Source organism: Zea mays, chromosome 10 (assembly GCF_902167145.1).
Source record: "Zea mays cultivar B73 chromosome 10, Zm-B73-REFERENCE-NAM-5.0, whole genome shotgun sequence".
Taxonomy (NCBI): Eukaryota; Viridiplantae; Streptophyta; class Magnoliopsida; order Poales; family Poaceae; genus Zea; species Zea mays.
The window spans coordinates 51,849,841-51,921,929 of NC_050105.1; positions in this window are offsets into that span (position 1 = coordinate 51,849,841).

Consider the following 72,089-nt stretch of genomic DNA (forward strand, 5'->3'; position numbering starts at 1 on the left):
GGGGGCGCAGCCCCTAGGGGCGGCCAACCCTAGGTCGTCCACTATGGGCCACAGTTGGGCTGGTCGTCTATTCTTCTGGGCCCTCATTCTTCAGTAGCATGACGAAGTTAAGATCTCTGGCACGGGCCCGAGTGATTGGCCCAGCTAATGAAGGAAGTGGCGCTTGATGTGGAGGTGCTGCTGGTGTAGTCGTACTCATAGTGATGTCCTCATCATCCTCCCCTTCTTGAAGTGAAGTCATCCTCGACGGCAACTCCTCATCCTCGACCATATATGGGTTCAAATCCGCAACATTAAAACTAGTGGAAACACCAAATTCCGCTGGCAGGTCAAGGATATAAGCATTATCATTAATCTTTGTTAGCACCTTAAAAGGACCAGCAGCACGAGGCATTAATTTAGAACGGCGCAAAGTAGGAAACCGATCCTTTCTCAAGTGCAACCAAACCATATCACCTGGCTCAAAAGTAACAAGTTTTCTTCCTTTACTACCAGCAACCTGATTTTTTGCATTAGTAGCAGCAATGTTTTGTTGAGTTTGTTCATGGAGGTTAATCATTTGTTCAACATGTGCAACAGCATCTATGTGTGGGGCGTCCGCAGCATCAAGCGAAAACAAAGCAATAGGCGCCCTAGGAATGTAACCATAAACAATTTGAAAAGGGCACATCTTTGTAGAAGAATGTGTTGCATGATTATAAGCAAACTCAACATGAGGCAAGCAATCCTCCCAACGTTTCAAATTTTTGTCTAAAACAGACCTAAGCATGGTAGACAAAGTTCGATTAACTACCTCAGTTTGACCATCAGTCTGAGGGCGACAAGTGGTGCTAAACAGCAATTTAGTTCCCAATTTATTCCACAGAGATCTCCAAAAATGACTGAGAAACTTAGCATCACGATCCGAGACTATTGTATTGGGAATACCGTGCAAACGAATAATCTCTCTAAAAAACAATTCAGCAACATTGCTAGCATCATCAGTCTTATGACAAGGTATGAAATGAGCCATTTTGGAGAATCGATCAACAACCACAAAAATGCTATCCCTCCCCTTCTTAGTTCTAGGCAATCCCAAAACAAAATCCATCGAAATATCAATCCAAGGGGAAGTAGGAACAGGCAAAGGCATATACAAACCATGGTTGTTCAACCGTGACTTAGCTTTCTGACAAGTAGTGCAGCGTGCAACAAGGCGCTCAACATCAGTGTGCATCCGAGGCCAAAAGAAGTGGGTAGCCAACACCTCATGTGTCTTGTAGACGCCAAAGTGCCCCATGAGACCGCCTCCATGCGCTTCCTGTAACAACAAAAGACGAACCGAGCTAGCTGGAACACACAACTTGTTAGCGCGAAACAGGAACCCATCCTGTATGTGAAATTTGACCCATGGTTTCCCATTAATACAATGGCCGAAAGCATCTTTAAAATAAGCATCGTCAACGTATTGATCTTTCACAGTGTGCAAACCAAAGATTTTAAAATCTAACTGTGACAGCATGGTATAGCGACGAGACAAAGCATCAGCAATAACATTGTCCTTCCCGTTCTTGTGTTTAATAATGTAAGAAAAAGACTCAATGAATTCTACCCATTTAGCATGACGACGGTTCAGATTTGTTTGGGTACGAATATGTTTTAAAGCCTCATGATCAGAATGAATTATGAACTCACGATGCCAAAGATAGTGCTGCCATGTATGCAAAGTGCGCACTAAAGCGTAAAGCTCCTTATCATAAGTAGAATATTTCAGACTAGCACCGCTTAATTTTTCACTAAAATAAGCAATTGGTTTTCCTTCTTGTAACAAAACAGCACCTAGCCCAATACCGCTAGCATCGCATTCAAGTCAAACACTTTATTAAAATCAGGCAATTGCAATAAGGGAGCTTGGGTTAACTTATCTTTCAAAGTGATGAACGCTACCTCCTGCGAATCATGCCAAGAAAACGGCACATCTTTCTTTGTGAGCTCATGTAGAGGCGCTGCAATGGAGCTAAAATCACGAACAAATCTGTGGTAGAAACCGGCAAGTCCAAGAAAGCTCCGAATTTGTGTGACCGTCGTCGGTGTAGGCCACTCCCGAATGGCAGCAATCTTGCTGCTATCCACCTCAATGCCCTGCGGAGTAACAACATAACCAAGAAACGAGACACGTCGTGTGCAAAAGATGCATTTTTCCATGTTAGCAAATAACTGGGCAGCACACAATGCATCAAAAACAGCACTTAAATGTTCCAAATGCTATTTCTTAGATTTGCTGTAAATAAGGATATCATCAAAATAAACAACCACAAACAATCCTATGAAGGGCCTCAGAACTTCATTCATCACTCGCATAAAAGTGCTGGGAGCATTAGTCAATCCAAACGGCATAACCAACCATTCATATAAACCAAATTTCGTTTTAAAAGCTGTTTTCCATTCATCACCCAGTTTCATTCTAATCTGGTGGTAACCACTACGCAAATCAATCTTAGTGAAAATAATGGCACCACTAAGCTCATCTAGCATATCATCAAGGCGTGGTATAGGATATCGATAACAAATAGTGATGTTATTAATAGCACGACAGTCTACACACATACGCCATGACCCATCTTTCTTGGGAACAAGTAACACAGGGACAGAGCAAGGGCTAAGAGACTCACGAATGTATCCCTTATCAAGCAACGCCTGTACTGGCACTGAATCTCCTTCGTCTCATCCGGATTTGTACGGTACGGTACGCGGTTCGGAAGCTGTGCGCCGGGGATGAGGTCGATCTGGTGCTCAATGCCACGAAGCGGTGGGAGACCCGGTGGTAAGTCTTTGGGAAAGACATCAGCGTACTCCTACAAAAGGTTAGCAACCATAGGGGGAATAGCCAAAGATGGTGCATCATCAAGTGAAATGAGGACACTAGAGCATACAAGTGCATAGCATGGCAAATGAGCACCGTGTAGATCATCAAAATCAGCACGTGTAGCAAGTAAAACAGGAGCCTTCAACTTGATTTCAGAAGGAACAGAGGGTGATGGATCAAGTTGTTTAGCAGTTATAGTAGCTCGGGCAAGATCATCTTTAACAATTTGTTCAGGTGTCATTGGATGTATAATTATTTTCTGACCCTTAAAAATGAAAGAATAATGATTCGAACGACCATGATGCAAGCTATCAGTATCATATTGCCAAGGTCGACCAAGTAACAAAGAGCATGCTTCCATGGGAATAACATCACAATCAACAAAATCAGAATAAGCACCCATGGAGAAAGGAACACGCACAGAACGCGTGATTTTTATTTTACCACCATCATTAAGCCATTGAATGTGATATGGGTTTGGATGCTTACGAGTGGGTAACGACAACTTTTCGACCAACATGGTACTCGCCAAATTGTTGCAACTGCCGCTGTCGATAATGATGCGAATTGACCGCTCCTGCACAACACCCTTTGTATGGAACAGAGTGTGTCGCTGATTCTTCTCGGGCAAAGCGACCTGTGTACTAAGAACACGCTGCACAACAAGACTTTCATACCTATCAGCGTCACCCGGGTTGACATGTACCTCCGCCTGAGCTGCATGGTTAGTGGCAAGTAGTGCATGTTCAATTTCTTCAGAATCACTAGCGGAAGAGTACTCACCATCGCCACGAATGAGCAAAGTGCGCTTGTTTGGGCAGCCTCGAATCACATGGCCAAATCCTCTACAACGATGACACTGAATATCCCATGTACGACCTGTGGGTGGGGCAATGCTGGCTGGTTTGGTCGTCTTCTCGCGTGGAGTGGTGGTGGACGTGGATGGCGCAGGGGGAACTGGTGCTGAGGTGGATGTCGAGCTTCGTCCTGCAAAAGGGTTAGAATATGGCTTCGAGCGGCGTCCCTGCACTTCACGTTCAGCTTTGCAAGCATATTCAAATAAAGTAGTCATATCATAATATTCCTAACGTGCCATAGCAGCGTCGTTGTCCTCCAATATCCCACAATGAATCATACCTTTTTGTAACTCCTGGAAATAGTCCTCAACAGATTGAGAACCTTGCTGAAAACGCTGCATTTTATTAAGCAAATCACGAGCATAATACGAAGGCACAAATGGATGTCGCATCGCAGCTTTCAACTGATCCCAAGTGGTTGGAATGGCAGTGGTTATGTTTCATTTTATACTCACGCCACCAAATTAAAGCAAAATCAGTAAATTCACTAATAGCAGCTTTAACCTGAGAATGTGCAGCAATATCATGGCATGAAAATTTTTGTTCAACCTCTAACTCCCAATCAAGATATGCAGTAGGATCATATTTGCCATTAAAAGGTGGAATTTTAAATTTAATCTTAGAAAATAAGTCATTAGGGGGATGACGAACCACACGGCGTGCACGACCACGGCGATCTCCATCGTCCTGCTCAGTGTCACCGTCGTAGTCCTGCTCCATCTTTGTGGTCAATGCATCAAGGCGTGCCAGGATGGTGTCGAGTGTGGTGCGAGTCGCCGTTTTAGCAAGGTCAAGCTGGTTGAAACGCTCGGTCGTCGAAGTGACCGTTGAATCAAGCCGTTCATGCATCGTCCTAATGTCAGCAGCAAGTCCATCAACTTGTCCCCTTACTTCCAGCAACTGGGCATCCACCGTGTCGTGTGCTCCTGCCATAGTTAGCACAAACACCAAAACACCAAAAGGAGAAAAACCGACGACAACAGGAAAATGGTGGTGACAACTCGCTCAATGGAATGTTGTTATCAAGTTCTTATCCGTTCTTACCAAGCCACAGTGGTGAACTGCAACCAACAGGTGGAACCGGTGAAAGGTTGGATGAGCGATTGCTTGGAGAAACAGAAACCTTCTCGTCGTAGAAATATGTGGAGTTTTGGGTAGGCTGCACTCAAGTCAAGGATTAGCACGATCAAACAATAATGCAAAGTTGAATTATAGTGCAAAAAACGAAACTATATTGCTGGCCACGAGTGCAAAGGACGGATGGAACTAGCAGAATGGCAGTACCGTAAATATTGTACTAGCGAGGCCAAAAAGGCACTAGTAGGAATCACAAGTGATTTTGTTTTTCTTTTTTTGTATGATTTTTTGATATTTTTCTCAGCACAAGGAGCAACAAAATAGGAGCTACACGAAGTTTCACCTAAAACAGAGTTCATATGTGGTCTACAGAAAATCAGGAAGTTCTCTGAAAAGCGTGCGAGAACTTTGGCGAATTTTTTTCTTTATTTTCCTGAATTTTTTTGACAATTTTATCGAACCCAAACAGGCCTCAGAATGGTGTCAACAAGCTCCTATAAAAATTTCAGATTTTTTGAACAACCGAGCGAAAAGTTATGCCCGGTTTAAGGAAGGTATGTTTAAAACGACCGAGATGAGACAACCGCTTTGTATTCTTTCTCCTTCGTTTTCTTTTTTTTTCTGTTTTTTTTCACGTAACCGAAGGAGAAAAACAAGGAAGCGGCGTTGACTTGGTTTGTTTTTTTCTGTTCTTTTTTACGTAATCGAAGGAGAAAAATAAGGAAGCGGCGTTGACTGGGTTTGTGGCGTGATCAAACGGAATATGGTGGCGGCGCGCTAGGGTTTGAATGGTGGAATAACACAATGCAACCAGCAACAAATGACGTGAAAGCACACAAATTCAACAATGCAGATTATTGAAAGAAAGTGCGAGGCTCAAAAGTGTGTTGGGATAAGGTCTAACCTAAATTTTTATGTGGTTTTGTGGACTATAGGAGAAAAAAAACACTCGATAAACTCACCAATCAACCTGGAAATCTGATACCACTTGATAGAGCTGGAGTGTCCGATCTTTCGGTGAGTGGAGATAATTCCGATTTGGTGGAAGTAGACCCTCACGATCCGACTACGACAAGCGAACCCGAAGCGCCAATGCAATCGCTGAACCAACTCCCAATGGTTACCGACCTTGCTGATGCGAGATCGGCCTAATCACGAAGATCGTTTCCTGTGCGCAATCGAAGAACGAACAAGAAAAAGATGCGGGCAATCTTAATATCACTCGAGGTGGAGTTCTGAATCACAGAGGACAGCACGTATTTGTGCGTGTTCTGGGGTAGCTAAAGCTAGATGTAAAACAAAACTCGAAGAACAAAGGAGGCGCAGCTCCTGGATAAATAGAGAGAGGGGGCGCAGCCCCTAGGGGCGGCCAACCCTAGGTCGTCCACTATGGGCCGTAGTTGGGCTGGTCGTCTATTCTTCTGGGCCCTCATTCTTCAGTAGCATGACGAAGTTAAGATCTCTGGCACGAGCCCGAGTGATTGGCCCAGCTAATGAAGGAAGTGGCGCTTGATGTGGAGGTGCTGCTGGTGTAGTCGTACTCATAGTGATGTCCTCATCAATGGGAATTGTGGAAGAATTAATAATGTACAACTAAATCCTCCTAAAAGCCCCATAAAACATAAAGGAGGTGATTGAAGGTTTTAAGTTCATTCAAGACCCTAAGATGAGTGTATGAAACCCTTAACACCATCCGACAAAGAAAACCCTAGTGTACCCACTGTTTTTCATAATTTTTTCACCATACATAGTACTTACAAATTGCCATATCATTAATATGCATATATCTTATTCATTGCATTCGATAGATTGTAATCTCGCTGACGGAGAGTACATCCTCGTTCTGGAGCAAGGAGTTGCTCAGGAGGTAGTCCAGGAGCTAGCACCAGAGCCTGCCATCGAGGATCTGCCTGCCCCAGCTTTGGAAGGCAAGCCCCGGTTTTATGCATAACCGTTCTATATGCTATTTTACTGCACTTATTGTTTGTAGGCTTGTACTGTGCACTTAAGTGTAGGAGTTGCCTGAAACCCTAGTTGCATGAACTCAGGATCCCTTTTGAGATGGATACTAGTATGCTAGGTCGAGTAGCTGCTTTGCTAATTAGGGATCTCGGTAGAAGTCGAGTGATTTTCTAGCACTCGCGCGAGGTCAGGATTTGGTTGTATCCATTTTATATCAGAATGATAATGGTCTATGGACAACAATCCATGGGGATGCGTTGCCTACGAGACGGAAATTGGAATAAGGATTAACATGCGGATACCTGTGTCAAGCGTTTGAATGTACTAAGCACATGCCGAGAAATATGGTAAATCGGTAAGCCTAGTACCTGAGTGAACCTGCCCGTAGATTGATCTCCTCACGCGACCGGAGACGTGGTCTCCCATTCCGGTTATGGTGGGTACAAGTGCGGTCACTGCACGACGGCAGTCGGGGTCAGTGAGGCATTGTACGCCAAGGCGGTGGTGTAACACCCCAGGTGTTACCAAGGCCCTGATTCCCTACTTGCACCCATGACATGTTATCTCATGTGGTTAAGTGGAGGAGAGGGAGCCCCAAAACCTTGGAAACCATGTATTAACCAAGAATGTTAATGACCAAAAGCATTACCCAAGCATTTATGCAATTATCACCTTGGGCAAGAGAAGATTAAACCCTAGACCCTTCTTGAGCCCTTAACTCCCAAAACCCTAGTTTAAGGGGAAAAGGTTAAGCAAATGTGCAAATCATGAGTTAACCCTTAACCAAAGTTTAAGTAGTATTATAATCTACAAAATGCAGAGAGGAAACATTACAAAAAGGCCCCTTAAAAACCCCAAATCCATTCTTTAAGTGGAAAGCACAATAGAGCTCTCTAATCCTCTCTAAGTCAAAAATAAACCCTAATCTAAAGATTAGACGTGTTCACTTAGTAAATGGCGCCAAAACCACTTGGTCTGAATACCAAAAAGGAGCCAAACTACCTAAGGAAACCTAGATTTGGTGTCCGCATATCTCCCTACCTAGGGCATATCTGCCATTGGAACTCACATACAAGAGACAGCCCTAGGTGCCAGAAAGAGGTCTGTGCCAGATTTTTGCCATGATTCGCACGTTTGCGATCTCAGCAAGCTTTTGAACAAGGGCAGAAACACACCTCCACGTGTTCGACGCGCCCTGAACTCGCCAGAGCACGCCGGCGCCCGACCCCGCGTGCCCCGCGTCGCGCCAAGCCGAGCCCGTGCCATTGCCCGCGCCCGCACCTATAAAGCAAGCCAAGGCTTCAACCGTACGCCCCCGCTCACTCTCGACCTCGCCGGAGAGCAAGATAACCAGCGTTTGCCCGGCGCACAGCGTGCCAGCGGCTGCCCGAGCCCCCACCACCGTAGACCGGCCAACCAAGCCATCCCCGGCCTCGTCCGACCCTTGAGAGAGACTCTACATGCCTCGGTGAAGCTCCCAGAGCGAGGAATCGAGCCCTGCCTCGCCAGAGACACTAGATCAAGGTCACCGGATTTCACCCGACCGCTGGCGAACGTGGACCAACCTCTACGGTGAGCTTTTCTTCAATTCCTTGCAAGGGTAGACTCCTTAGCACCCCATGAAGCTTCTCGTGCCCTTGGATTGAACTGTATCGTTGTGGATAGGCCGGAGCACCCGCCGCCGACGAGCTCGCCCGCCTGCGCATGTGGACCGGTCGATTCCGGCCATCACCGTCGTCGAGCCGTTCCTTGTCGTGACCGCAAAGACTTCCCGGAGCCAACCACGCCCTTCGCCGGACCTCCCTCGCCGCCGGTAAGCCGCGCCGCCCTTTTTACTTCCGCGGGTACTGTTCAAAAGGGGGGAGGGACCTCGGGGAAGAAGGAATAGAAGGCAGGGGGGTTTTTGAACTGTCAGAGACTCAGATGAATAGTTGCGCAGGGGTATAAGTTGAAGGATTGTTTTAGGAAAAGCCCAGGGTCCTCGGTGTAAACTGGTTTTTCCAGAAAACCTTTTAAACATTTCTCATTTAATACAAACAGAGCTTGTAAAATTCATAACTTCAGTTTTATTCAACTAAATTGAGTCCAACCAATTTTGCTAGGTTTTGAATAATGTAAACTACTTAGGAAAAATACAAAACACTCTAAGTGTTGCAGAATAATTTAAAGTTTGGGATTAAATAGTGTTCTGGCCAAAAGCTAAACAAAATAAGGAAAAATAGTTACACTGTTAGACTAGGGTTAAGAAAAATCCAAGAGGTACTTAATCACTCCCTAATCTGTTTAAAAATAATAAACCCCACAGTGCACCAAAGTAAGGAAGGGTTTACCATTTAAAATCATTTTAGCCCAAAGTTAAAGGAAATAGAAAAGGTAGTTTAAAATAAAAACCAGGGGCAACCACATTTTTGCTAGCTCCCTTATTTAGTATAGTTCACTGGAAAATTTTGTTAGACCCTTGTTTAGTACAGAAGAAATGCATTACCTTTTATTTTATGAAAATATTGAAAACTTAGAAAAATCTTAGAAAAATAATCCTGAGGAGAAAACACCCCCAGCCTTGGGATAACTAATATTTTGTTATTATGAATATAGGAAAAATATGAATTATATTGTTTGATATTTTTCAAATAACAAGTTAGTTATAAGTACCTTTTTGGCATTAAACTTTAGAAAATCACAACTAAATATCCAGTAGGTCTTTTCCTGTGATTTTTAACACAGAGGCCTAATATCACATATGAATCTTGACAAAAATAAGTGTTGAACCAGAAACCCCACAGAAACTAGAACTGTAGTGTAAAGTGTCCTTCTACCCTTAATTTTGTAAATTTTGCACAAGTAGTATCTGAATTAATTTCAGCCTCAAACTTCTAAAATAACCCACAATGGTACATGTTTACCCACTATAATTTTTATGACATTTTTGAAAAGTGTAATCTGACCATGATAGTTCAAAATGCTTATTTAGAAGCACAATGGAAAGTAAAAGGAAAATGTTGGGATAATTAGATAATGTACCACCAAAACCTTTCAAGTACCTCATGGAACATAAACATATAATTAAAAAGTGTAACTTCATTCAAAATACCAAGGGTGGAAGTATCAAGCCCTTAAGTATACCCAAAAGAAACCCTAGAGTACCACTACACTTAGTACTATTTTACCCTGCATAACCTTTACAATTTATCATGTCATCAATAAGCATATTTCTCATTCATTGCATTCGATAGACTGTAATCTCGCTGTCAGGGAGTACATTCTCGTGCCGGAGCAAGGAGTTGCTCAGGAGGTAGCCCAGGATCCAGCACCAGAGTCTACCATCGAGGATCTGCCTGCCCCAGCTTTGGAAGGCAAACCCCGGTTTTATGCATAACCTATTTATTATGCTATTTTACTACACTTATTATTTGTAGGTTTGTAATGTGCACTTAAGTATAGGAGTTATTTGGAACCTTAGTTGCATGACTAAGAATACCTTTTTGAGATGGATACTAGTATGCTAGGTCGAGTAGCTGCTTTACTAATTAGGGATCTCGGTAGAAGTCGAGTGATTTTCTAGCACTCACGCGAGGTCAGGAATTGATTGTATCCACCTTGATAACATAATGATTATGGTCTGTAGACACAGATCCATGGGGATGCGTTGTTTATGAGACATAAATTGGAATAAGGATTAACATGCGGATACCTGTGTCAAGCGTTTGAACGTACTAAGCACATGCCGAGAAATATGGTAAATCGGTAAGCCTAGTACCTGAGTGAACCTGGCACCAAACTTTACCCCTCACTCGACCTGAGACGTGGTCTCCCATTCCGGTTATGTTGTGTACAAGTGCGGTCACTGCACGACGGCAGTCGGGGTCAGTGAGGCATTGTACGCCAAGGTAGTGAGCCCTGATCTGCTGGCGGGGAATCAATGGGGACAGTTGATATGTGTGGGGACGGAGTGCCTCGCCATGTCGTGTGTTTAGGTTTACCTTGAAAGGATAAAAACTCGATTCGAATCATCTGCTTCTCGCAGCTAATGAGACTGCTTGATCCATTGTACTACATTGAGTAACAAGTGGAAATGTGTTGACTTGGCAAAAGATGTTGAATGTTAAATGTTTGATACCATGTATGATTAGATAGGTACACATTTAGTCTTAAGAGAGTCATACTAAAACTTGAAAAAGCTAAAACTTGATTTTAGACTCAGCTAGTGCTTTTGGCAAAGCAAACCCCTCAGTCAAATAGTTGCATGTCTAGAGGTAGAGGAGTAGACTCCTCACACCGGGTAAGTCTAGCTGAGTATTAGTATACTCAGCCTTGCTTGTGGCATAATTTTATAGGTTCTTTGGAGGACATGGTTGCTGGAGTGACTTGGCCGTCCATCTTACCACCAGGTTGGACAGTCGAGTGGGACCCTACCTTGGTAGAGGAGGAGCATGAGGAGTGATGGGACAGGCTTCCCCATCTCTCCGTTTATTTACCGTTAGTTTTATTCTGCTGCATTTCGAACAATGATCACTGTTTTCATTAACACTCCGATGGTGATGTAATAATTTTAATACTCCTTAATGTTGGATATATGCTTTATTGTATTTGCTCTGTGCCTCACCATCGAGTGAGTACGTGGTACTTGATCCTGTTAGTGGCCTCGTCGGACTAGATTCGAGGGACTGACGTTTTTTTCCTATTTAAGTGTGATCTAGCCTTTATGGCGGGACTTAGTCACTTAAGTTGGAATAATTCGGGCGGTTCCGCCACAGCTGGTATCGGAGCTTGTACCACCACAGAGGAATCAATAAACTGTAAATACCATCCTTTTGAAAAGTAAAACTTGTTAGAAACAAATGTTGGATAGATCGTCAGGACGATAAGGATAGACCTAGGACGTGAAGCCTTAGGATAATGGAGGAGTAGCTAGGTGGCTATTTAAGTAAGCCCTATAGGCTACTATAAGGAATGGGAGATTTTCCCTATTCCCTCTAAATTGAAATAAGGTCGTTTAGGACGAGCATGCATGCATCCTTTACTTAAACTACTTGATAAGAACTTTAAGATACATGAAAATGAAAGATTAAGTATACTCAGTGACCTTATCGTAACCTCGGTAGTCCAAGCCTTGATTCCCTTTTATTTTTGTAATTCTTTTTCTTTTTTGCTTATGCTTAACCGTACACAGATGACTTCTCATGGATCCTCGGAAGGAGGGAACGCACATTCCCACACGGATGGACTTGCACGAGAGGGTTTTCCCCGCATCTTGTGGGAGGTACTTCAGGGAGCCGGTTATACGACGCCTCCCCAGTACGCGGTGCAGCTGTTTGTAACGCCCTGAATTTGGGGGTAGAATTTTTTCTTCTTTTCTCTCACCAAATTCGGGCGTTACTCTCTTTTCTCTTTCCCCGTTTTGCTTCTTCTTCCCAATTTCAAAACCAGTATAGTGACAGGTGTCCGTGTCATGTATAAACCAAAACCTAAGTGTCATGGGTGTTGCATCATGCCGAAGCACATTTCTTTGTCTGATGTTGAGTGTTCGTCTCGTTCCGTTCCGGATTTCGATTCGCGATTTAATTCCGTTAAGTGGTCCGCGCTCGTCGTGGGTTTTCGATCCGCGAAGTGGCCCGGCCCAGCCCATCCAAGTCCAGCCCAGCCCAGCCGGCCCGGCCCGCCCCGGCCTGCGCGCCCCTGGCGCCCAAACCCCCCATGCGCCCCCCTCCCCTCTCTCTCTCATTTGGATCTCCCACGCAACAACCTCTCCTCTCCCTCTTCCACCTCTCTCTCCCCGTGGTGCCCTAGGATTTGGAGACGGCGATCACCGGATTTTGGACCCCGAGGTGAGCTCCCCTCCCCTCCCCTTCTCCTCTCTCTCTCTCCCTCCTCTTCTTCCCCCCGCGCGCGCCCTCCCTCTCCCCCTGCCCGCGCGCGACCCCCGCTCGGCCCCCTCGGCGCGGCCCCCGCCCGGCCTCTTCGGCGCGGCGGCGCGGCCCCCGCTCGGCCCCTCGGCGCGGCGGCGCGACCCCCGCCCGGCCTCCCTCCCCGGCGGCGCGCGGCCCCGCCCGGGCCCCCGGCGGCGCTCGGCCCCGCCCCCTGCCCCGCCCTGGCCCCCGGCGGCGCTCGGCCCCGCTCCCTGCCCCGCCCCGGCCCCGGCAGCGCTCGGCCCCGCCCCCTGCCCCGCCCCGGCCCCCGGCGGCGCTCGGCCCCGCCCCCTGCCCCGCCCCGGCCCCCGGCGGCGCTCGGCCCGCCCCCTGCCCCTCCCGCGGCGCGGCGAGCCCCGCTCGCCCGCTCGCGCCCGCCCCCGGCTCGGCCGCCCGCCTCCCGGCGAGCTCGGCCGCCCCTGGCCGGTTCAACCGCCCCCCCTGGCCGGTTCAACCGCCCCGTGCCCGGCTTGGCCGCCCGTTCCCGCGCTCGGCCTCGTCCGGCCGTATCTTCGCTCGCCCGCGCTCGCGGTGATTATTTGTTAGTTAGCGTGCTGCGTCGCGCGCTTCGCCGCGCGACGGATTTGTCTAAATTCAGATTCTATCTTGTGTTGCGTCGTGCGCTTCGTCGCGCGACGATCCATTTTTGTTTCAGGTTGTTTAAGGTGTAACGCCGCGTGTGTATTCACGCGACGTTCCACTTTGGACTCAGTTTAGTCGACGTATGCCGTCGTGCGCTTCGTCGCGCGACGCTTAACGTCTCCTCATAACTAAGGCGAAGTGTCTCGTTGCGTGCTCGGTCGCGCGATGAGTCGTTAACTTTCTAATTTGTTTTAGAGAGCTTTGTCGCGCGCCTCGCCGCGCGACCATCCTTTTATTTATCTCCACCTGCTTATAATAATTAGACATGAAACATGACTTTACTTTACGCTAAACATAGTGTCTACATTAAATTTCCTTCCATTAAGCGAGTGGTTAATTTATAATCATGTAACGTGATCGTTTCTCGACTGTCTTTTCCTCTTTCTCTCTTAACCGTACTCGCGAGCCCGCGTGGAACGTCTGTTTACTTATTGCATTCTATTGTATGGTGTACTGTTCTTTGGTATTAAATATGTGGATGTATGTATGTTTGCGCTCGCATAGAGGACGATCCGGTTGAAGAGCTCGAGGAACTCGCAGGAGAAGCCCCTGAGCAGCAACCGGTTGGTGGAGGCAAGTGTCCCTTGACCTATCTCTGTCCTATTCATTCTTTAATTCACCTCCCGCATTACACATTTATGCCTAAGGATTGACTAGCTTTTGTTATCCATGTCCTTGTTTACCTATCTGGGTTGGATTATTATTGTTTAGCTTTATGCTATTGCTCAAACTCTAATCAATGAACATGATGAGATTATCTATGATACGCTGTTTTCCCTTCTCTTATTATGATGTTATACTTGTGGTCTTCAAGGGGGCTCGAGCGGTTTCTCGAGTGCCTCTCCGTAAGGACCTGTTCTATGGATGACCGCCCGGGAAAACAGTGCAACCATGAGGGTGGAATGGGATGCCCTTAGCTGAATAATTAGAGGATCCGGGGTGTAGTTCACTTAGCCGTCGTGCCGTCAATGGGGCTCGGTGTATGCGGCTCGCTCTGCCAAGTTTGGGTTTGCCCCTTGGGGAGGAGTGCGGTGCATTTAGGAAACCTAACGGGTGGCTACAGCCCCGGGGAATCTTTGTAAAGGCTACGTAGTGATGCCCTGCTGGGTCACCTTGGTAGTGATCAATGGAGAGTCATGATCTCCGGGCAGAATGGGAATCACGGCTTGTGGGTAAAGTGCACAACCTCTGCAGAGTGTTTGAAAACTGATATATCAGCCGTGCTCGCGGTTATGAGCGGCCAAGGGAGCTCCAGTGATTAGTGGTACTTGATCAGAGATACTTTGGTACAGGTGGCTATGAGATCGATGGTTTTGGTTATGACTATGGTGCTGGTAAGTGGTATTCTTTCCGTTTGGAAAGGGTACATCGGGCTAATAACTTGGGTTAATGCTAAAACCTGGCTTTCTATTAGTAAATAATAATCTGACCAACTAAAAGCAACTGCTTGACTTATCCCCACATAAAGCTAGTCCACTACAGCCAAACAGGATACTTGCTGAGTATGTTGATGTGTACTCACCCTTGCTCTACACACCAAACCCCCCCATCCCCAGGTTGTCATCATTGCAACCACTGCTCAGGCGAAGATGAAGCTGTGGAAGGAGACTTCCAGGAGTTCCAAGACTACGACGAGTTCTAGGCGTGGGTTAGCGGCAACCCCCAGTCGGCTGCCTGTGAAGGCCGCGGTTATCTACGTTTCTTTTCCGCACTTTGATTTATTGTAAGGACTATATGGACGTCTCAGACGTATGATGTAATCGACTATTTCCCTTCTTAATACTATTTTGAGCACTGTGTGATGATGTCCATGTTATGTAACTGCTGTGTACGTGAATAACTGATCCTGGCACGTACATGGTTCGCATTCGGTTTGCCTTCTAAAACCGGGTGTGACACTGTTCGAGGAGCACCGGGTGCCCCGCTGTAGGGTGAGGATGACCTTGTTGCCTCATCCCTTGCAGTCAGGCTGGCGTTCGTTGGACTCCGAGTCTTTCGGATACCGGGCTGAAGACACCATCGAGGCCATTGCTCTCCATGGGCTAACGACCTTCTGTGGTTTTCACCCCTTGGAGCTGTCTACTCATCCCATTGGTCTGTTCCTCGTAGAGAAGGAGGACGACCCAATGTGGAAATACCGAGTGGAACATGCCAAGGATATATGGGCTCTTTACCCAGGGCAGACTGCTCACTTAACGGTGCGATGCATGAATGCCCTGTACCGCCTGCAAGCAGTACGAGGAGAGGCAATGTCTCATCTAATGGCCTTGGTGGAGGCTACCAAGATCACCTTAGATAACAGGGAGGAACTGGTGGTAGACCTATCCATCGAGATGGTGGAAAGGACCTGTAGGTGGAACAGATGGCCATCCAGATCCAGGAGCTTGAGGAGCTAGTGGGAGCCAGAGAGAACACCATTGAGGTTCTCGAAGATCAGCTGATCAACACTCAACAACAGCTCGAGGAGGCTAACCAGCATTTGGATATGCACCATCAGGAGATTCAGGACATGGAGGCCAACGAGGATGTTGACATCGAGGGAGGAGTGGAGCCAGAGCCCGCATCTAGCCTGGACACTGCTGGCTCAGGGAGACCCCCTTCCCCCGAGTCAAGCGTTGCCTCGTTTGTCCATTAAGTTACAGGGATAAGGTTAGAAGTGTGTGGCGGTAGAACTCCTCGAAGCTAGCTTAGCTTTCGCACCCTTGGGGTACTAGGCTAGACAGAGTTGAGTCTTTTGATCATTGATGTAATCGTAACAAACTCTTTTGGAATTATGGATGGTGGATGATGTCAACTTTTAATTATGAGGGAAGTTTTATGTCATGTGGTATCTTTTATGAACTATGCAAGGAAATGCTGGCATTTTGCAAATCCTGTTCTTTTGAATTTTTCACCACGTATGAACCCTGACATCAGAAGTATGATATTAAGAGCATCCTAAATTTTCAGATGGTAGGAAGAGCGTGCCGTGGACAGAATGAGCGCATTCCTCCACCCCCGCCACCGCCTCCTACCATGCAAGAACTGATGGCTCAGCAAAATGATATTCTACGACAGTTGGCTCAGCGTCAGTCGCCACCTCAGCATTATGGTGGTGGTGATCACCATCAGCATCCCCCAGCAGCGGCCGCTTATCAGGAGTTACTCAGCACTCAGCCGCCATTGTTCACTTGGGCAGAGGATCCGCTTGATGCTGATGTCTGGCTCAGGGTAGTGGAATCCAAATCCCACTACTAAATGGAGTTTGTTCAGATGTGGCTAAGGTCCGGTTCGCCACCCAGTAGCTTCGCGGACCCGCAAGGACATGGTGGGACCACTTCCTCGCTATGCAGCCAGTTGACCACGTGGTGGAATGGAGAGAGTTCAAGGCAGCCTTCAGAGGGCATCACATACCGGCAGGCATTATGGACTGCAAGCTTAATGAGTTTCTGGCACTTACTTAGGGGAATCGGACAGTGTTGCAGTACGCTCAGGCCTTCAATGACCGGTGTCAGTATGCAGGCTATCATGTAGACACTGATGAGAAGAAGAGAGACAGGTTCAGGAGGGGCCTCAGTACTAAGCTCCGCGACCGTCTCAACACAGTCAGGGCAAACAACTACAATGAGTTGGTCAACATGGCCATTTCCCAGGAAGACTGCATCACAGCCCGCCAGGCAGAAAAGAAAAGGAAGACCCCTGTGGCATGACCTTCAGCTCAGCCTCAGCGCTTCAGGATTGTATCTGACACTCAGAACAGGGGACCTTAGCAGCAGCAAGGACGTTGGGTGATCTGACCACAGCAGCAGCAAGCACCCAACCGCTCTCAGCCCCCAGTTCAGAGGAACAACAATCAGCCACAGCAGCAATACCGTCAAGCCAATGATAACAGATGTTTCACTTGTGGTAACACTGGACACTATGCCAAGAATTTCCCCAGGAATCAGCAGAGGCAGGGAGAGAATTCCAATCAGAACCAAGGCAAGAGGCAAATGGTGCAAGTGAGACAAGGCAGGATAAACTTCACCACCATGGCTGACATTCCAGAGGGAGCACCCATCATGACTAGTATCTTTTCCGTTTTGAATTATCCTGCAATCATTCTTTTTGATTCTGTTGCATCACACAGTTTTATCAGTTCAAAATTTTGTGCCAAATGCCAGTTACCTTTCCATCACACCAATGGGGGTATTACAATTTCAACACCAGGAGGTAGGGTTGCCACCTATCAAATCAACCGGCATGTGCCTATAAAGTTTGGTAGTCTGATAATTAAAACCACCCTCCTTATATTAGGACTGGATAGTGTGGATGTCATTTTAGGAACTGACTGGTTAACAAGACATCAGGCAGTAATTGATATTGCAGCAAGGGCCATTGAGGTACACTCACCTACTTGTGGTGAAACCACATTATATTTGCCTGACCAGGGTTGTTCCCGTTCCTGTGCCTTCACTATGATAGAGTCACCTGTTGAGAGAATCCCAGTGGTCTGTGACTACCCAGATGTTTTTTCGGATGAATTACCAGGGATGCCACCCGATAGGGACATAGAGTTCACAATTGAGTTGCAACCCGGAACTGCCCCTATATCCAAGAGACCTTATAGGATGCCTCTAGCAGAGTTGGCAGAATTGAAAAAGCAACTACAAGAATTTTTGGACAAAGGATTCATTCGCCCAAGTACTTCACCATGGGGATGTCCTGCCTTGTTTGTAAAGAAGAAAGATGAGAGTTTGAGGTTGTGTGTGGACTACCGCCCTCTCAATGCGGTAACAATCATGAATAAGTATATGTTGCCCCACATTGATGTATTGTTTGATCAGTTGGTGGGAGCCAAAGTATTCTCCAAGATAGACCTTCGCTCTGGCTATCATCAGATAAAAATCCGGGCTAGTGATATTCCAAAGACAACTTTCTCTACCAGATATGGGCTTTATGAGTACTTGGTGATGTCTTTCGGGCTGACCAATGCCCCGGCCTATTTCATGTATTTGATGAACTCAGTGTTCATGCCAGAGCTAGACAAGTTTGTGGTGGTCTTCATTGATGACATTCTGGTTTATTCCAAAAATGAAGCTGAGCATACTGAGCATCTACACATCGTACTTCAGCGACTGCACGATCACCGTCTATATGCTAAGCTGTCCAAATGTGATTTCTGGCTGAAGGAGATAATTTTTTTGGGTCACACCATTTCTTAGGATGGGGTATCGGTTGACCCTGAGAAAGTACAAGAAGTGATGGATTGGAAACCTCCTACCACTGTGCGGCAGATTCAGAGTTTTCTGGGATTGGCAGGGTATTATCGGTGATTTATTCCGGATTTCTCCAGGATTGCCAAGCCTATGACTGAGTTGCTGAAGAAAGGAGTAAAGTATGAATGGAGTCAGAAATGTGAAGAGGCATTTCGTACATTGAGGCAGCATTTGACAACAACACCTGTGTTAGCTCAGCCTGACAACACCAAACCCTTCGAGGTTTATTGCGATGCTTCAGGCATCGGATTGGGATGTGTCTTGATGCAAGACAACAGAGTTATTGCCTATGCATCCAGAGCACTTAGGCCTCATGAGCAGAACTACCCCACTCATGATCTGGAGTTGGCAACAGTCGTTCATGCTCTAAAGATATGGAGACATTACTTAATGGGAGCTCATTGTAATATCTATACTGATCACAAGAGTCTCAAATATATTTTCACTCAGGCTGATCTTAATATGAGACAGAGAAGATGGTTGGAGTTAATCAAGGACTATGATTTGGAAGTGCATTACCATCCTGTCAAGGCCAATGTTGTGGCAGATGCCTTAAGTCGGAAGGCCAAGTGCAACTGTGTGAGTATAGATTCCAAGATTGCCACCTTGTGTGACGAGTTGTGCAAGCTGAACATAGAAGTTGTTTCCTCAGGTGCCTTGAGTTATATTTCAGTGGAGCCCACTTTGTAGGAGCAAATAGTCATGGCACAGATCGGTGACAAGGGTGTTCAAGTCATTAAGGAAATGATCGGACAAAAGGTGGACAAATACAAATGCTTCCATCAGGACAGCAAAGGAATTTTATGGTTTGGAGACCGATTGGTTGTTCCTAAAAATCTCGAACTCAGAAAGACGATATTGGATGAAGCTCACCTTTCAAAATTTTCCATGCACCCCGGTAGTAACAAGATGTATCATGATCTCAGATCCTTGTACTGGTGGACCAGGATGAAGAGGGAAATTGCTAAGTATATATCTGAATGCGACACTTGCCAAAGACTCAAGGCCAGTCATTTGAAGATGGCAGGCACCTTACAGCCCCTTCCCATACCATCTTGGAAATGGGAGGATATTTGCATGGATTTTATTGTAGTATTGCCCAATACCTCCCGGCACCACGATTCCATTTGGGTCATCGTTGATGAAGACATCCACACTACTGATGCATCTATACCAATACAAGTACCAATTTCTGGTCCCATTACTCGCGCTCGTGCTCGTCAACTCAACCATCAGGTGATTACACTCTTGAGTTCATGTCCATCATATTTAGACCATGGAGACCCGTGCACTCTTGTTTTGCTTAGGAATCAGGGAGAAGACCGAAAGGGAAAAGGATTTGAACATGCTGGATTCGGACTGCAGAAGAACACCAACTTGTGACGGTCACCACGGTCAGATGCGGGCTCGGATTGGAATGTTCAAGCACAACATGGAAAGCTTATCAAGTATACTTTCATATGGATCCGGAATTATAGTCATATCTGTTCTGAGGCCGCCGTAATCATTGTTTTCTTACCGAGACATTTCCTGCCTTTTCTGCCCATGGTGCTGCGTCACCCTATTTTGGCCCAATGGGTCGTGTATCAAGTTAGGTCCATTAGGGACGCATCCTAGGGTTGCAGCACGACCCCAATACCCTTGTGGTCGTCCTCCCATGTTTATAAACCCCCTAGCCGCCACCAAGAACAGCGGGTTTTGTTTAGATCAAGTTTTAGCTCTCGCTACTTGCTTGCAAGCGCGCGTGCTAGTTCAGCCGCCCGTCTTCTTGTCTTCGGAACCCCACCATATTGGAGTTTGATCTTTAAACCTACATTTAGATCTGGTAATTCAGTACTTGTTCTACTTGTTCTTGCTAGTTCTTCGATTGCTTGCAGGACGAGTGCCCTAGTGGCCAGGGTGTCACGCTCCACAAGATCGTGACAGCCATAGGAGGTGGTGTATCGGTTGCTAAGGCGCAGCGTCTTTGGAAGGCTGTAGTCGGGCCGTGAACGTCGTCTCCTCCCCCAATCGAGTTATTCCACACCCTCTCATCGAAAGATCGGGCAATCACCCAACGTGTGCACATCAGTTGGTAATCAGAGCAAGGTTTATCGGTGAGAGATTTACTTTTCTTTGCTGTTTTCTTATCTCCTATAGTCCAGAAAAAGCCAAAAAATAGTAGATTAGTTTTACCGCAATCCTATAAACCATTGAGCATTTACTAGTACTACTTAGTTAGGGCTTGTTGAGTTTTTGGTTGCATCGGTTGTGTCGAGTTGCTGGTCTTAGTTTATTCCTTTAGAGTTTTGAGTTCTACCACGTTTTGGTCACCACGAAATCCACCATCACCAAAAACATCTCTGGTTCGTTTTTGCCACCACAGATACATATCATATCCGATTTGGAAGTTTAAATACAATCTGGAAAGCTTATCTTATCTTCTTTCCAACGGATCTGACCTTATCTCAAAATTCGTTCTGAGCGCTCCGCAATCATCGTAGAGATTTCTGGACTTCCTATATTAACAAGATTTGTTAAATCTGATTTAAAGGGGTTGTTAGCAATATCTTTATTGTTTGGGTTGTCATAGTGAAAAAAAGGGTTTAGGCCCCTGCAAAAAAAAAACAGAAGAAGAAGAAAAAAAGAATAGAAAAGAAAAAAAAGGAAAAGAAGAAGAAGGGGGCTGAATCTCTAAATCTGTTGTTTCTCTTTGTGCTGTGCTAGTTGTTCTTTTTCAGTGACTACCTTTGTGCCTAGGCTCACGTCTCTAGCCTGGTTTAGCCTAGGACCAGCACAGTACCACCGTTGAACGATTATTCAGCTTGCTTTTGTAACTAACGTGGTACTAGTGTATTCCTTGCTTCAGCCCACCTACAACTCTACATATTTCGACTACAGTTTGACAGGTCGTGTTGCTGCGGCACCGATACACTTATTCCACGGTTGCAGACTTGTTGGTTGCTGACCCCTCCTGTTGTGCAAGGTAAGAATTGGTAAGAGCTTGTGTGGCAGGTTGAGAGTGAGCGCCTTGCAGTAGCTACATCCTAATAGTTGTAGAGTTTTCATTCCTTCACGTTTTTTTTCTTGTTGCCTCTGTTCGTCTAACCATGGCAGGATTGGAGGTTGATGATGCTTCTCGTAATATGCCACACTCTCCTCGCACCAAGGGTATCATACAACACTTTGTAAGGCTAGTGAAGACGCACACGGAAGGTCTTGATAATGACATGCAGGTGACGAATGAAAAGATGGGGCAATTGGAGGCCACACAGATCGACACGAACACCAAACTTGCAAATGTGGAAATGACAGTTGCTCATATTGACAAGAGCCTTGTCGCACTCTTGAGGCGGTTTGATGAGATGCATGCTAATATCAATGGTGGGCGTGATGAGGGCGCCGAAGGTAACTGGGATGACTATGTTGCTGATACTGAACAAGATGACCAAGAAGCACCTAATCGCCGGCGACTACGTACTAACCGTAGAGGTATGGGTGGTTTTCACCGACGTGAGGTACATGGTAATGATGATGCTTTTAGTAAGGTTAAATTTAAAATACCTCCTTTTGATGGTAAATATGACCCTGATGCTTACATTACTTGGGAGATTGCGGTTGATCAAAAGTTTGCATGCCATGAATTTCCTGAGAATGTGCGGGTTAGAGCTGCTACTAGTGAGTTTACTGAATTTGCTTCTGTTTGGTGGATAGAACATGGTAAGAAGAATCCTAATAACATGCCACAAACTTGGGATGCGTTGAAACGGGTCATGCGGGCTAGATTTGTTCCTTCTTATTATGCACGTGATATGTTAAACAAGTTGCAACAATTGAGACAGGGTACTAAAAGTGTAGAAGAATATTATCAGGAATTACAAATGGGTATGCTGCGTTGTAACATAGAGGAGGGTGAGGAATCTGCTATGGCTAGATTTTTGGGCGGGTTAAATAGGGAAATTCAGGACATCCTTGCTTATAAAGATTATGCTAATGTAACCCGATTGTTTCATCTTGCTTGCAAAGCTGAAAGGGAAGTGCAGGGACGACGTGCTAGTGCAAGGTCTAATGTTTCTGCAGGAAAATCTACACCATGGCAACAGCGCACGACTACATCCATGACCGGCCGTACACTAGCACCAACTCCCTCGCCAAGTCGACCAGCACCCCCGCCTTCCTCCAGCGACAAACCACGTGCATCTTCCACAAATTCAGCAACCAAATCTGCCCAGAAACCCGCAGGTAGTGCCTCTTCAGTAGCTTCCACAGGTAGAACAAGAGATGTTCTGTGTTATCGATGCAAGGGCTATGGACACGTGCAGCGTGATTGTCCTAATCAGCGTGTTTTGGTGGTAAAAGACGATGGTGGGTATTCCTCTGCTAGTGATTTGGATGAAGCTACACTTGCTTTGCTTGCGGCTGATGATGTAGGCACTAAGGAACCACCCGAAGAACAGATTGGTGCAGATGATGCAGAGCATTATGAGAGCCTCATTGTACAGCGTGTGCTTAGTGCACAAATGGAGAAGGCAGAGCAGAATCAGCGACATACGTTGTTTCAAACAAAGTGTGTCATTAAGGAGCGTTCATGTCGTTTGATCATTGATGGAGGTAGCTGCAACAACTTGGCTAGCAGCGACATGGTGGAGAAGCTTGCACTTACGACCAAACCGCACCCGCATCCATATCACATTCAATGGCTCAACAATAGTGGTAAGGTCAAGGTAACCAAGCTGGTACGAATTAATTTTGCTATTGGTTCATATCGTGATGTTGTTGACTGTGATGTTGTGCCTATGGATGCTTGTAATATTCTGCTAGGTAGACCATGGCAATTTGATTCAGATTGTATGCATCATGGTAGATCAAATCAATATTCTCTCATACACCATGATAAGAAAATTATTTTGCTTCCCATGTCCCCTGAGGCTATTGTGCGTGATGATGTTGCTAAAGCTACCAAAGCTAAAACTGAGAACAACAAGAATATTAAAGTTGTTGGTAATAACAAAGATGGGATAAAATTGAAAGGACATTGCTTGCTTGCAACAAAAACTGATGTTAATGAATTATTTGCTTCCACTACTGTTGCCTACGCCTTGGTATGCAAGGATGCTTTGATTTCAATTCAAGATATGCAGCATTCTTTGCCTCCTGTTATTACTAACATTTTGCAGGAGTATTCTGATGTATTTCCAAGTGAGATACCAGAGGGGCTGCCACCTATACGAGGGATTGAGCACCAAATTGATCTTATTCCTGGTGCATCTTTGCCGAATCGTGCGCCATATAGGACAAATCCAGAGGAAACAAAAGAAATTCAGCGACAAGTGCAAGAACTACTCGACAAAGGTTACGTGCGTGAGTCTCTTAGTCCGTGTGCTGTTCCGGTTATTTTAGTGCCTAAAAAAGATGGAACATGGCGTATGTGTGTTGATTGTAGGGCTATTAATAATATCACGATACGTTATCGACACCCTATTCCACGTTTAGATGATATGCTTGATGAATTGAGTGGTGCCATTGTCTTTTCTAAAGTTGATTTGCGTAGTGGGTACCACCAGATTCGTATGAAATTGGGAGATGAATGGAAAACTGCTTTCAAAACTAAGTTCGGATTGTATGAGTGGTTAGTCATGCCTTTTGGGTTAACTAATGCACCTAGCACTTTCATGAGATTAATGAACGAGGTTTTGCGTGCCTTCATTGGAAAATTTGTGGTAGTATACTTTGATGACATATTGATCTACAGCAAATCTATGGATGAACATGTTGATCACATGCGTGCTGTTTTTAATGCTTTACGAGATGCACGTTTATTTGGTAACCTTGAGAAGTGCACATTTTGCACCGATCGAGTTTCGTTTCTTGGTTATGTTGTGACTCCACAGGGAATTGAGGTTGATCAAGCCAAGGTAGAAGCGATACATGGATGGCCTATGCCAAAGACTATCACACAGGTGTGGAGTTTCCTAGGACTTGCTGGCTTCTATCGCCGTTTTGTGAAGGACTTTAGCACCATTGCTGCACCTTTGAATGAGCTTACGAAGAAGGGAGTGCATTTTAGTTGGGGCAAAGTACAAGAGCACGCTTTCAACGTGCTGAAAGATAAGTTGACACATGCACCTCTCCTCCAACTTCCTGATTTTAATAAGACTTTTGAGCTTGAATGTGATGCTAGTGGAATTGGATTGGGTGGTGTTTTGTTACAAGAAGGCAAACCTATTGCATATTTTAGTGAAAAATTGAGTGGGTCTGTTCTAAATTATTCTACTTATGATAAGGAATTATATGCTCTTGTGCGAACATTAGAAACATGGCAGCATTATTTGTGGCCCAAAGAGTTTGTTATTCATTCTGATCATGAATCTTTGAAACATATTCGTAGTCAAGGAAAACTGAACCGTAGACATGCTAAGTGGGTTGAATTTATCGAATCGTTTCCTTATGTTATTAAGCACAAGAAAGGAAAAGAGAATATCATTGCTGACGCTTTGTCTAGGAGATATACTTTGCTGAATCAACTTGACTACAAAATCTTTGGATTAGAGACGATTAAAGAACAATATGTTCATGATGCTGATTTTAAAGATGTGTTGCTGCATTGTAAAGATGGGAAAGGATGGAACAAATATATCGTTAGTGATGGGTTTGTGTTTAGAGCTAACAAGCTATGCATTCCAGCTAGCTCCGTTCGTTTGTTGTTGTTACAGGAAGCACATGGAGGTGGCTTAATGGGACATTTTGGAGCAAAGAAAACGGAGGACATACTTGCTGGTCATTTCTTTTGGCCCAAGATGAGAAGAGATGTGGTGAGATTGGTTGCTCGTTGCACGACATGCCAAAAGGCGAAGTCACGGTTAAATCCACACGGTTTGTATTTGCCTCTACCCGTTCCTAGTGCTCCTTGGGAAGATATTTCTATGGATTTTGTGCTGGGATTGCCTAGGACTAGGAAGGGACGTGATAGTGTGTTTGTGGTTGTTGATAGATTTTCTAAGATGGCACATTTCATACCATGTCATAAAACTGACGATGCTACTCATATTGCTGATTTGTTCTTTCGTGAAATTGTTCGCTTGCATGGTGTGCCCAACACAATCGTTTCTGATCGTGATGCTAAATTTCTTAGTCATTTTTGGAGGACTTTGTGGGCAAAATTGGGGACTAAGCTTTTATTTTCTACTACATGTCATCCTCAAACTGATGGTCAAACTGAAGTTGTGAATAGAACTTTGTCTACTATGTTAAGGGCAGTTCTAAAGAAGAATATTAAGATGTGGGAGGACTGTTTGCCTCATATTGAATTTGCTTATAATCGATCATTGCATTCTACTACAAAGATGTGCCCATTTCAGATTGTATATGGTTTGTTACCTCGTGCTCCTATTGATTTAATGCCTTTGCCATCTTCTGAAAAACTAAATTTTGATGCTACTAGGCGTGCTGAATTGATGTTAAAACTGCACGAAACTACTAAAGAAAACATAGAGCGTATGAATGCTAGATATAAGTTTGCTAGTGATAAAGGTAGAAAGGAAATAAATTTTGAACCTGGAGATTTAGTTTGGTTGCATTTGAGAAAGGAAAGGTTTCCTGAATTACGAAAATCTAAATTGTTGCCTCGAGCCGATGGACCGTTTAAAGTGCTAGAGAAAATTAACGACAATGCATATAGGCTAGATCTGCCTGCAGACTTTGGGGTTAGCCCCACATTTAACATTGCAGATTTAAAGCCCTACTTGGGAGAGGAAGTTGAGCTTGAGTCGAGGACGACTCAAATGCAAGAAGGGGAGAATGATGAAGACATCCACACTACTGATGCATCTATACCAATACAAGTACCAATTTCTGGTCCCATTACTCGCGCTCGTGCTCGTCAACTCAACCATCAGGTGATTACACTCTTGAGTTCATGTCCATCATATTTAGACCATGGAGACCCGTGCACTCTTGTTTTGCTTAGGAATCAGGGAGAAGACCGAAAGGGAAAAGGATTTGAACATGCTGGATTCGGACTGCAGAAGAACACCAACTTGTGACGGTCACCACGGTCAGATGCGGGCTCGGATTGGAATGTTCAAGCACAACATGGAAAGCTTATCAAGTATACTTTCATATGGATCCGGAATTATAGTCATATCTGTTCTGAGGCCGCCGTAATCATTGTTTTCTTACCGAGACATTTCCTGCCTTTTCTGCCCATGGTGCTGCGTCACCCTATTTTGGCCCAATGGGTCGTGTATCAAGTTAGGTCCATTAGGGACGCATCCTAGGGTTGCAGCACGACCCCAATACCCTTGTGGTCGTCCTCCCATGTTTATAAACCCCCTAGCCGCCACCAAGAACAGCGGGTTTTGTTTAGATCAAGTTTTAGCTCTCGCTACTTGCTTGCAAGCGCGCGTGCTAGTTCAGCCGCCCGTCTTCTTGTCTTCGGAACCCCACCATATTGGAGTTTGATCTTTAAACCTACATTTAGATCTGGTAATTCAGTACTTGTTCTACTTGTTCTTGCTAGTTCTTCGATTGCTTGCAGGACGAGTGCCCTAGTGGCCAGGGTGTCACGCTCCACAAGATCGTGACAGCCATAGGAGGTGGTGTATCGGTTGCTAAGGCGCAGCGTCTTTGGAAGGCTGTAGTCGGGCCGTGAACGTCGTCTCCTCCCCCAATCGAGTTATTCCACACCCTCTCATCGAAAGATCGGGCAATCACCCAACGTGTGCACATCAATCGTGGATAGGCTGACTAAGACCGCTCATTTCTTGCCAGTGCATACCACCCACAAGACAGAGAATATGCAGAAATCTATGTTGATCAAATAGTGCGTTTGCATGGATTTTCGAAGACTATTGTATCTGATAGAGGAGCACTGTTTGTGGCACGCTTTTGGGAGCAGCTCCAAAAGTCACTCGGAGCCACTGTGATTAGGAGCTCAGCATACCATCCTCAGACAGATGGTTAGACAGAAAGGGTGAATCAGATTTTGGAAGACATGTTGAGGGCATGTGTGCTACACTATGGTAAGGATTGGGACAAGTGTCTTTCATGGGCAGAATTCTCTTACAATAACAGCTACCAGTCCAGCCTAAAGATGGCACCTTTTGAGGCCTTGTATGGGAGAAGGTGTAGGACACCACTAAATTGGTCACAAGCTGGAGAGAGGGAAATATTTGGTCCTGACCTGGTACTTGAAGCAGAGGAGAAAGTCAGAGTCATTAAGAAGAATTTAGAGGCTGCTTAGGCCAGGCAAAAGAGCTATCATGACAAGAGGAGGAAGCCTCTACAGTTTGAAGTAGGAGAGCATGTTTATCTTAAGGTGTCACCCACCAAAGGTGTTCAGCGGTTTGGAATCAAGGGCAAGTTAGCTCCTCGCTACATTGGGCCCTATGAGATCAAAGAGACTTGTGGACCTGTAGCATATCAATTGAAGTTACCACCCCATATATCAGCAGTTCATGATGTGTTCCATGTATCTCAGCTACGAAACTGTGTCCGCTTACCCACGGAAGTGCTACCTGAACCAAAATTGGAGATAGAACCAGACTTATCTTATCAAGAGCACCCCGTCAAGATATTGGACCAAAAGGAGAGATCAACGCGAGCAAGGTCGATCAGGATGTATAAGATTTAGTGGAGCCACCATTCAGTAGAAGAGGCTACGTGGGAGACTGAGGATTTTCTACGTTCTCGCTTCCCCGACTTTCTACCCAAAGGAGTCAGTACGTAATCCAAAACCCCACCCCACCTGCCCTTTGAATCTAAATATAAGAAAAACCTAGTTGTTAAGAGTAGAGTAAGTTGTGGAAAGAAATAAAAAAGGATCTACAACACCAAAGCACACCTTCTTGGTACCCCACAAAAGGATCCCTACCAAATCTCGGGACGAGATTCCTTTAAGGGGGGAGGGTTGTAACACCCTAGGTGTTACCAAGGCCCTGACTCCCTACTTGCACCCATGACATGTTATCTCAGGTGGTTAAGTGGAGGAGAGGGAGCCCCAAAACCTTGGAAACCATGTATTAACCAAGAATGTTAATGACCAAAAGCATTACCCAAGCATTTATGCAATTATCACCTTGGGCAAGTGAAGATTAAACCCTAGACCCTTCTTGAGCCCTTAACTCCCAAAACCCTGGTTTAAGGGGAAAAGGTTAAGCAAATGTGCAAATCATGAGTTAACCCTTAACCAAAGTTTAAGTAACATTATAATCTACAAAATGCAGAGAAGAAACATTACAAAAAGGCCCCTTAAAAACCCCAAATCCATTCTTTAAGTGGAAAGCACACTAGAGCTCTCTAATCCTCTCTAAGTAAAAAATAAACCCTAATCTAAAGATTAGACGTGTTCACTTAGTAAATGGCGCCAAAACCACTTGGTCTGAATACCAAAAAGGAGCCAAACTACCTAAGGAAACCACTGGAAAAGTTTGAACCCGAGCCAAATTCGTTTAACACAATTTGACAGAACTTTTTTCATGGGGTGAACAGTGAGACAACCCAGATTTGGCGTCCGCATATCTCGCTACCTAGGGCATATCTGCCATTGGAACTCACATACAAGAGACAGCCCTAGGTGCCAGGAAGAGGTTTGCGCCGGATTTTTGCCATGATTCGCACGTTTGCAATCTCAGCAAGCTTTTGAACAAGGGCAGAAACACACCTCCACGTGTTCGATGCGCCCTGAACTCGCTAGAGCACGCCCGGCACCTGACCCCGCGCGCCCCGCGTCGCGCCAAGCCGAGCCCGTGCCATTGCCTGCGCCCGCGCCTATAAAGCTAGCCAAGGCTTCAACCGTACGCCCCCGCTCACTCTCGACCTCACCGGAGCGCAAGATCACCGGCGTTTGCCCGGCGCACAAGCGTGCCAGCGGCCGCCCAAGCCCCCACCACTGTAGACCGGCCAACCGAGCCATCCTCGGCCCCGTCTGACCCTTGAGAGAGACTCTACGTGCCTCGGTGAAGCTCCCAGAGCGAGGAATCGAGCTCTGCCTCACCGGAGACACTAGATCAAGGTCACCGGATTTCACCCGACCACCGGCGAACGTGGACCAACCTCCACTGATACACCCAGCCCAGGTGGGGTTGGCCGAGGCCCAACAAATTAGGGTTGCCCGGAGCCCAACAGTTCATTAAGCACACCCAACTCAGGGAAAGGCCCAATCGCCCCAAAAGACTAGTCCAATGGGGGAAGGGTGGCTCTCCCTTTTAAAGTGGCTTCCTCCTCCCAAGTTAAGCGAGGTGGGATAAATCTGAGGCTCACACGGTCACCGTCCGACTACAATTGGGCCAACTGGGCCAACTGCGTCTTTACAACGGGTAATAGTGGAGGATGTCCTCATCATTCCCACCTTCTTAAAATGGGCCCTAGCTCTGATACCAGATGATACACCCAGCCCAGGTGGGGTTGGCCGAGGCCCAACAAATTAGGGTTGCCCGGAGCCCAACAGTTCATTAAGCACACCCAACTCAGGGAAAGGCCCAATCGCCCCAAAAGACTAGTCCAATGGGAGAAGGGTGGCTCTCCCTTTTAAAGTGGCTTCCTCCTCACAAGTTAAGCGAGGTGGGATAGTTCTGAGGCTCACACGGTCACCGTCCGACTACAACTGGGCCAACTGCGTCTTTACAACGGGTAATAGTGGAGGATGTCCTCATCATCCACGGTGAGCTTTTCTTCAATTCCTTGCACGGGTAGACTCCTTAGCACCCCGTGAAGCTTCCCGTGCCCTTGGATTGAACTGTATCGCCGTGGATAGGCCGGAGCACCCGCGGCCAACGAGCTCGCCCGCCTGCGCACGTGGACCGGCCGATTTCGGCCATCACAGTCGTCGAGCCGTACCTCGTCGTGACCGCAAAGACTTCCCGGAGCCAACCCCGCCCTTCGCCGGACCTCCCTCGCCACCGGTAAGCCACGCCGCCCTTTTTACTTCAGCGGGTACTGTACAAAAGGGGGGAGCGACCTCGGGGAAGAAGGAATAGAAGGCAGGGGGTTTTTGAATTGTCAGAGACTCAGATGAATAGTTGCGCAGGGGTATAAGTTGAAGGATTGTTTTAGGAAAAGCCCAGGGTCCTCGGTGTAAACTGGTTTTTCCAGAAAACCTTTTGAACATTTCTCATTTAATACAAACAGAGGTTATAAAATTCATAACTTCAGTTTTAATCAACCAAATTGAGTCCAACCAATTTTGCTAGGTTTTGAATAATGTAAACTACTTAGGAAAAATACAAAAACCCCTAAGTGTTGCAGAAGAATTTAAAGTTTGGGATTAAATACTGTTCTGGCCAAAAGCTAAATAAAAGAAGGAAAAATAGTTACACTGTTAGACTGGGGTTAAGAAAAATCCAAGAGGTACTTAATCACTCCCTAATCTGTTTAAAAATAATAAACCCCTCAGTGCACCAAAGTAAGGAAGGGTTTACCATTTAAAATCATTTTAGCTCAAAGTTAAAGGAAATAGAAAAGGTAGTTTAAAATAAAAACCAGGGGGCAACCACATTTTTGCTAGCTCCCTTATTTAGTATAGTTCACTAGAAAATTTTGTTAGACCCTTGTTTAGTACAAAAGAAATGCATTACCTTTTATTTTATGAAAATATTGAAAACTTAGAAAAATCTTAGAAAAATAATCCTGAGGAGAAAACACCCCCAGCCTTGGGATAACTAATATTTTGTTGTTATGAATATAGGAAAAATATGAATTCTGTTGTTTGATATTTTTCAAATAACAAGTTAGTTATAAGTACCTTTTTGGCATTAAACTTTAGAAAATCACAACTAAATATCCAGTAGGTCTTTTCCTGTGATTTTTAAAACAGAGGCCTAATATCACCTATGAATCTTGACAAAAATAATTGTTGAACCAGAAACCCCACAGAAACTAGAACTGTAGTGTAAAGTGTCCTTCTACCATTACTTTTGTAAATTTTGCACAAGTAGTATCTGAATTAATTTCAGCCTCAAACTTCTAAAATAAACCACAATGGTACATGTTTACTAACTATAATTTTTATGACATTTTTGAAAAGTGTAATCTGACCATGATAGTTCAAAATGCTTATTTAGAAGCACAATGAAAAGTAAAAGGAAAATGTTAGGATAATTAGATAATGTACCACCAAAACCTTTCATGTACTTAATGGAACATAAACATATAATTAAAAAGTGTAACTTCATTCAAAATCTCAAGGGTGGAAGTATCAAGCCCTTAAGTATACCCAAAAGAAACCCTAGAGTACCACTACATTTAGTACTGTTTTACCCTGCATAACCTTTACAATTTATCATGTCATCAATAAGAATATATCTCATTCATTGCATTCGATAGACTGTAATCTCGCTGACGGGGAGTACATCCTCGTGCCGGAGCAAGGAGTTGCTCAGGAGGTAGCCCAGGATCCAGCACTAGAGCATGCCATCGAGGATCTGCCTGCCCCAGCTTTGGAAGGCAAGCCCCGGTTTTATGCATAACCTATTTATTATGCTATTTTACTACACTTATTGTTTGTAGGTTTGTAATGTGCACTTAAGTGTAGGAGTTGTTTGGAACCTTAGTTGCATGACTCAGAATACCTTTTTGAGATGGATACTAGTATGCTAGGTCGAGTAGCTGCTTTACTAATTAGGGATCTCGGTAGAAGTCGAGTGATTTTCTAGCACTCGCGCGAGGTCCAGAATTGATTGTATCCACCTTGATAACAGAATGATTATGGTCTGTAGACACGGATCCAAGGGGATGCGTTGTTTATGAGATAGAAATTGGAATAAGGATTAATGTGCGGATACCTGTGTCAAGCGTTTGAACGTACTAAGCACATGCCGAGAAATATGGTAAATCGGTAAGACTAGTACCTGAGTGAAACTGGCAGCAGACTTTACCCCTCACACGACCTGAGACGTGGTCTCCCATTCCGGTTATAGTGGGTACAAGTGCGGTCACTGCACGACGGCAGTCGGGGTCAGTGAGGCATTGTACGCCAAGGCGGTGAGCCCTGATCTGCTGGCGGGGAATCAATGGGGACAGTTGATATGTGTGGGGACGGAGTACCTCGCCACGTCGTGTGTTTAGGTTTACCTTGCAAGGATAAAAACTCGATTCGAATCGTCTGCTTCTCGCAGCTAATGAGACTGCTTGATCCATTGTACTGCATTGAGTAACAAGTGGAAATGTGTTGACTTGGCAAAAGATGTTGAATGTTAAATGTTTGATACCATGTATGATTAGATAGGTACACATTTAGTCTTAAGAGAGTCACACTAAAACTTGAAAAAGCTAAAACTTGATTTTAGACTCAGCTAGTGCTTTTGGCAAAGCAAACCCCTCAGCCAAATAGCTGCATGTCTAGAGGTAGAGTAGTAGACTCCTCACACCGGGTAAGTCTAGCTGAGTATTAGTATACTCAGCCTTGCTTGTGGCATAATTTTACAGGTTCTTTGGAGGACATGGTTGCTGGAGTGACTTGGCCATCCATCTTACCACCAGGTTGGACAGTCGAGTGGGACCCTACCTCGACAGAGGAGGAGCATGAGGAGTGATGGGATAGGCTTCCCCATCTCTCCGTTTATTTACCGTTAGTTTTATTCCGCTGCATTTCGAACAATGATCACTGTTTTCGTTAACACTCCGATGGTGATGTAATAATTTTAATACTCCTTAATGTTGGATTTGTGCTTTATTGTATTTGCTCTGTGCCTCACCATCGAGTGAGTACGTGGTACTTGATCCTGTTAGTGGCCTCGTCGGACTAGATCCGAGAGACTGACGTTTTATTCCTATTTAAGTGTGATCTAGCCTTTATGGCGGGACTTAGTCACTTAAGTTGGAATAATTCGGGCGGTTCCGCCACAGTTGGGCCTCTTTCTATTGCCAGGGAATCGATGGGGACAGTTGATATGTGTGAGGACGGAGTGCCTCGCCACGTCGTGTGTTTAGGTTTACCTTACAAGGTTTAAAAACTCGATTTGAATCGTTTGCTTCTCGCAGCTAATGAGACTGCTTGATCCATTGTACTGCATTGAGTAATAAGTGGAAATGAGTTGATTGGCAAAAGATGTTGATTGCTAAAATGCTTGATACCATGTATGATTAGCTAGGTACAAATCTAGTCTTAAGAGAATCACACTAAAACTTGAAAGGCTAAAACTTGATTTTATAGACTCAGCTAGTGCTTTTGGCAAACCAAACCCCTCAACCAAACAGCTGCATGTCTAGAGGTAGAGGAGTAGACTCCTCACACCGGGTAAGTCTAGCTGAGTATTAGTATACTCAGCCTTGCTTGTGGCATAATTTTTACAGGTTCTCTAGAGGATATGGTTGCTGGAGTGACTTGGCTGTCTACCTTGCCACCGGGTTGGACAGTCGAGTGGGACCCTAGCTCAGCAGGAGAGGAGCAGGAGGAGTGATGGGCCAGGCTTCCCCATACTCCCTTTTACTTACCGTTAGTTAAATTCCGCTGCATTCCGAACAATGATTACCACTTTTGCAAAACTCTGATGATGTTGTAATAACTTTAAGCACTTCTTTAATGTATGGTTTTATGCTTTATTGTATTTGCTCTGTGCCTCACCTTCGAGTGAGTATGTGGTACTTGATCCTGTTAGTGGCCTTGTCGGACTAGATTCGAGGGACTGACGTTTTATTCCTATTTAAGTGTGGTCTAGCCTCTAAGGTGGGACTTAGGCACTTAAGTTGGAATAATTTTTCGGGCGGTTCCACCACAATCAAGGACTATCTTAACTGGCCACATGCCCTAGATATGGGACAGGGTAAGCTTGAACCCGGCTATTCCATACATGAAAAGACAATCGCGCACTGGGAGTGGAGAGATGGCGAGAGTGGCACGTACCCTCCTGGCAAAGGACCGCCTAAAAGGGGTGGTGTGCTCTCGGGTGGCGCGGACCTATTCATGCAGTGGAGGATCCGCGGGAATGGTAGACATATGCAAGGTTTACGAGAAACATATGTCGTGTGGTTAGAGATCCTCAGCTGAGTAAATCGATTTGAATCGTTGTTATATCCCCAGACAGTGGAGACTTGATCTCTGACCTGCAACCTAGGTCAGGATGTAAACATTATGAATAAAAATAATGTTGTATTGATGAGATGGTGAAATTAGACTAGATGCAACCAGATTCTATTAATATTTAATCTGGCGTTAAAATATTGAAAGTAAGGACTCACTTTAGTAAGCTATTTCTGCAAAAGTATCTAAGTTGATTCTTGCTCAAGCCTTTCCTTGATTCCTATTTAACCATCATATCCTTGAGAGTCTTTTTCCTTAGTCGGGTAAGATTTGTGAAAGTACACTCCGTACTCAGGGTTTTGGAACCCATGTTGTTGTAGGTGATGAGGAGTACTCTAAGTGTTCCTATGGCTGGAGGGCATTTCCAGTTCTGGAGGAGGACTAGCTAGGTTTATGTATAAGCTTTGGAGGGTTTCTACCTTCATGCTTTTGTAATAAGTTATGCACTTTAAGTATATTAGGACTTGTAATAAATGGAACTCTTCCTATGTAATAACCTTCAGTTTTAGAAATGAAAAGAATGTTTTATAAAGTCTTCCGCTCTTATCTTCGAAGTGTGTGTGTATCGAATGTGATTACTGTAATATGCATGTATGGTGGGAGATCCTTGGGATAGTGAGTTAAAATTGTTGAACTCGTGATAGCCTTGTTAAGTTACTTGGTACACGTGCATAGCCATCTGAGGCCATCAAGGCAAGGATTGGTGCACGTGGACCCGATAACTTGGGAGGGCTGCCACATGGACCTCTTGTGGTATTTTGCCGAAGGTGTTTATGTCTTGGGACCTTCGGCAGAGAAGAAGACCCCCAACAGTGACCAAAATCACCAAGCACGAAACGATCGAGGGAGAACTCAGTCGGTTCGTCCTCAACAAAGGAGAGGAGCCGCAAGCAATGTACAAGCGGCTCCAGACGATGGTCAACCAAGTGCGCAACCTCGGGAGCACCAAGTGGGATCACCATGAAATGGTCAAGATTATTCTAAGATCTCTTGTTTTTTGTAATCCCACTCAAGTTCTATAATTCATTGAGATCCTAGATATCAACAGATGTCTCCCGAGGAGGTAATTGGCAAGTTTGTGAGCTTTGAACGTATGATCAAACACTCCAAACACATTGTCAACTTGGAGCAAGGCGCCACGCCACCTCCACACCCGAGGTGCAACCCGTTGCATTCAAAGCAATGGAAGAAAATAAAGAAGAGTCTACACCAAGTAGACTCCCAATCGACGCCTCCAAGCTCGACAATGAGGAGACGACTCTTATCATCAAGAGCTTTTGACAAATCCTCAAGCAAAGGAAGGGGAAGGACTACAAACCTCGTTCCAAGAGGGTGTGCTATAGGTGTGGTAAGTTCGGTCACTTTATTGCAAGATGTTCATATACAAGTGACAATGGCAGGGACGACGATAAGAAAGGGAAGAAGAAGATGGAGAAGAAGAGATACTACAAGAAGAAGGGTGGCGAGGCGCACATGGGGCAGGAATGGGACTCCGACAAGAGCTCCACCGACTCCTCCTCCAACGAGGACGCCGCCAACATCGTCGTCAACAAGGGCCTTCTCTTCCCCAACGTCGGCCACAAATGCCTCATGGCTAAGGACGGCAAAAAGAAGAAGGTACATTCTAGAGATACACCCAAATATACTACATCTGATGATGAGGGTAGCTCTAATGAGGATAATGATGATTTAACTTCTCTTTTTGCCAACCATACCAAGGACCAAACGAAAAAGATAAATGAATTGATAGAAACCATTAACGAAATGATGATATCTTGGAAAGTCAAGAGGACTTGCTCGTTAAGGAAAACAAAAAATTTGCTAAGTTGAAAAATGCTTATGCTCTCGAAGTGGAAAAATGTGAGAATTTGTCTAAAGAGCTTAACATTTGCAATGATTCAATTTCTTTTCTTAGAACTGAGAATCATAATTTAAATGCTAAGATAGAAGAATTGAGTGCTTGCAATGTTTCTACATCTACTATTGAGCATGTCACCATTTGCACTAGATGTAGAGATGTTAATATTGATGCTATGAATGATCACATTACTATGATTAAAGAACAAAGTGATCACATAGCGAAACTAAATGCTGAAATTGTCGAGCTAGAGTTAGAAAATGAAATGAAATTTGCTCGTAGCATGCTCTATAATGGGAGACACCCTGGCATTAAGGATGGTTGTTGGTCACTTGTTCTCAAACGTTGGGAATCAAGAACAAGGCAACACATTTGTTAAAGATTAAGGACCTTCGTCTTCCAAAGCATTATCTCCACATGGGCATAATGCTCATCAGACGAAGGTCAAGAAGGACATATCTTCATCATTTAACATGCGAATAAGAATGCATAAGGATGAATGCAGTAACTGAATCTTACTAATTCATTCATATTTGCATTATGTAAAACATGTATGAATATCAACAGGATTAACATTACATTGATACCTTGGGCTTGTTCAAAGGTGTAGGTGCGAGAGAGTGAATACAATTCAGCGTGAAAAGTACGGTGTTATTGTTTATCTATTTATAGGAACGAGACGCAGTCTGGCTAAAATTACATCCATGCCCTTGAACATTTGTTTATAAGCAACTTAAACTAATAAGGTCTATCTAAAAGAGTTTGCTATATCATGCGGTTACCAGCCCTGTTCCATACTCTTCGGCGGCATGGACGAAGAGATTTTGGGATGCATTCTCGATCGCGTCGGGGCGAAAATTATAAGCACCTTATCCAAGAGTGTTGGATTTATGAAGCTGGAAACTGACATTAGCTGCTACAGGTGGCAACACATTACTCTAATTTCAAAGTAAGGTTTCTCTACATCTTTCTATTATTACCTTCGTGGTGATTTGGGTATTCTAACTTTGATTTTCTTTGCAGAGTCTGCTGATGAGCAAAGCGTTGAAAATCCAGCAGGATGTTGAAGATAGAAAAAATGAAATCATTATTGAAGGCTTAGAAGATAAAATTTAAAAACTTGAAGATTCTTTAAAGAAAAAAGACAGCCTGCTGCATTCAGCCGAAGGCTCACTCGCCGAGGCACGATCTCAAAATAATATACTGAGCAGAGAGCTAGATGAAGCTCGAGCAACTTTGGATAAGAGATCAGAGTGCTTCGACTGCGAGTCCAGGGAACTGAATGCAAAAGTTGAAGCAGAAGCTAAAAAAATGAGAAATTAAGTGAAACTGTCACAAATCTTCGGGATAAATGATTCGGCTTTGCCACCCAATGCATTGACCGATTGAAGGGGATATTCAACTCGGTCGGAGCCGCATCTGAAGAAATCACCCCTCCTATCGAAGATATTCCCGGGGCCCTCGAGCATATTGAGAATGAAGTTGAGGCCCTCGATGAAGTCATAACTGGGCACGAAGATTTTTGTGCTCTGGTGGCTTCTCGTAGCACATCTGCAACATTCATGAAGGCCAGATGCAATCACGTGAGGGCCGTAAATAGGCCAAACTTCGGCTTGTCACCGTCTGATCTGGTTGATATTTTGGCCGAAGCCTGGAGTATAGGTAATAGATTCATCACTCAAATTTGGGCGAAGGGCGGTCGCGAGCTGGCTGGAGACGAAGCTCGGAATCTACTTAGTAAAGTATAGAAAATCTCTCTATCATTATGCAACACCCCAGGTGTTTATCGTCTGCTCGACCACGAGTGTGGACTTTAACACGTGATAGCGGTGAATAAAATGAACACTAAATTCTAGTCATCTTCGTCTATCACGATTTTGGTATCGTGTCTGTCTCCATCTGTCTAAATTGTCGCTAATTTATTTTTGCAAAATTCAGACTTTAGTAATCTTTCGAAACATTGAATCCAATATCGTTTGGGTTGAGCCATCGATGTCTTGCCCAAACTCTAATTCTTGAAATCGGATCTGGTTCCTAAACTATGTTTCAAATTCTTTCACGCTTGCGTTGTACATGTCTCTCTGTGGCATGGCATTGTGGCACGTGGCAGGTGCTAACCGGTGTCTGGACAGCGTACAACCTTTCGCCCACGTGAACGATGCGTGATGTCGCTTTCGAAATGATCACAATTTCAATGATGTATCGATCTCGCACATTTATTTAGCGAAATGTCGATCCTTGTGTCTGTTTAAAATTTATAGATTAAAAGAAAATGAATTTGGAATCCTGACCCACTCTTGTTTGGCCCAAGCAAATATTATTAGAACTCGACGACAACAATATTACTGCAAAATTAAATCAGACCGAGATAATTAGAGCAGATATTGAGTATTTGTAATTAATTTTTCCCTATTTAGACTGCGAATGAATTATCAGGTTTCAAATTAAATCAAATCAAATCTGATGCAAATTTTGTCGCCGGTTTTGTTTGATTCGACCTGTTCATACCTCTTTTAAACCCCAGATTTCAGAACCCAAAATATCTGCATTTTTCCTTTTTTTAAGTGTTTGGAGAAACAAAAAATTGAATCCTCCTTATCCTTTCCACCGCTCATGTCTTCTAACCTTATCTCCTGTCCATTCCTACGTGAAGAAGCCAAACTCCCTCACATCGCTCTCTCTCCTTGCCGGCTTGCACTCGCCCTTAGCTCCCGGGCATGGAGCTCGCCCAAGCTCCACCTCCCAAGCGCTCTCCCTCACAGCCGCGCTCTCCTCCACCTGCAGCTCGCCCCCATCTCCTCCTCTCCCCATGGTGGCTCCCCCTGGATCCCTCCCTGCGCGGGCTCCCTGCTCCCCATGGTTGTCGGCTTCCCCTACGAGCAGCTCCTCCAGGGAGCACGGCCTCCCTCCTCTCATGCGCTCTGGAGCCGAGCTCCTCCTTCAACACCGGCCGCGGGGCTTGCCCTGCACCAACTCCGGCCGCGCCCCAGTTCTGATGAAGGTTGTCTTCCCTACTCGCCCTCCCTCTGTGCCCTGCTCCCTGTGCGACGCCCTCCTCTGCGTCGTGCTCGCTAGATCGGGCCTCGCGTCGTCGATCTGCGCAACTCCTGTTCGGCTATCGGTTCCGCCTCCGTCGATCTCCTCCATGCATGAACAGCAGCAACCCCGAGCCTCCTCTGCATCGTGCCATCGACCCGCCCGATGGAATGCCGCAGCGAGCTCTACCCGATCTGCAGCGCTTGCGCGCTATCGTCGAAATCCCCGCAACCGTGTTGGTCCGCAACAGCACGTCGTCGATCTGCAATCCCTGGCCTTGTGGTCGACCTTGGTGAGCCCCTCGCTATACTGCACCTCTCGATTCGTTAAATACCAAATCAATAAAATGTGCATTTAAATGTGTGTCAATCGCAACCCTCCGTCGATGTCGCGCCTTGCGCATCGCTTGCTCGACGGAAGCCTCACTCGTGAACGACATGCGCGACTCATCCGATCCAGCCAGGTTGTTTGATGTGTGTGATTTGTAGTCGTTCTAAATATGTTTTAATCAATGTCATGCATATATGTGTCGTTGAGGTTATAGTGGAAGTGTATGCATTGTTCAATAAAATGCCTCCTTGTATGAAGTGTACATATATGGGTGGATGTGTATGCATGTTAATTGAAGATTGTAGAGAAGAAAAGGAAGTAGAAAAAGAACTTGGATGTTTCTCATGTTTTTGGATTGTTATTAGGAGTGAGTTGGATGCGTGCAAAATGATTCGGTTATATGCATAATGGAGTCGCATTTGCGATTAGAGAGCAAACATATGGTTTCATGTAAGGTAATTAGTGAGTGGCTTATTAGTGTTTGCTGTGTGGTTTTAACTTTAATAAGTGGTAAAGTGTGAGAGTATTCTAAGTATTGAGAGTATGATGACTGCATCGATTAAATAGGAACTAAAAATTGAATAGTTGATGTTTTTTTGGCTGCACATACTATTTCTGTTGTGCCATTTGTTTGATGAACTAAAGTATGTTTTCTGGAGAACTGTCCCATAGAAAAGTTGGAGATAATTTCATTATCTTGCTTGTGTTAAACTTTGACAGCCATAGGTCTTATATTTTAGGAGTTATGTTTCTCCCAATCTCGATGTCAGAACCTGTCCATAATCTGTCCAAATTTTAAAGATTGAACTGGTTGACCAAATTAAACCTAGAATCAACTCTTAGTAATTATAAAGAAGATTTATCACATTTCATAATCTTTCCAGAAAGTTTTGGATCACTATTTTTTGTCGTCTGAACCTTCAGTTATGGCTGTTTAAAGTCAAAAGACTGAACCTGTCCAAATCTGGACAGATGCACCTTCCTTGTATTGTTTGACTTTGTTAAGTATTGAACTAGCCTGAGATGTTTATAAATGAATTGTAGACTTTCTAAAAAGTATAGGATCACCTGAATTGGATGCTTGAGACTCCATTTATGGATTTTTGAAGTGAGTAGTCGAATTCTATCCAAATCTGGATAGAATTTAAGTTTAGTTCTGTTTGACCTTTATAAAGGTCGAATCTTGTTGTAATGGTAATACAAAAGTTATAGAGGACTTTATAAGTTTTCCATAAAGTCTTAGTTTACTATTTTTGGATGGATATTTTGTAAATTATGAGCAAAATAATTGACTACTTTGCTCCTGTCCAGAAAAATCTGCATGTGTTAAATTGATTGTTTGGAGTCATTCTTGTTTGGCTTGATAGGATTAGTTAATTTTTGATTGTTGAAGACTGGTTGAATATAGTGGTTATAATAATCCATACTATGCTTTAGTAGTATGATATTCTTTGTTAATGACCGTTTAAATACCTTAGATAAATATTTATTAGTGCAGTATAATTCATCTTCATGTGGGTATATATATTACTTGTTGAATTCGAATGTAAATTAGAATGGGTTACATCTTCTGGTATATCTCCGTATTATTTCCAAACCAGTATATTCATATATTCATCTTGTTATATAGTACAATTAGACCTTAGACAGTAATATATTAATCTCTAATGTACCATTGAAGTTTAGAAGGGTAGCTGTAATACTTGTGTCCTTATTCTAAGTTAGGTTCTATCAGTATTGTTATACTTCTTTGGTTTATTTGAACACGATAATGCTTTACTAGTAGTCTTTATACTAAATGTTTAGTGAACGATTAGATACCTTGATTTGATGTTGCTTGCTACCCTGAGTGTCTAAAAACGAGTAGTATCAATAAGCCGATTTTAACTGAAACATGAGAATTTTGTGATGGTTAGTGCACATAAGTGCTTTAAATCTTCAATTTGTTGAGCCTATTGTTTTACAGAATGCTAGGCTATTTGATAATGTTTTGGGTGTAGAGTTAGGGATGTCTAGTGTTTATGCATACAAGTGTTTTAGGCCTTTAAGTTAATTTTTATTCCATAGAATTCTATGCTTGTTAATAATGAGTTGTTCATTAATACTAAGAGTGGTGTTAATCCTTCGGTAGGATACTCTAGTTCATGATATTAAGATTTATGTGCAGCCTTTTGAGGCTTGAGGCTTGAGTTAGAGAAGCGAGATTATGGTGTTTAGCCATTTATCGATGTCTAGCGTTTACTTATGGGTGTTGTTTGCGCCTCGCCATTAAGTGTTTAGTTTCTACTGTATCATTTATCTTGTGCTATTCCTGCTCATATTCAATCCTGTTCTTCATGCATTTCAATTAGGTACGCTAGTTGATCACGTGATGTGGAAGTCGAGCTGAGTCGACCATGAGATGCTGTTAAGCGTGGGTTTCTTAGCAAGGGATACTGATGAATGAACTTGAAGATTTGCGTGATCGGATCAAGCGCCAGGATGTGAGATGCTCGCCAAGTGGACGTCATCTAACAACACTAAAGTAGTGTTTATCCTAGGCAAGCCCCGGTGCATTTGCCACCTCCTTGTTGCTTTAAAAATTTTATCACTTATATGCTGCATTAGGTAGTAGGAGTTGAATGATTAAACCTTTGTTGCATAACTTCCTTGAACTATTGATTACCATCCTTGATACATGTTTTAAAAAGCTAGATGTGCTTAGTATGCTCATAGACTAAGAACAAAATGTTTTGATCTATGAATCATGTTTTTACAAAGAAAAAGAGGCTGGAGTGATGAAGGTATCAAAGGCCTTGATGACTTCATCATTTCAGTAGGGTACCTCTGACAGGTACCAGGTTTTTAGAAATAATTTAATGTGAGACCAGACGTTGAGCAGGAAAGGTCGCCCGTCTATGTCGCTTCAGGACCGTCTGATTGTTGGCCTGCTGATCTAGGACCCTTTAACTGGCCACATGCCTCATCATAGGTAAGCTTAGCCTCGGTCAGACCAATACCAGAATAGCTCGCACTGGGAGTGGAGAGATGGCGGGAGTAACGTGTGCCCACCTGGCAAGTGGCTGGATGGTGGGGTACTGTGCTCTCGGGTCGCGTGATCCCGTTCTGGTCTTGAGAAACCCGGTGGCGAGTTGACATATCCAAGGGTTAAGTGCTACATATGTCGTGTGGTTGGAGATCCCCAGTTGGGTATTAATCGATTTGGATCGCCAAACTTCTCAGATATGAAGACTGGATCTTCGACCCTCGTCGTGGATAACAAGTGAAACTAAAGTTGCTAAAATGAACCTAGTGTAGGACAAGTGAATGTTCTAGATTAGGCAAATCTAGATTCAGGAAAACTACTTAACTTGTGAGCTAAAATTTTGGCATAAACATACACTACTAGTAAGCTTTTCTGCAAAAACGAGTCTTTGAAATTTGATAAGCTTTACATTTATTCCCGACAAACCAGCATACCTTGAGAGTCTTTTCTTTAGTCGGGTAAGTCTTGCTGAGTAATTGCGTACTCAGGGTTTTATTCCTATTGTTGCTGCAGGTTACGAGTCGCTTTGATTGTGATTGATGTTAAGTGCCGATGGGCTCGGCCTTCTCATATAAGTACATCCCATCTATAGCTTCTTTATTGAGGATTGTCACTTAAGCTAGCATGTATTTTAAAACTTATAAATGTTTTATACATTCAAATTGTAATATTTTTTAATCAATTTCTTTCATAATAAACTCCGATGATATATATTGTAATCTTGTTATAACTTGTAAATGTTGTAACTTGTAACCATTTTGTAATAAAGAATTTACGCTGCAAATGTTTGTATGTGAGTTATGTTTACTTAATCCTGCGATGTTGGAGGTAAGTCGTTTATCCGGGGTCCTTGGGACACTCGGACAGATCCTGTTAATTTGTTTGGTACACATGCATAGCCGTCTAAGGTCTTTGAGACAAGGACATGTGCATGTGCGCCCGATAACTTGGGAGGTTCTGCGACACATTAGGCCTTTATTTTATATTTTCCCTTACCATGTTCCTTATTACCCTTGTTGTTGTCCTTTTTTAGGATGATGATGGCGAAGGTCGATGAGCCAAAGCTGGTTTTGCGGCATTGGGGGCCTTAGGAATTCCTTTTGCCGATATCTATAGAAACTCTTGGAAACTCTTTGTACAAGGAAATGTATTATTTGACAAAAGAGTTGTTATTGAAAGCGAACAAATTATTGTAAATGTTTGTAAATGTCACCTGCTTTGGTGTGGACAAAACCGACACTTGTAGCTTTTTGTGCCGAAGGCGAAAAATACCTTCCCTTCTTTTCGTTCACATCAAAACACCTTTTGTATACAACGAAGTTTCCTCTGAAACGAAGCACCTTCGTATAAAATGAAGCGTTTTTTTATTGAAGGCAGGAATCCCCATTTTTCCTGTTAATGCTTCATGCTTTATGTGATGATGATGAACCTACAAATGCCTAATGTATGGTTGTAAGAATGCATAAGATGATGTGATGATGTGTGCAAATGTATGTCGAAGATATAAAACTCACACGAATACACACCCAGACTATGCATCCCCTTAGGAACGACTTTGAAGCCTTTTCACCTTTTACTTAGGTGGTATTTCAGCTCTGCATTCCCTTAGGAACGACTTTGGATCTAAGCTCTGCATCCCCTTAGGAACGACTTTGGAGCTTTTTCACCTTTGACTTAGGTGGCATTTAAGCTCTGCATCCCCTTAGGAACAACTTTGGAGCTTCTTCACCTTTTACTTAGGTGGCATCTAAGCTCTGCATCCCCTTAGGGATGACTCTTGAGCTTCTTCATAGCTTTTTACACTCAATTGTGTAGTCCCATATTTTACATTTTACATGTGGGGGAATTTGGCCCTTTTTTGCACAGGGCTGCACAAGAAAAAAAATGAAAATTACAACCTATGGCCCCATTAAAAACCTTTCACCCCTCTTGAAAGGAAAATGATGCCATAGGGAAAAATAAGAAAAATACATAGTTTACACATAATATCTTCGAAGCTCATCTGCATTCCTATGTAGATTTCCTCATCTAGCTCTCCATTTAGGAATAATGTCTTAACATCCATTTGATGGACGAGAAGACCATGAGAGGCAGCCAGAGAAAGTAGCACACGAATTGTGTTCAATCAGGCCACATGTGAATAAGTATCAAAGAAATCCTCACCTTCCTTCTGTGAATAGCCTTTAATTACAAGCCTCGCCTTGTACCTTTCAATAGTACCATCAGGCCAAAGCTTTTTCTTGAACACCCAATACTCCCAATGGAATTACACCCATAAGGACGCTTCACGACCTCCCAAGTTGCATTAGACATAATAGAATCCATCTCACTCCTTATTGCTTCCTTCCAAAAGTCAGCATCAGGAGAGGAATATGCCTCTTCAATGGTACTTGGAGTGTCATCCACAAGATATACAATGTAATCATCACCATAGGACTTTGCAATCATTGGTCTCTTTCTCTTTCGAGTTGATACATTGTCATCGTCCATAGGATTATGTATATGGGATTCCTCAGTGTGTTCTACCATAATAAAATACTCATGGGGTATCGTTGGTTCATCACTAGACATATCATGTGTAGCTTTCATGGGAAATTCGTCCTAAAAAGCATAGCATCTCTAGACTCCGTAATAGTACTAACCAACATGTCCGGTACTCTAGACTTTATAATTAAGAACCTATATCCAATGCTGTGAAAAGCACACCCAAGGAAAACACAATCAACAGTTTTCGGTCCTAATTTGCGCTTCTTGTTAATTGGCACATTCACTTTAGCCAAACAACTCAGGTGCGCAAATAGGAGATATTTAATTTGCTCTTTTCCCATTCCTCGAATGGTGTGATTTATTTGTTCTTTATGGGAACTTTATTCAGGACATGACACGCTATCAAGATCACCTCACCCCACCATTCCTTAGATAGTCCCAAAGTCTCTAACATGGCATTAACCAAATCAGTTAGAGTATGGTTCTTTCTCTCAACAACCCCATTGGATTGTGGTGAGTATGGCGGTGTCCTCTCATGAATAATACCATGTTCCACACAAAAATCAGAAAAATCACCTGAAAAATATTCTCCACCACGATCAGACCTTAGCCGTTTAATTTTCCTCTCGAGTTGATTTTCCACTTCAGCATTGTAGGTTTTAAAATAATGCAAAGCTTCGTCTTTTGACTTTAAGAGATACACATAACAAAATCTAGTAGAATCATCGATAAAAGTAACAAAAAATTGTTTGCCTCCCTTAGTCAATATTCCATTCATCTCACATAAATCGAAATATATTAAGTCTAGTGGTGCCAAGTTCCTCGCCTCCGCAGCCTTATGAGGCTTGCGAGGTTACTTAGATTACACGCACACCTGGCACTTAGAACTTTTGACTAAATCAAATTTTGGGATTAAATTTAAATTTGCTAACCGCGACACACAACCAAAATTGATGTGACAAAGTCGTGAATGCCAAATATACGACTTGTTCGAAATTTCATTGTTCACAGACTTATTACAAACATCATGCAAAGATAAGCGGAACAAGCCTCCACTGTCATAGCCTTTTCCAACAAATGTCCCATACTTTGACAGTATACATTTATTGGACTCGAACACAAGTTTATAGCCATCTCGACATAGCAATGAGCCACTAACAAGATTCATTTTTTATGGAGGGGACATGCTGCACATTCTTCAATAACACCGTCTTTCCTGAAGTAAACTTCAGAATGACTGTGCCAACAACAAGAACACACACATGAGATCTGTTCCCCATCAGCCAGGCTCCAACCCCTTTGCACCCGATGTTCCTTCCGCGCTCTCGCTAACAACCATGTTTGTTGTTTTCTTCTCTTGAGCTGGTTTTTTCTCTTGCTTAAATTTGCACTCTGGACAAGCGCTTGCCTAGTGATCAGTACTCCCGCAAATAAAACAACCAGCTCCTTTGTTCTTCTTTTTGAACGAGGCTTCCTGCTTGGGCTTCGTGGCATTCTGTTGCGTGTTCTTCCTTTTATTATTATGTGACGCATTGGAGTTCTTCTTTTGTACCATATTGGCACTAGAAGTCTTAACTCCTTTTCCATGAGTGTCTTTTGGTCTCGCCCTCTCCTCAACATAAAGAGACCCAATAAGCTCAGCCACGCTAAACTCTTGCCTCTTATGTTTTAGAGTGGTAACAAAATCCATCCAAGAAGGTGGCAGCTTAGCGATAATACCGCCAGCCACGAACTTGTCAGGCAAGACACATGGGAACTGTTCGAGTTCCTTAGCTAGTGTCTGATTTCATGAGCCTATTCAACTACAGCACGGTTCTCAACCATCTTGTAGTCAAATAGCTGCTCCATGATGTACAACATGCTACTAGCATCAAAAACACTGAACTTCTAATCTAATGCATCCCACAACTCTTTTGCAGATGTGCATGTTAGATAAGAATCAACATACTTGTTGGCAAGAGTGCCAAACACGGCGCCTCGAAACAGGTTATCGGCAACGTCGAACATTCTCTCCTCAGGAGTGAACTATTCGGGTTTCCTCTGTGCGGCGTGATAGCAGTTCATTGCAGTCAACCACAGTATCATCTTACTACGCCACCTCTTATAAAATGTCCCATCAAATGGCTCACTTGGTTTTAACGCAGCAGCAATACCACTAACAGAAAAATGCCTAATATTAGGTTTTTGGATTGTTGGACAAATAGGCATTTTCAGTTTTAATTTAATCCAGAAAATCACAGCGATGTATGTGACGACATGTATGTGCATATGTGTATCACTACTCACATAAGTAGTAAACAATAGAAAAATATGCACAAATACAAAGAACAGAATGTACCCTGCAGAGGGATCAATGCCTAAGGCATCAGTGACTCCATTCACATGAGACATCTCGTGTGTATGATCGATGTAGTCGTACGCAGTCGATGCAGGCAGATGTACGCAGTGCAGTACCTTAAATGGTGCATGCGACAAGGAACTTGATCAACGTTGGTGTCACACTCGGGTTCTAGGGGCACCAAAACCCAGACGCGAGATAATCACCAAGTGTGCTAGGATCAAGTCTCACACAAATGATGACTCATGGTACAAAAATGAATGGCACAACTTTACTATATAATAGGAGTTCTGTACAAAATAATTAAATAATTACATCATACGAAGACAACGATCCAGCAACCAAAGTTGATTGGGGACGACGTCCTAGACCTCTCACGAACACATCACAACATCCTCCATGTGCCTCATCCTTTGGTACCTGTTCTTGACCTGGGGGGATGTGAGTACAGCAAGGGTGAGCTCACATACATTCATCGCTAAACAAGTTGTGGGGAATAATGTGCATGAACTCACCAAAGGTGGGAGCTCATGTGAATTGTAAGGCTTACCAAAGAGGATGGTTAAAGCTAAGCGTTGCTTTTAAAGTTAGTCAAAATTTTATTAGCGGTTACTAGGTATAAATAGATACCAACCCAATTAAGTAAGAGATCAAAATTGATAATAACACCCGCGATGCAATGCAAATGACAGATAAAGTTTAATTCCATAGATTAATCATGTGAGTGTTCGAGCCGCTCATGATCGTGAGCATGACTGATATACCAGTTTTACACTATGCAGAGGTTGCACATCTTTATCCACAAGTCATGTTACCCATTTTCCACAGGGTTGTACGGACCCCATACACCTCTACCAAGGAAGCGAGGCAGAGTAGCACTACGAGGCCTTTCCAAAGTTCCACTAGTACGAGAAAACCTGCTATAGATTCAGGAAGAAGGAAGCATAGGAATCCCTCGTCCAAAAAGCTTCATAGACAGTTCGACCCGAGTACCTGCTTATACTTTGCAGCGATGCCTCCCTGCTTGCCCCTAACCGGGTAAGGTAATCTCTCCCTAGCTTTCCTAGTTACTTGGCCATGGGCGTCCCATTTCCTCCATGTTCCAATTAACAATATGATTTTTATCATGAACAATACTTAAACAACAATATAATTGGAACATGATCATAATAAAACATTAGTTTCCCAAAACCAGGTAGGGCAATAGCAAATCAACCCAATAGTTCATCTGTTTGCAAGGTGGGGGATAAACAATGCTAGGGAAACCTATTAGGTCCCATCAAATTATCCAGAGCATGTCACCGTGATTAACATGAACATTATTAGGTAAAAAGGAGTGATCAAGGGCACAACTTGCCTTAGACTCCCATTATAGAGCATGCTTCTAGCAAATTTATTTTTTTCATTTTCTATCTCATGCTCATTGATTTTGGTAGTTAGTTGAGCTATGTGATCATTTTGTTGTTTAATTAAAGCTAGGTGATCATGAATAGCATCAACATTAATGTCTCTACATCTAGTACAAATAGTAACATGATCAACACTAGATGTTGAAGGTTTGCAAACATTTAATTCATCAATCTTAGCATGTAAAATAGCATTCTCATTTCTAAGATTGGAAACAACATCATTGCAAACATTTAAATCTTTAGCCTAAGAAATTAATCTAGCATTTTCATCCCTAAGGCTAGAAATTGATTCATTCAATTTATCAATCTTAGCAATCAAACTAGCATTTTCATTTTTAAGATTGACAATTGAATCATGACAAACATTTGATTTTTCAACCTTAGCAGTTAAACTAACATTCTCAGTTCTAAGGTTGGATTTTTCAATGCTAAGCTCTTTGGTCAAGTTTTCACATTTTTCTATCTCCTAAGCATAAGCATTCTTTACCTTCACATGCTTTTTATTTTCCTTAATAAGGAATTCCTCTTGGCTATCCAAGAGTTCATCCTTCTCATGAATAGCACCTATTAATTCATTTAATTTTTTCCTTTTGTTGCATGTTAAGGTTAGCAAAAAGACTAAGCAAGTTATCTTCATCATCACTAGAACTACCCTCATCACTAGATGTAATGTACTTGGGGGTGGTTCTAGCTTGTACCTTCTTTTTCTTGCCGTCCTTTGCCATGAAGCATTTGTAGCCGATGTTGGGGAAGAGAAGTCCTTGTTGACGGTGATGTTTGCGGCATCCTCGTTCGAGGAGGAGTCGGTGGAGCTCTCGTCGGAGTCCCATTCCTGACACACGTGAGCATCGCCACCCTTCTTCTTGTAGTATTTCTTCTTCTCCTAGCTCTTTCCCTTATTGTCATTGTCCCTATCAGGCTATCACTAGACATAGGGCATTTAGCGATAAAATGACCGGGCTTACCACACTTGTAGCACACCCTTTTGGAGCGGGGTTTGTAGTCCTTCCCCCTCCTTTGCTTGAGGATTTGGTGGAAGCTCTTAATGATGAGCGCCATCTCCTCGTTGTCAAGCTTGGAGGTGTCGATGGGGAGCCTACTTGATGTAGACTCTTCTTTCTTTTCCTCCGTTGCTTTCAAAGCGACGGGTTGCACTTCGGGTGTGGAGGTGCCGCCTTGCTCGACGATTTGTTTGGAGCCTTTGATCATCAACTCAAAGCTCACAAACTTCCCTATAACCTCCTCGGGAGACATTAGCTTGTATCTAGGATCACCATGTATTAATTGAACTTGAGTAGGATTGCGAAATACGAGTGATCTAAGAATAACCTTGACCATTTCATGGTCATCCCATTTTGTGCTCCCGAGGTTGCGCACTTGATTGACCAAGGTCTTGAGCCGGTTGTACATTGCTTGTGGCTCCTCTCCTTGGTTGAGGATGAATCGACCGAGCTCCCCCTCGATCGTCTCCCGCTTGGTGATATTGGTCACCTCATCCCCTTCATGCGCGGTCTTTAGTACATCCCAAATCTCTTTGGCACTTTTTAGCCCTTGCACCTTATTATACTCCTGTCAACACAAGGAGGCGAGGAGTATAGTTGTGGCTTGGGAGTTAAAGTGCCGAATTTGGTCGGCCTCGTCCGAATCGTAGTCCTTGTCCCCTGCCTTCAGTACCTGCGCTCCATACTCAACAATATCACATATGCTTTTGTGGAGTGAGGTTAGATGATGCCTCATTTTATCACTCCACATACAATAATCCTCACCATCAAAAGATGGTGGTTTGCCTAGGGGAACGGAAAGTAATGGAGTGCGTTTAGAAATGCGAGGATAGCGGAGGGACATCTTACTATACTTCTTATGCTCATGGCACTTAGAAGTTACGGATGACGATTCGGAGCCGGAGGTGGAGGGTGATGAAGAGTTGGTCTCGTAGTAGACCACTTTCTTCATCTTCTTCTTCTTGTCACCCCTCCGTTGTGACTTGATGGAGGAAGCGGACTCCTCCTTATGCTTGTGGCTGGACTCCCTCGAATGAGTTCTCCCCGAGCTTGCGGACTTGTCACCGCTGGTCACGATCTCCCTCTTGGCATGATCTCCCGACATCACTTCGAGTGGTTAGACTATAATGAAGCACCAAGCTCTAATACCAATTGAAAGTCACCTAGAGGGGGTGATGTGCACCCGTTGGGTGATTGCCCGATCTTTCGATGAGAGGGTGTGGAATAACTCGATTGGGGGAGAAGACGACGTTCACGGCCCGACTACAGCCTTCCCAAGACGCTGCGCCTTAGCAACCGATACACCACCTCCTATGGCTGTCACGATCTTGTGGAGCGTGACACCCTGGCCACTAGGGCACTCGTCCTGCAAGCAATCGAAGAACTAGCAAGAACAAGTAGAACAAGTACTGAATTACCAGATCTAAATGTAGGTTTCAAAATCAAACTCCAATATGGTGGGGTTCTGAAGACAAGAAGACGGGCGGCTGACTAGCACGCGCGCTTACAAGCAAGTAGCGAGAGCTAAACTTGATCTAAACAAAACCCGCTGTTCTTGGTGGCGGCTAGGGGGTTTATAAACATGGGAGGACGACCACAAGGGTATTGGGGTCGTGCTGCAACCCTAGGATGCGTCCCTAATGGACCTAACTTGATACACGACCCATTGGGCCAAAATAGGGTGACGCAGCACCATGGGCAGAAAAGGCAGGAAATGTCTCGGTAAGAAAACAATGATTACGGCGGCCTGAGAACAGATATGACTATAATTCCGGATCCATATGAAAGTAGACTTGATAAGCTTTCCATGTTGTGCTTGAACATTCCAATCCGAGCCCGCATCTGACCGTGGTGACCGTCACAAGTTGGTGTTCTTCTGCAGTCCGAATCCAGCATGTTCAAATCCTTTTTCCCTTTCGGTCTTCTCCCTGGTTCCTAAGCAAAACAAGAGTGCACGGGTCTCCATGGTCTAAATATGATGGACATGAACTCAAGAGTGTAATCACCTGATGGTTGAGTTGACGAGCACGAGCGCGAGTAATGGGACCAGAAATTGGTACTTGTATTGGCATAGATGTATCAGTAGTGTGGATGTCTTCATCATTCTCCCTTTCTTGCATTTGAGTCGTCCTCGACTCAAGCTCAACTTCCTCTCCCAAGTAGGGCTTTAAATCTGCAATGTTAAATGTGGGGCTAACCCCAAAGTCTGCAGGCAGATCTAGCCTATATGCATTGTCGTTAATTTTCTCTAGCACTTTAAACGGTCCATCGGCTCGAGGCAACAACTTAGATTTTCGCAATTCAGGAAACCTTTCCTTTCTCAAATGCACCCAAACTAAATCTCCAGGTTCAAAATTTATTTCCTTTCTACCTTTATCACTAGCAAACTTATATCTAGCATTCATACGCTCTATGTTTTCTTTAGTAGTTTCATGCAGTTTTAACACCAATTCAGCACGCCTAGTAGCATCAAAATTTAGTTTTTCAGAAGATGGCAAAGGCATTAAATCAATAGGAGCACGAGGCAACAAACCATATACAATCTGAAATGGGCACATCTTTGTAGTAGAATGCAATGATCGATTATAAGCAAATTCAACATGAGGCAAACAGTCCTCCCACATCTTAATATTCTTCTTTAGAACTGCCCTTAACATAGTAGACAAAGTTCTATTCACAACTTCAGTTTGACCATCAGTTTGAGGATGACATGTAGTAGAAAATAAAAGCTTAGTCCCCAATTTTGCCCACAAAGTCCTCCAAAAATGACTAAGAAATTTAGCATCACGATCAGAAACGATTGTGTTGGGCACACCATGCAAGCGAACAATTTCACGAAAGAACAAATCAGCAATATGAGTAGCATCGTCAGTTTTATGACATGGTATGAAATGTGCCATCTTAGAAAATCTATCAACAACCACAAACACACTATCACGTCCCTTCCTAGTCCTAGGCAATCCCAGCACAAAATCCATAGAAATATCTTCCCAAGGAGCACTAGGAACGGGTAGAGGCAAATACAAACCGTGTGGATTTAACCGTGACTTCGCCTTTTGACATGTCGTGCAACGAGCAACCAATCTCACCACATCTCTTCTCATCTTGGGCCAAAAGAAATGACCAGCAAGTATGTCCTCCGTTTTCTTTGCTCCAAAATGTCCCATTAAGCCACCTCCATGTGCTTCCTGTAACAACAACAAACGAACGGAGCTAGCTGGAATGCATAGCTTGTTAGCTCTAAACACAAACCCATCACTAACGATATATTTGTTCCATCCTTTCCCATCTTTACAATGCAGCAACACATCTTTAAAATCAGCATCATGAACATATTGGTCTTTAATCGTCTCTAATCCAAAGATTTTGTAGTCAAGTTGATTCAGCAAAGTATATCTCCTAGACAAAGCGTCAGCAATGATATTCTCTTTTCCTTTCTTGTGCTTAATAACATAAGGAAACGATTCGATAAATTCAACCCACTTAGCATGTCTACGGTTCAGTTTTCCTTGACTACGAATATGTTTCAAAGATTCATGATCAGAATGAATAACAAACTCTTTGGGCCACAAATAATGCTGCCATGTTTCTAATGTTCGCACAAGAGCATATAATTCCTTATCATAAGTAGAATAATTTAGAACAGACCCACTCAATTTTTCACTAAAATATGCAACATGTTTGCCTTCTTGTAACAAAACACCACCCAATCCAATTCCACTAGCATCACATTCAAGCTCAAAAGTCTTATTAAAATCAGGAAGTTGGAGGAGAGGTGCATGTGTCAACTTATCTTTCAGCACGTTGAAAGCGTGCTCTTGTACTTTGCCCCAACTAAAATGCACTCCCTTCTTCGTAAGCTCATTCAAAGGTGCAGCAATGGTGCTAAAGTCCTTCACAAAACGGCGATAGAAGCCAGCAAGTCCTAGGAAACTCCGCACCTGTGTGATAGTCTTTGGCATAGGCCATCCATGTATCGCTTCTACCTTGGCTTGATCAACCTCAATTCCGTAACCTTTGTCGAGTAGTTCTTGCACTTGTCGCTGAATTTCTTTTGTTTCCTCTGGATTTGTCCTATATGGCGCACGATTCGGCAAAGATGCACCAGGAATAAGATCAATTTGGTGCTCAATCCCTCGTATAGGTGGCAGCCCCTCTGGTATCTCACTTGGAAATACATCAGAATACTCCTGCAAAATGTTAGTAATAACAGGAGGCAAAGAATGCTGCATATCTTGAATTGAAATCAAAGCATCCTTGCATACCAAGGCGTAGGCAACAGTAGTGGAAGCAAATAATTCATTAACATCAGTTTTTGTAGCAAGCAAGCAATGTCCTTTCAATTTTATCCCATCTTTGTTATTACCAACAGCTTTAATATTCTTGTTGTTCTCAGTTTTAGCTTTGGTAGCTTTAGCAACATCATCACGCACAATAGCCTCAGGGGACATGGGAAGCAAAATAATTTTCTTATCATGGTGTATGAGAGAATATTGATTTGATCTACCATGATGCATACAATCTGAATCAAATTGCCATGGTCTACCTAGCAGAATATTACAAGCATCCATAGGCACAACATCACAGTCAACAACATCACGATATGAACCAATAGCAAAATTAATTCGTACCAGCTTGGTTACCTTGACCTTACCACTATTGTTAAGCCATTGAATGTGATATGGATGCGGGTGCGGTTTGGTCGTAAGTGCAAGCTTCTCCACCATGTCGCTGCTAGCCAAGTTGTTGCAGCTACCTCCATCAATGATCAAACGACATGAACGCTCCTTAATGACACACTTTGTTTGAAACAACGTATGTCGCTGATTCTGCTCTGCCTTCTCCATTTGTGCACTAAGCACACACTGTACAATGAGGCTCTCATAATGCTCTGCATCATCTGCACCAATCTGTTCTTCGGGTGGTTCCTTAGTGCCTGCATCATCAGCCGCAAGCAAAGCAAGTGTAGCTTCATCCAAATCACTAGCAGAGGAATACCCACCATCGTCTTTTACCACCAAAACACGCTGATTAGGACAATCACGCTGCACGTGTCCATAGCCCTTGCATCGATAACACAGAACATCTCTTGTTCTACCCGTGGAGGCTACTGAAGAGGCACTACCTGCTGGTTTCTGGGCAGATTTGGTTGCTGAATTTGTGGAAGATGCACGTGGTTTGTCGCCGGAGGAAGGCGGGGGTGCTGGTCGACTTGGCGAGGGAGTTGGTGCTGGTGTACGACCGGTCACGGACGTAGTCGTGCGCTGTTGCCATGGTGTAGATTTTCCTGCAGAAACATTAGACCTTGCACTAGCACGTCGTCCCTGCACTTCCCTTTCAGCTTTGCAAGCAAGATGAAACAATCGGGTTACATTAGCATAATCTTTATAAGCAAGGATGTCCTGAATTTCCCTATTTAACCCGCCCAAAAATCTAGCCATAGCAGATTCCTCACCCTCCTCTATGTTACAACGCAGCTTACCCATTTGTAATTCCTGATAATATTCTTCTACACTTTTAGTACCCTGTCTCAATTGTTGCAACTTGTTTAACATATCACGTGCATAATAAGAAGGAACAAATCTAGCCCGCATGACCCGTTTCAACGCATCCCAAGTTTGTGGCATGTTATTAGGATTCTTCTTACCATGTTCTATCCACCAAACAGAAGCAAAATCAGTAAACTCACTAGTAGCAGCTCTAACCCGCGCATTCTCAGGAAATTCATGGCATGCAAACTTTTGATCAACCGCAATCTCCCAAGTAATGTAAGCATCAGGGTCATATTTACCATCAAAAGGAGGTATTTTAAATTTAACCTTACTAAAAGCATCATCATTACCATGTACCTCACGTCGGCGAAAACCACCCATACCTCTACGGTTAGTACGTAGTCGCCGGCGATTAGGTGCTTCTTGGTCATCTTGTTCAGTATCAGCAACATAGTCATCCCAGTTACCTCCGGCGCCCTCATCACGCCCACCATTGGTATTAGCATGCATCTCATCAAATCGCCTCAAGAGTGCGACAAGGCTCTTGTCAATATGAGCAACTGTCATTTCCACATTTGCAAGTTTGATGTTTGTGTCGATCTGTGTGGCCTCCAATTGCCCCATCTTTTCATTCGTCACCTGCATGTCATTATCAAGACCTTCCGTGTGCGTTTTCACCAGCCTTACAAAGTGTTGTATGATACCCTTGGTGCGAGGAGAGTGTGGCATATTACGAGAAGCATCATCAACCTCCAATCCTGCCATGGTTAGACGAACAGAGGCAACAAGAAAAAAAAACGTGAAGGAATAAAAACTCTACAACTATTAGGATGTAGCTACTGCAAGGCGCTCACTCTCAACCTGCCACACAAGCTCTTACCAATTCTTACCTTGCACAACAGGAGGGGTCAGCAACCAACAAGTCTGCAACCGTGGAATAAGTGTATCGGTGCCGCAGCAACACGACCTGTCAAACTGTAGTCGAAATATGTAGAGTTGTAGGTGGGCTGAAGCAAGGAATACACTAGTACCACGTTAGTTACAAAAGCAAGCTGAATAATCGTTCAACGGTGGTACTGTGCTGGTCCTAGGCTAAACCATGCTAGAGACGTGAGCCTAGGCACAAAGGTAGTCACTGAAAAAGAACAACTAGCACAGCACAAAGAGAAACAACAGATTTAGAGATTCAGCCCCCTTCTTCTTCTTTTCCTCTTTTTTTTCTTTTCTATTCTTTTTCTTCTTCTTCTTCTTTTTTTTGCAGGGACCTAAACCCTTTTTTTCACTATGACAACCCAAACAATAAAGATATTGCTAACAGCCCCTTTAAATCAGATTTAACAAATCTTGTTAATATAGAAAGTCCAGAAATCTCTACGATGATTGCGGAGCGCTCAGAATGAATTTTGAGATAAGGTCAGATCCGTTGGAAAGAAGATAAGATAAGCTTTCCAGATTGTATTTAAACTTCCAAATCGGACATGAGATGTATCCGTGGTGGCAAAAACGAACCAGAGATGTTTATGGTGATGGTGGATCTCGTGGTGACCAAAACGTGGTAGAACTCAAAACTCTAAAGGAATAAACTAAGACCAGCAACTCGACACAACCGATGCAACCAAAAACTCAACAAGCCCTAGCTAAGTAGTACTAGTAAATGCTCAATGGTTTATAGGATTGCGGTAAAACTAATCTACTATTTTTTTGGCTTTTTCTGGACTATAGGAGATAAGAAAACAGCGAAGAAAAGTAAATCTCTCACCGATAAACCTTGCTCTGATTACCAACTGATGTGCACCCGTTGGGTGATTGCCCGATCTTTCGATGAGAGGGTGTGGAATAACTCGATTGGGGGAGAAGACGACGTTCACGGCCCGACTACAGCCTTCCCAAGACGCTGCGCCTTAGCAACCGATACACCACCTCCTATGGCTGTCACGATCTTGTGGAGCGTGACACCCTGGCCACTAGGGCACTCGTCCTGCAAGCAATCGAAGAACTAGCAAGAACAAGTAGAACAAGTACTGAATTACCAGATCTAAATGTAGGTTTCAAAATCAAACTCCAATATGGTGGGGTTCTGAAGACAAGAAGACGGGCGGCTGACTAGCACGCGCGCTTACAAGCAAGTAGCGAGAGCTAAACTTGATCTAAACAAAACCCGCTGTTCTTGGTGGCGGCTAGGGGGTTTATAAACATGGGAGGACGACCACAAGGGTATTGGGGTCGTGCTGCAACCCTAGGATGCGTCCCTAATGGACCTAACTTGATACACGACCCATTGGGCCAAAATAGGGTGACGCAGCACCATGGGCAGAAAAGGCAGGAAATGTCTCGGTAAGAAAACAATGATTACGGCGGCCTGAGAACAGATATGACTATAATTCCGGATCCATATGAAAGTAGACTTGATAAGCTTTCCATGTTGTGCTTGAACATTCCAATCCGAGCCCGCATCTGACCGTGGTGACCGTCACAAGTTGGTGTTCTTCTGCAGTCCGAATCCAGCATGTTCAAATCCTTTTTCCCTTTCGGTCTTCTCCCTGGTTCCTAAGCAAAACAAGAGTGCACGGGTCTCCATGGTCTAAATATGATGGACATGAACTCAAGAGTGTAATCACCTGATGGTTGAGTTGACGAGCACGAGCGCGAGTAATGGGACCAGAAATTGGTACTTGTATTGGCATAGATGTATCAGTAGTGTGGATGTCTTCATCAGGGGGGGTGGATAGGCAGAATCTGAAATTTACAAACTTTAAGCGCACTACAAGCTGGGGTTAGCGTTAAAATAAAAGTTAAGTCCGGGAGAGAGGGGAAAACAAATCAACCAAGAAAATAAAGCGGACGACACGGTGATTTATTTTACCGAGGTTCGGTTCCAAAGAACCTAGTCCCCGTTGAGGTGGTCACAAAGACCGGGTCTCTTTCAAATATTTCCCTCTCTCAAACGGTCACTTAGACCGAGTGAGCTTTCTTCCTTGATTTCCCGGGTCACTTAGACCCCGCAAGGACCACCATACAATTGGTGTCTCTTGCTTCACTTACAAGGCTTTGAGAGTAAGAATGAGAGAAAGAAGAAAGCCAACCAAGCAACAAGAGCAACAAGGAAACACAAAAACAATCTTCTCACAAGTCCTAAAATACTAGAGTTGAGTTGTGGACTTTGATTGGATCGGAGATTTTGATTTGTGTCTTGGAGTGTTGTGTATTGCTCATGTATTGAATAAGGAGTAGTGAATGCTTGGATGGTTGGAGTGGAGGTAGTTGGGGGTATTTATAGCCCTCAACCACCAATTCAACCGTTGGGGAAGGCTGCTGTTGATGGGCGCCCCGGACAGTCCGGTGCGCCACCGGGCAGTGTCCGGTGCGCTAGCCACATCACCTAACCGTTAGGGTTCTGACAGTTTTGACCGTTGGAGCTTTGACTTCTGGTCGCATCGGACAGTCCGGTGTCGCACCGGACAGTCCGGTGCCGCACCGGACAGTCCGGTGCCGCACCAGACAGGTACCGTGCACTGTTCGATGTGCCTCTGGCGGCTGCTCTGACTTCTGCGCACACTGTTCTTCCCTATTCACGTTGCAGGCGACCATTGCAGTCGACCGTTGCACTGGATAGCCGTTGCTCTGCTGGTGCACCAGACAGTCCGGTGGCACACCAGACAGTCCGGTGAATTATAGCGGAGCGGCTTCTCTGAAACCCGAAGGTGGCAAGTTTGAAGTCGTATGGCCCTGGGCACCGGACACTTTCCGGTGGCACACCGGACAGTCTGGTGCGCCAGACCAGGGTTCCCTTTGGTTTGTTTTGCTCCTTTCTTTTTGAACCCTAACTTGTTCTTTTTATTGGTTTGTGTTGAACCTTTGGCACCTGTACAATATATAATCCAGAGCAAACTAGTTAGTCCAATTATTTGTGTTGGGCATTCAACCACCAAAATAATATAGCAAAAGGTTTAAACCCTAGTTCCCTTTTAGCAAGGACTCTTCTACAAAAAGGGCTGACCCAAGAAACTGCCGAGAGATAGTGCCCAACCCAAGAAAACCCATTTATACTCGCGTCGACGTGCCTTTTTGATCTCTAAGCCCTAGCTTCACTTTTTATCTTCATCTACTCCTCTGCTTCCCCTGAATTTCCGAGCCTGCTCGTCCCGCCGGAAAGATCGCGATGGCCCTCAAGCGGAAGAGGCAGAGCACCGCTGCTGCAATCATCCTGCCCATCGACCCCAATAGCCAGCTTCCATTTGCTGGTAACCACATGTCTATCATCTCCGAATCCGACCTTCTTCATCTTGTTGAAATTGGGGTTTTGCTTCTGAAGGAGCTCTATTCTTAGCGGATCTGCCATGGTGTCACATTTCCGACAGAAGACACTCATGAATCCATCATTTACGTTCCGTTTCTCATCCGCGGGCTTGCTCTTCCCATCTCCCCCTTTTTCGTGGCCTCCTTGATTTCTATGAGTTGAATCTGACGCACTTGAACCCTAACTCATTTCTACAAGTTGCCATTTTCGTACATCTGTGCGAGGCTTTTCTTGGGATTCTCCCCCACTTCGGTCTCTGCAAGTATCTTTATCACTGTCGGCCTGGAATGGCTGGGGGACAGCACCAGCTTGTTGGCGGCGCAAGTTTAGAGCTTCACCAAGGAAGGAAAGTGGAGTACCTCGATATTCCTCTCAAGGACAGTATTAAAGGATGGCGCCTTGAGTGGTGCATTGTGGAAAACCACTGCAAATCTCTCCCCCCCGGTCGGGGAGGCAACCAGATGTTCACACACCTAGCTGGGTAGAATCTCCTACCTTTTCAGAGATAGCAGAGGCAAAAGTATTACTTGCCGAGATCTGCTTGCTGAAGGATGGGGGTCTGACTGCTCAAGCTGTAGTTGCTGACTTCGTTTTCAAAAATATCCAACCCTTGAAGGATAGAATTTACCCCGCTTACTTATATAGCGGTGTCAATGATTCCACCCAGGTTACAAACAGGAGGATTCCCAATGAAGATTTGCTAAGCCGACTGGACATGATCTTGAGGGGAAGAGTCTCAAATGTTGGTGCTCCTGTGGCCTATTCTGCATGGAACCTGCCGCCAAATAGGCCATTCTCTGAGTTTGTCTCTAACCCTCCTACTCGTGACGGCAGCCCGAGTCATAGAGTGCGACCCTCTCTTGAGGACATTGAGGCCTTGATTGCTCCACTTTGAAGTCTTCCCGAGGCTGAGAGGCAAACTCATTTTGAGATGCCAGCCAGCACTGATGATGCTGAGATGGATGTCGTGCTTAGCCTGCTGGCTGGGGAATCGTCTGACTCTACCTACACCGAGTCGATGGCCATCATGACTGGGAAAAAATTTGATGAAGAAGCGGAGATTCGGAAACCTGAAGGTGCCCGCCCAAAGCGTTCACACCGAGTGAACCGCCTGACTGCACCTGTCGAGGAGAAAAAGAAGAAGAGGCAACTTCGGTGATTGTCGTGCTTGGATCAGGATGCTGGTACTTCTGTACCGATCCCTGACGATGTCCCAGCGGACGCCATTCCCAAGGTTGATGCCAAAGGCTGTGATAATGCACAGGCTACTGGCGGCATGTTTGACGAGGATGAAGAGGAGGAAGAAGAAGAAATCCCACTGATCCGCAAGAACAGCCGTTTCTATAGAGGCAGCGAGGGGGTAGCAATATTCCCTCTCCAGCTCTGTTGGCACTTGTCAGTCTTCAGGGGCTTTCGATAACAGATTTTGATCAAGCACTGGAGGAGGTCTTTCCTGAAGACATATTATCAGAGCCTCCTGAAGCTGATATCCCAGCCGTATGTTCAGAGGTCCCAAATGGTGGAATTTCATTGCTTGGTTCTGCCGGGCAAGAGGTAACCCGAGTGGTGTCTCGCGCATCGTCGACCTTAGAGGGCAGTCTCCCATGCAAAGACACTGATCCGAGTTACCCGACTCCCATGGAGGTGGCTGAAGGGCCTTCAGCTTCAGATGTGGCTGCTGCAGAAGACCCAGCCCCCGAGGGTGGCACTGGCAGCTACCCAGCCCTCGAGGGTGTTGCTGGTAGCGACCTAGCCCCTCTAGGTAGTGCAAGTTGTAATCCTGCCCCCGGGGATGTTTAGGCATGCTCTCTTTCTAATGCTTCCATGGATGTCCACATCGGGTCATCCCTAATCCGGTTCGATGGGGTGACGGCACCACGTGCTTCTACAGCCTTAACTGGCCAAGTCGGCTTAGAGGTCGGCGAGCCAGACGCCAGGAGCCTATTGTCTGCTGGTGGGGCTGAGGTCGCCCTGGATAGTGTTCTCGAGATTGTTCCTGTTGATCTTCCCTCATCAAGCCATGCTCCAGCTCCTCCTACCTTGGGCCTTCCACTATTCCTTTCCAATCTCCAAGTGAGTTAGTCTTTTGCTCTATATTGTTCGTACTAGCGAATGTTTTTTCTTCTGCTCATCTGTCTATGACCACATGATTTTGTTGACGGAGTATCCGCCCAGTTGAGGTCTTGCGGCGCTGTTGTTCCCAAACAAGCTTTATCTCTGATGCAGTGGAATCCTTTGCTGCTCCAGAAACAGATAGATGATTGTTGGTTAGTCAGCTTACTGTTTCTCTAGCTGCTTTAGCTGATCAACTTATCTTTAATCACACATTCCCTTTCAGCTGCATTATTAGATATGGCTCAACGATGCTCTGACCTTGAGCAGAAGTATTCTCAGAGTCAGGCCGGCTTAGCTCAAACTTCTGCCTTTCTGGACAGTGCACGCTCTCCGAACTCTTCTCTGAATGCCCAGCTTGATTCTGAAAAGATGGCACATGAGGTAAACTTCCCTGGCTGACCCTGCTCTGTTATTATTGCTTTAGTGCTGAATGTTGTTTTCTGTTTGTAGGAGGAGAAACAAGCACTTGTTGCCTCTCGCGTCAATCTTGATAGGCTGTACCGTGATGCCAGCAATTCCTTGACCATCCTGGAGAGAAGCCACTGCTTCACCATGTCTGACCTAGACCATCATCGCCATGAGCTGCAGGCATCTCAAGACGAAGTTCTGCGACTCGAACGACTGCTGTCGACTAAAGAATCCAACATCAAAGATCTGCGCGCCTCCAAGAAACTTGTCGTGCAGGAGCTAGAGGCTGCTCAACTTGCTGTTAAAGCTCTAGAGAACAACTGTGCCGTTTTGAAGGCCCAGCGCGACAAAGCTATAGATAAAGTCGTTCGCGCTGGATGGATCCTGATGAGGAGATCTGGTGTCGTGGTGCCTGATGATATTGTTGCTGATGTCAAGGCCGCGCCTGATGCTGCAAGCCGTCTCTCTTCTTCTGTTGCTCGTGCGAAGAATACCATCTGCAAAGATGTTTCTACACAGTGATGTCCTGTAAAACACTTTTTGTATTGAGTTAGTATCTCTTTGGAGGATAGATGTAATATGAATTCTATGTGCTCACGATAGTTGTGTTAGAACTCGATTATTCTGTGAACAGGGTGCAAGAAAATGCCCCCGATAATGGCAAGTAAGATGTTCTCTTTTTCTGAAGTATTTTTAATCTTAGCTGGTCGTTCTGCTATTAGGGTATAGTGGTCACCCTAAACAACGTGAATGCAAGTATGTCGCACTGGCTTAAGGCGTTTTCCGACTTAAGCCGACCGCCTTGCTGGTAGGGCGCAGTGGTCACCCTAAGTGAAGTAAGTCGGAGTATATTACATCGACTTAAGTTGTTGCTGACTTAAACCGATCGCATCGTTAGAAGGGTATAGTGGTCACCCTAAGTCAAGTAAGCGTGAGCATCTCGCACCGACTTAAGTCATCGCCGACTTAAGCCGATTGCTCCGTTAGCAGGGTATAGTAGTCACCCTAAGTCAAGTAAGCATGAGCATGTCACATCGACTTAATCGTCGCTGATTTAAGCCGATTACGCAGTTAGCAGGGTATAGTGGTCACCCTAAGTCAAGTAAGCGTGAGCATGTCGCACCGACTTAAGTCATCGCCGACTTAAGCCGATTGCTCAGTTAGCAGGGTATAGTGGTCACCCTTAGTCAAGTAAGCGTGAGCATGTCGCACCAACTTAAGTCATCGCTAACTTAAGCCGATTGCTTAGTTAGCAGGGTATAGTGGTCACCCTTAGTCAAATAAGCGTGAGCATGTCGCGCTGACTAAAGTCGTCGCCGACTTAAGCCGATTGCTCCGTTAGCAGGGTATAGTGGTCACCCTAAGTCAGGTAGGCATGATGATTTCAAGTCCAGCCCCATCGAAGTCAGCTATAAGTCAAGAGTCTGAATGCCTTTGGAAAACGAAAACTTTATTGATGATGAAGTCCTCAGATTATAGAGTACAATGTTCCTTCAAGAATTTTGAGGGCTTTGCTAAGGATAGAATTTTCTGAGGTGTTCTATGTTCCACGAGTTCCCCACTTCTGTGTCGTCCATCTGAGTAAGCCGGTATGATCCCGACCGTGTGATCTCTAATACGATGAACGGTCCTTCCCATAGTAGTGATAGCTTGTGCCGCCCTTCCCCCGTTAGTATTCAACGAAGGACCAAGTCTCCCACTGCAAAAGATCGGTGCCGCACAGCTTTATCTTGGTAGCGCCTCAAGGTCTGTTGGTATCTAGCCGACTGAATTACTGTGTTCAATCATTCTTCCTCCAGCACGTCGATATCTTCTAGCCTGGTTGCTTTTGCTTCGGCTATGCTTTCGAAAGTTAACCTCGGCACCCCGAAGATTAGGTCAGCGGGCAACACTGCCTCTGATCCATAAACCATGAAAAACGAGGTATTTTCATGCAGAGCCCGACTGGGTTGAGTTCTCAGGCTCCAAACCACGTATGGCAGCTCTCTGATCCGTTTTCCTGCAAGCTTTTCACTCTTGTCAAATACTTTCTTTCTGAGTGCTTCCAGTATCATTCCGTTGGCTCTTTCTACCTGGTCATTGGCTCTTGGGTGTGCCACTGACGCGTACTTGATCTGGATGCTCTGTTGCTCGCAGAAATCAAAGAATTTGGAACTAGTGAAGTTGGATCCCAAGTCAGTGATGATGCTGTTTCATATCCCAAACCTAAATATTTTGTCTTGTATATACTCCATCGCTTTGGTTAAGGTCAAGGAAGCGATTAGATTGTACTCTATCCATTTTGTGAATTTGTCAATGACAACTAGTACATGAGTATAGCCTCCCTGAGCTTTCTTGAAAGGTCCGATCATGTCCAGCCCTCCGCATGCGAACGACCATGTTACAGGAATGGTCTGCAGCTGCTGTGCGGGTGTTGGGGGTATGCTTCGTAGCCGAAGATCCTGAAGAAAGAAACACATTCAACGGATCCTCTCAAAAGCAAGGCTGAAGTTATCACCTATAAAGCTTCGGCACAGTGACTTGTCTCAAGACGAAGGAGTGAACCGACTTAAAGATGAAATGACCAATAAACCCATGACAGTTTGTGTCATGATAGTAATCAATTGTAAAGGGCATAAATATAATTTCACACAGGCTGCGCCCTGTGCCTATAAATAGATGAACAGTACCCCTGTACTGTTCACGCTATCTTGTAATCGCTCGCGCGCAACACTTGGATTTTTGCCTTCTGTCAAGACGAAGGTATAAATGTAATTAAATACCATATTTAAATATTCAAGTTTGTATAATAATAATATATAAATGATGTCATCATATGCTTATTTATGTTTATCTTTCATGTTTTATATGTATCATCTTTCATCTTTCATTATCTTTTAACCGTAATAATGAAGGTACGTCCTTCATGACCTTCGTCCGAAGATCGTTATATCCCAAGAGAAATAATGTTTCGAAGAACGAAGGACATTAACATTTAATACTTCATGTTTCCTTGTTCTTGACTCTTAGCATTTGAGAACAAGTCCCCAACATTGGCGCCCACCTCCGGTGAACTCACTTCCACTTTCGAAGCTAATGGCTTCATTCAACAACGAAGCTGAAGCTGCTTCGGCTACGAAGCTGATGCTCACAATAACAGGCAGTTCATGCTCAGAGCCAGCCAACAAGAAGCAGAAGAAGGAGGCTCAGAGAAGGGTACAACATGTTGGGGTACAGGGACCCTTCATCAAGTCAAAATGGTCCCACATCCCAATCACCTTCTCCCAGGAGGACCTTCAGCTCAAGGATTACCCTCACAATGATGCTATGGTCATTTCTTGTGTCATCAAGGGATTTCTGGTCCATAATGTTCTGGTTGATACAGGCAGTGCAGCGAATATTATATTTGCCAAGGCCTTCAAACAGATGCAAGAGCCAGAGGATGCGATTCATGATGCTACACACCCTCTTTGTGGCTTCGGAGGAAGGCAGATCGTAGCACTTAGCAAGATCACGATGCTAGTGACCTTCGGATTTGTCAACAATACAAGGACTGAGCAAGTTGTGTTTGATATTGTCGACATGGAGTAACCCTACAATGCAACCATTGGTCGTGGGACACTCAATGCCTTTGAAGCAATTCTTCATCCAACATATCTATGCATGAAGATACCTTTGGATCAAGGGCCTATTGCTATTCATGGAAGTCAGGAAGCTGCCAGAAAGGCTGAAGGAAATTGGACAGATTCAAAAGCAATCCACAATATAGATGGAGCCGAAGCTTGTGACCAGTATAAGTACAGAAGGGGGAAGGCTGCTTCGGCTGATCAGCCGAAGCCCATGCTTCTATGTGAAGACATAGCAGAGCAGAAGGTATTGCTGGGTTCTCAATTATCTAAGGAACAGGAGAAAACTCTAATAAGGTTTTTGTTCAACAACAAAGATGTCTTCGTATGGTCAGCCAACGATCTCTGTGGTGTCAACAGGGATGTCATTGAACATTCGCTCAATGTCGATCCATCCTTCAGACCCAGAAAGCAGAGGCTTCGGAAAATGTCTGATGACAAAGCCGAAGGTGCTCAGAATGAAGTGAAAAGACTTCTCAGTGCTGGAGTCATCAGAGAAGTAAAATACCCAGAATGGCTAGCCAACACTGTCATGGTGAAGAAGGCCAATGGCAAATGGAGAATGTGCATTGATTTTACTGATCTTAACAAGGCTTGTCCAAAGGATGAGTTCCCATTGCCAAGAATAGATTCACTAGTGGATGCAGCAGCTTTGTTAGAGCTCATGAGTCTACTAGATTGTTATTCAGGCTACCACCAAATCTGGATGAAGAAGGAAGATGAGCCAAAAACCAGCTTCATAACCCCCAGTGGGACATATTGTTATCTTTGGATGCTTGAGGGGCTCAAGAATGCTGGAGGAAGCTTCAGCAGGATGACAGCCAAGGTCCTTCACTCTCAGATCGGCAGAAATGTGCTAACATATGTTGATGACATTATAGTGAAGAGCACGAAGCAGGAAAATCACATTGCTGATCTATAGGAAACATTTGCTAATTTTAGGCAAGCTGGACTTAAATTAAATCCAGAAAAATGTGTTTTCGGAGTAAAGAAAGGAAAATTCCTTGGTTGTCTAGTTTCAACAAAGGGGATCGAAGCTATCCTTCGGATGGAGCCACCAAGCACAAAGAAGGGGGCTCAACGGCTGACAGGAAGATTGGCATCTTTGAATCGATTTATATCTAGATCAACAGAGAGAAATTTAACATTCTTTGAAGTGTTGAAGTCAGCCGAAGTCTTTCAATGGGGATCAGCTCAGCAGAAAGCCTTCGAAGAGCTGAAGCAATACCTGATAGATCTAACAACGCTAACTCCACCCACGCCAGGGGCTCCTCTGCTATTGTATGTGGCAGCTTCGCACTCTGCAGTAAGTGCGGCACTTGTACAGGAGAAACTTGAAGGACAAACTAAAAAGCAAGTTCCAGTATATTTTGTCTCTGAAGTATTAAGCTTATCAAAGAAAAATTACACAGAATTGGAGAAAGTGTTGTATGCTGTGTTAATGGCATCCAGGAAGCTTCGGCATTATTTTCAGGCTTACCATATAATTGTTCCCTCGTCACAACCTCTGAAGGATATTATGAGGAACAGAGAAGCTACTGGAAGGGTTGGAAAGTGGGTCGCGGAGCTCAATGAATTCACCATTGACTACGTGCACAGATCTTCAATTCAATCTCAGGCGCTAGCAAACTTCATAGCTGACTGGACGCCAGGGGCTCACGAAGATGGGACAAGCAAAGATACCGAAGCTTGGACGGTGTTTTGCAATGGTTCTTGGGGAACCTTCGGTGCAGGAGCAGCTGCGGTTCTAGTGGCACCTTCAAAAGTCAAAACATGTTTTGCAGTCAAACTAGATTTTAGTTGCACAAATAATATTGCTGAGTACGAAGCACTTCTTTTGGGGCTTCGGAAACTAAGGGCAATGGGAATAAGAAGGGCCATCCTAAAGACTGATTCTCAAGTCATTGCTGGCCATGTGGATAAGAGCAGCAAGGCACGAGATCCGAAGCTTGAAAAGTATCTAGATGCAGTCCGAAGGTTGGAAGCTTCCTTCGAAGGTTTTTCCGTCAAAAATATTCCAAGAGGTGAAAATGAGCATGCAGATTTGCTAGCCAAATCAGCGGCTCAGGGCTCCCCCTACCATCCGAAGTATTTTTCGAAGCAATAAAAGCACCTTCGGTTGAGCTTATAGAGAGAGCAGTGCTTACTATTTCTCCAGTACACAGTGAAGACTGGAGAACTGAAATAATATCTTTTCTTCAAGGCAATTGTCTTTCAAGTGACGAAGCTTATAACAAAAGAATGGAGGCAAGAACAAGACCATATGTGATAATAGAAGGGGAATCGTATAAACATGGAGTGTGTTCACCACTCCTCAAATGTTTATCAAGAACCGAAGGTATGGAATTAATGAAAGAGATACATGCAGGTATGTGTGGATCACACATTGGATCTAGGCCCTTGTTGGGAAAAGTTTTTCGACAAGGATTTTATTGGCTGAAGGCAGCTTCGGATGCGGCAGAGTTAGTCCAGAAGTGCGAAGGCTATCAAAAATGTGCAAGAGATCAGAAGCAACCTTCGTCTCTCACTCAATTAATACAACCCACTTGGTCGTTGCAAAGATGGGGCCTCGATTTACTAGGCCCACTTCCACCAGCACAGGGAAATCTAAAGTATGTTGTAGTGGCGGTAGAATATTTTTCCAAGTGGATTGAGGCGAAGCCTTTAGCCACAATAACTTCGGTCACTGGCTAGAAATTTTTCTGGCAAAATATTGTTTGTCGCTTCGGAGTGCCGAAGGCTATTACTGTGGATAACATGACACAATTCGACGCCGAAGCTTTCAAAGAATTATGTGAACAAATTGGCACGAAGATTCGTTTTGCATCGGTCAAACATCTGGAGTCAAATGGACTTGTTGAATGAGCTAATGGCATTATAATGACGGAAATAATGAAGTTAATCTTCAATCAGCCCAGAGGAAAGTGGCCAGATGAATTGATCAAAGTGGTGTGGAGCCACAACACAACAATATCAAGGTCAACAGGCTTTACACCATTCAAATTACTGTTTGGTGACGAAGCAATAACCCCAGAAGAAGCTAAGGCAGGATCAATAAGAACAATAACTTCGGTTGAGGACGAAGCCGATTGTTCTGTGGCAAAAGATGCTATAGAAGGGATCAGGCTTCAGGCAGTGGAGAACATCAATAAATATCAAGCCGAAACAATAAAGTGGCGTGACAGAAAAGTTCGACTAAAGAACATTAAGCCAGGGCACTTAGTAGTTCGGAGAGTGGCCAACCCAGATACAGTAGGCAAGCTACAGCTGAAGTGGGAAGGACCTTTTTTGGTATTATCTTCGTCAAGACCCGGTTCTTACAGATTGAAGGATATGAACGACAATGACATTCCTAGATCTTGGAATGCGGATGAGCTTCGACGATATTATGTTTAGCTGATGTAATATTTTTATTTTTCCTATGGCACCATTTTCCTTTCCGAAGGGGGAGAAAGGTTTTTAATGGGACCATAGCATGTAATTTCTCTTTTTCTTATTTCAGCTCTACGAGAGCAAAATCCCCCAAAAATGTAAATGTAAAAGCTCAGCATGCACCATCGAGTGCAGGAGAAAAGGAAAAACAGGGAGAAGCTCGAAAGTCGTCCCTAAGGGGATGCAGAGCACGACGAAGCTACAAAAAGCCGTTCCTAAGGGAGCGCAGCGTAAGTTTTCTGCTCAAAAGTCGTTCCAAAAGGAATGCAGAGCTTACAGCGAAAAGTCAACGCTGATTCCGCCGAAATATAAGGCGAAGCGTGAAAAGTCAACGCGATACCGCCGAAATAGAAGGCGAAGAAGTTCAAAAGACGTTCCTAAGGGGATGCAGAACTTACAGCGAAAAGTCAGCGCTGATACACCGAAAAATAAGCGGTGAAGCCGAAAAATAAGCGGCAAAAAGAGACTTCGGTCATTCCCAAGGGGATGAAGGCTATGGTTGTGGCTTCGTATGTGTGTTTGGACATTCATTTGCACGACACATTACATCATACATTTGCATTCATTAACATTCATTTAAGACATACATAGGATCATCATCATCATAACATACAGACACAGGCTAATGCTTCGGCTCTAAAAATAAAGCTTCGGCAAAAAAAGAGAAAAAGAAGCAGTTTTATGCTTCGTTGTGTACGAAAAGAAGGGAAGGTGTTTTTCGCCTTCGGCTCAAAAAATGCTAGTTTCGTCCACAGCAAAGCAAGTCAATGCAAGTACAAGTGTTGTTCACATCGAAGCACTTCATACGTTGATGAAAGGTAAAAATATATTACAAGGTATGGACAAAGTTTGCAGAGTAAAATCTAATTCTAATGTTTCAATATTCTTTACAAAGGTTATTACAAGAATTCTTAGAGTCTTTTTCACAGCTATCTATTAAAGCTTCATCATTGTCTATTAAGCTTCGGCTTCGCGCTCTTCAGCTTCGTCAACTTGCTCCTCAGCTTCGTCATCCTATACATATTTAAGTATTGTAAGAATTATTTAAGCTTAAAGGGAAAGGTAAGCACAAGTTATGCTTTTGTTACCGGCTTAAGATGACTTCGAGCTTCGTCACCAGCTATGCTTCGTCCACCCTTCGTCCATATTAGTTTTATAAACATGTTTCCTATGCTTCGGGCAAGATTGAGAATATCAAATAGATCCGCTGGTGACAAACTAAAGTTGGGCCTATTAACAATGTTTCCATGTGTACAACCAGATTTCAGGAAGGCGACAGCTGTGGCCCGAGAAGCTACCAGGGCACAGAAATCACCATGTCCGGCTATAATTTCATCAAGGTCATCAATTTCACCCTCGATATGTTCGAAGGCTCCTGGCAAGTCTTCAGCCGAAGGACTAAATTTTTCGCAGCTGGCTCCAACCGAATTGAAGATCTGCTTCAGTCGTTGTACACATCGGTTACTGAACTCCAGACATTTGTTTTGAAGATCTGACAATGATTTTTGCAGATTCGAACTTTTCTCGACCTCAGTCTTAAATTTGGCATTTAACTTCTGCTTCTCCTGTTCGAAGCTTTCTAACTTCGAGAGAAGCTCCGTATTTAACTTTGCAATTTTAGCTTCAGCTTCTGCCAATAAACCTTCTGTTGTCTGAAGCTCGAAATCCTTCTTTTCAAGAGCAGCTGCTTGATCTCTTATTTTACTTTCTAAACCCTCAATTATAACTTCATGTTTTTTATCTTCGAGATCTTGTTGCATTCCCAAAGCTTTACTCAGCAGCATACTCTGTACACAAGCAACCTTCGTTAGAAAACACCTTCGTTGTTCAAAACAATAAAAAGTTGAAGAAAAGTTTTTACCTTGAAATTAGAATAGAATAAGCTACCGACAAGATGCTGTCGTCGGTAGCGGCTTATGTCGGTCTCAAGCTTCGGGAAACCAATACTCCTTGATAGAGTACTGATAACCTTCGATCCGGTTTGATCTCGGACGCAGCCTAACTTTTCATCGTCAACACCACCGAAGAGTAGTGCCCCTTGTTGATATCCGCAACATATGGCATATTCTTTTAATTCTTCCCTTTTAGCCTTCGTTAACTCTTGTCCAACTAAGTTTTGGAAGTTGAAAATTTCCTCTTCCGAAGTATCTTCAGCTATTTTCTTCCCCTTCTCAGGTACTGTAGCCACGGCTTCTTCAGTAGCTACGGCAACTTCTTCTATGGCCATGTCCAGAAGTATCTTATCAATGTTAGAAATTGTGCTTTCTAAATGTACATCTTCAGCCGTGGCAGCTTCGGCAGCTGCAGCTTCAGCAGGTGCAATTTCGGTCGCTGTTGTGCTCTTAACAACTGGTGCCTTCGGAGCCGAAGCTTGCGGTGGTGTCCCTTCAATAACTTCTATCACAGTAACAATTCTTCGTTTCTTCGGCCCAGTTACCTTCTTCGTTATCGAGGGCTCCTTTTGCTTCTAAAAAAGCTTCGTCAGATGCGGCCCCAGTGGACTTAGCTTGATAGGCAAAGATTCAGTTATTACCTTTAAGATTTCCTCCATGTCGGTGGCAAAAGGCGTTGCAGCAGTTTCTTCTTCTATATCAGTTGCCCTCTGCTTCGGAGCTGCAGCCTTTCTTTTCTTCGAAGCATCTGTCTTCGACTCAGGTTTCAGTTTTCTCTTTTTTAGTTTTTCTTCATCATCTTTATTCAGGACGCTGGCAACTCTTTTTCTCTTCTGTCCTTCGG